This window comes from Meriones unguiculatus, chromosome X (assembly GCF_030254825.1).
Source record: "Meriones unguiculatus strain TT.TT164.6M chromosome X, Bangor_MerUng_6.1, whole genome shotgun sequence".
NCBI lineage: Eukaryota > Metazoa > Chordata > Mammalia > Rodentia > Muridae > Meriones > Meriones unguiculatus.
In genome coordinates, this window is record NC_083369.1 from 112,040,194 (window position 1) to 112,112,282 (window position 72,089).

The 72,089-nt window shown below is 39.0% G+C and overlaps 1 pseudogene; it reads right to left on the bottom strand.

The window, feature by feature from the left end:
• Positions 1-20,532: 20,532 nt before the first annotated feature.
• Positions 20,533-21,229, bottom strand: LOC110540387 (large ribosomal subunit protein uL6-like; annotated as a pseudogene).
• Between the last annotated feature and the right edge of the window lie 50,860 nt (positions 21,230-72,089).

Consider the following 72,089-nt stretch of genomic DNA (forward strand, 5'->3'; position numbering starts at 1 on the left):
GAAGCTTTTCAGTTTCATGAGGTCCCATTTATTGATTGTTGCTCTTAGAGCCTGTGCTGTTGGTGTTCTCTTCAAGAAGTTTTCTCCTGTACCAGTGAGTTCTAGGGTATTCCCCACTTTTTCTTCTAACCGATTTAATGTGTCTGGTTTTATGTTGAGGTCTTTGATCCACTTGGACTTTAGTTTTGTGCAGGGTGACAAGTATGGATCTATTTTCATTTTTCTACATGTAGACATCCAGTTAGACCAGCACCATTTGTTGAAGATGCTATCTTTTTTCCATTGTATGGTTTTGGCATGTTTGTCAAAGATCAGGTGTCCATAAGTGTGTGGATTCATTTCTGGGTCTTCTGTTCGGTTCCATTGATCCACCATTTTGTTTCTATGCCTGTATCGTGCAGGTTTTGTAACTGCTGCTCTATAGTATAGCTTAAGATCATGGATGGATATACCTCCAGAAGATCTGTTATTGTAGGGGATTATTTTAGCAATTCTGGGTTTCTTGTTATTCCAAATGAAGTTGAAAATTTTTCTTTCCAGGTCTGTAAAGAATTCTGTTGGTAATTTGATGGGAATTGCATTTAATCTGTAGATTGTTTTTGGTAAAATAGCCATTTTTACTATGTTAACCTTGGCAAGCCATGACTTTGGGAGATCGTTCAATCTTCTGATATCTTCTAGTTCTTTCTTCAGAGACACATGTAGCTCATGGCAGTTTAGTGTCCAATTGGGTTACAAAGTAATAGGAAGAGGGATTGCCTCAGACATAATCTGACTGGCCTGCTTTTTGATCACCTCACCCTGAGGGGGAGCAGCCTTACCAGGCCACAGAAGATGACAATGCAGCCACTCCTGATATGATCTGATAGAGTAAGATCAGAAGGAAGGAGAGGAGGACCTTCCCTATCAGTGGACTTGGGGAGGGGCATACCTGAAGAAGGGGGACAGAAGGTGGGACCAGGGGGTGAGAAGGGAGGGTCTTAATGGGGGCTACAAATTGAATAATGTATAATTAATAAAATAAAATAAACTACTTTTCTTCCATGAACCACTACTTAATGACTTGGGAAATGTTTCTTGCTTATGGTTTTTGTAGGAGAACGTTGACTTTATAGTTCACATATTAGACAATAGTTGAAAAGGTTATATAAGAAGCCCACTTGGTGTACAGATTTTAGTATGTTTATCCTATATTATGTGTCTAATATTCACTTATATATGAGTATATACCATATGTGTCTTTCTGCTTCTGGGACACCTCACTCAGGATGATCTTCTCTAGTTCTCTCCTATAAATTTGCCCATAAATTTCATGATTTCTTTGTTATTAATTCCTGAGTAGTATTCCATTGTGTAAATGTACCACAATTTCTGCATCCATTCCTCTGTTGATGGACATCTGGATTGTTTCCAGATTCTGGCTATTACAAATAAAGCTGGTAAGAACATGGTTGAGCAAATGTCCTTGTTGAGTATTTGACCGTATTTTGGATAAATGCGTAGGAGTGGTATAGCTATATCTTGACTGTATCTTGAATAAATGCCTAGGAGTGGTATAGCACTATTCCTAATTGTCTGAGAAAGTGCCAGAATGATTTCCAAAGTGGTTGTAAAGGTTACTTTCCCACCAGCAGAGGAGGAATGTTCCCCTTTCTCCACATCCTCCCCAGTACGTATTTTCACTTGAGTTTTGACCATAGCCGTTTTGAAGGTTATAAGATGAAATCTCAGGGGTTTTTTGATTTGCATTTCCCTGATGACTAAGGACGTTGAGCATTTCTTTAATGTTTCTCTGCCATTGGATATTCCTCTATTGAGACTTCTCTGGTTAGGTCTGAACCACATTTTTAAATTGGATTATTTGATTTGTTGCTTTTTAAATTCTTGAGTTCTTTGTATATACTGGCATTAGCCCTCTGTCAGATATAGGATAGGTGAAGATCCTTTCCCAGTCTATAGTGTGTAATTAACTAAAATCTGTACACCTAATTAAGCTAAGCAAGAAAGAGAACCCTGAGTAAGATGATCAATCCTCACTCAGAAAGGCAAAGGGCAGACATCGGAAGAGGGAGAAAACAAGGAACAGGAAAAAAGCCTACCACAGAGAGCCACTGAAAGACACTACACAACATGGTATCAAAGCAGATGCTGAGTCTCATAGTTAAACTTTGGGTAGAGTGCAGGAAATCACATGAAAGATGGAAGAGACAGAAAGACCTGGAGGGGACAGAAGCTCAAGAAGGAGAGCAACAGAACTACAAAATCTGGGTCCATGGTTCTTTTCTGAGACTGATACTCCAACCAAGAACCATGCATGGAGATAGTGTAGAACTCCTGCACAGATGTAGCCCATAGCAGTTCATTCTCTAAGTGGGTTCCCTAGTAAGGGAAACAGGGGCTGTGTCTGACATGAACTCAATGGCTGGCTCTTTGATCACCTACCCATGGGGCGTGCAGCCTTATCAGGATGCAGAGGAAGACAATATAGCCAGTCCTTATGAGACCTGATAGGCTAGGGTCAGATAGAAGGGGAGGAGAACCTCCCTTATCAGTGGAGTGGAGAGGGGTATGTGAGGAAATGAGAGAGGGAGGGTGGGGTTAGAAGGAATAAGGAAGGGGGTTATAGCTGGACACAATGTAAAGAAAATGTAATTAATATAAAAATAAAAAATAAAAAAGATAAAATTTAAATTCTCAGATAAATGGTTGGGCCTGGCGGGGGAAAGGGGAAAAGCCCACTTTGACTTTCATTTTGTGCATCTTGGAATTGTATAATGCAAATACTTCGTATCCCAACTGTGGATCCCTCTTTTGTCTTTTCCAAATCCTTCTGCCCCTTCTTCTCCTCCTATGCTCCTCTCCTAGTCCACTGATAGGGGAGGTCCTCCTTTCCTTTTCTCTGACCCTAGCTTATCAAGTCTCATCAGTACTGGCTGCATTGTCTTCTTTCTCTCTGGCCTGATAAGGCTGTATGTCTCCATGGGAGGTGATCAGAAAGCTTACCATTAAGTTCATACTAGAGACAACTTCTGCTCTTTTTACCAGGAACCCACTTAGAGGCTGAGTCTATATGCTACATGTGAGCAGGGGCTTTAGGTCCTCTTCATGGATGGTCCTTTGTTAGGGTTTTTAGCCTCTGCAGGACTCCCAGGTCCCAGTGCATTAATTTGTTTGTTGGTGTCTAAGTTTTTGAGTTCTTTCTATATTCTGGATATTAGTCCTCTATCAGATTAAGGGTTGGTCAAGATAATTTTTCAGCCTTTATGCTGTTGTTTTGTTCTGCTGACAGTGTCCTTTGCTTTATAGAAGCTTTTCAGTTGCATGAGGTCCCATTTATTAATTGTAGCTCTTAGAGCCTGAGCTGTTGCTGTTCTGTTCAGGAAATTGTCTCCTGTGCCAGTGAGTTTGAGACTCTTCCACACTTTTACACAATAGAATACTACTCAGATATTAAATACAAGAAAATCATAAAATTTGTAGGCAAGTGGAAGGAACTAGAAGAGATCATCTTCAATAAGGTAACCTAGAAACAGAAAGACAGGCATGGTATATATTGACTAATAAGTATATATTAGTCACTTAGTATAGGACAGCCATCTATAGAAATAAAGAAGCTAAACACTACAATGGACCCTAGGGAGGGTGCTTAAATTTCATTCAGAACTGCAAACATGATAGACACTAGAAGCACTGCAAGGGAGGAAACAGGATGGGACTATACTATAGAGGGTCCTATGGAAGGATTCACCCAACAGGGGTTGGAAGCAGATGCTGAGACTCAAGACCAAACTTTGGGCAGAGCATAGGGAGTCTTATGGAAGAAGAAAGAGGTAGGCATAGAGGGACATTGAGGGGACAGGCACCCCACAAGGAGACCAACAAAACTAAAAGACCTGAGCTCAGGGCTTCCTGCAGAGACTGAAGTAACAGCCACAGAAAGAACCTAGATCCCTTGATCAGATGTGGCTGATTGGCAGCTCATTCTCCATGTGGATCTCTGAGTGAGGGGAACAGTGGCTTCCTCTATCATGAACTCAGTTGAGTTTTCTGTGCTCACTTGCCCCTGATGTTGCAGCCTTGCCAGGCCATGGAGGAAGAGGATCCAAGCAGTCTTGGTGAGACTTAACAAGGTATGGACAGATGGCAATAGTGGAGAATGCCTCCTTTCAGTGGACTAGGGGAAAGTGATGAGGGGAAGAGGGAGGAAGGGTGAGACTGGGGGAGTTGAGGAATAGGGCTTCAATCTGGATAAATAATAAATTGTGAAGACAAAATTAAAAGTAAAAAAAAAATCTAGTTATTATAGTACATTAACCAAAAATAATTGCATGAAAGCTAATTGCATTAACTCCATCACTGGTTCTTTAGTGCACAGATTTACTGTGTTAGTAAATATGCACCATGACTAGTTAATAGTTCTATTACTCTATTTGAAGTCTTTCATCTATGATTGGTTTCTGAACATCTGCTATTCAGAAAGCAAGGCCTGTGGTTGTGTCATCTCTGTCTCCCCCAGTGAGAATTTCATGTGGCATTACAAAAAGGAATAAATAAAATAAGGAATTAACCAACAAAGTGCAACTATGAATTGTAAGTACTAACTCTTAAAAGTTAAATCTAAATGAAATAAATATAGCTGTAGAGGAAATATATCTGGCAAGGGCAACATTGATACCATCAGTACCCAAGAGGCCCTAGATATGAAACCAAAGGATATTAGTGAGACTAAACTCAAAAGTATGACAAATGTGAAGGTCCAACCATAGAAGTCACTGGTAAAGATGTTATTTATTTATTTATTTATTTATTTTGCCAAGTCTGATGACCTGAGAACAATTCCAAAAACCTACATGGTAAAAGAAGAGAACTGAATCCTACATATTGTCCTCCAATCTTGACATATGTGTTATTTCATTAATATGTGTACATTCATGTACACACAAACATAGACAAATGAATAATTTTGAAAGTTTGAAAATATTAGAAGCCAATTCACATTAAATAAAGTGTATGACAGGCCATCAATGGAAAGCACAAAAATGGCCAAGCCATATTAAAAAACATATGTCAAGGCAAAACTTCAAACTCTTATTCTAGAACCCCTGCACACATGTAACCCATGGCAGTTTAGTGTCCAAGTAGGTTACATAGTAATGGGAACAGGGATTGCCTCCGACACAATCTGATTGGCCTGTTCTTTGATCACCTCCCCCTGATGGGGGAGCAGCCTTACCAGGCCACAGAAGATGACAATGCAGCCACTCCTGATGAGATCTGATAGACTAAGATCAAAAGGAAGGAGAGGAGGACCTCCCCTATCAGTGGACTTGGGGAGGGGCATGCCTGAAGAAGGGGGACGGAGGGTAGGGTCGGGAGGGGAGGAGGGGGGACTTATGGGGGGATACAAAGTGAATAAAGTGCAATTAATAATAAAAAATTAAAAAATATCTTCATATTTATTTTCAACACCATGTTGAAACATTAGTGGAATCTATCCCAAGACACCCTCATCAAACTATTTTTGACATAATTTTCTACAGAGAAACAAAACACTTTTCTGTGATTTTCACTGTTTACAATCGTAGAATATTAGTAGCTACTATTATGGGTTATTTTTTTCTTATAATTTTTTCTATAAATACATAAACAAAGCAGGAGAGTTTGGCGATGTGTTGCTAAAACTTTTAAATGCCTCATAACAATAGCATTTTCCCATTTATCAATGGGGACACTTTGTACATTTTCAGGTTCCATTGAAGTTTTTTTTTCCTGGAACTGTACTAATATACATAGCACAGAAGCATCATTTTTTATTTTTTATTTTTTATTTTAATTTTTATTAATTACACTTTATTCACTTTGTATCCTCCCATAAACTCCACCCTCCTCCCCTCCTAATCCTACCTTCCCTCTCCCTTTTCCACACATGCCCCTCCCCAAGTCCGAGGATAGGGGAGGATTTCCTCTCCTTCCTTCTGACCAGAGTCTATCAGATCTCATCAGAAGTGGCTACATTGTCATCTTCTGTGGCCTAGTAAGGCTGCCCCTGAGGTGATCAAAGAGCAGGCCAATCAGTTCATGTCAGAGTCAGTCCCTGTTCCCATTACTATGGAACTCACTTGGACAATGAACTGCATGGGCTACATCTGTGCAGGGGTTCTAGGTTGTCTCTATGCATGGTATTTGGTTGGAGTATGAGTCTCTGGAAAGACCCCTGTGTTCAAATTTTCTGGTTCTGTTGTTCTTCTTGTGGTGCTCCTGTCCTCTCCAGATCATATTATTTCCCACTTCTTTCATAAGATTCCATGCATTATGCCCAAAAGTTGGCCATAAGTCTCAGCATCTGCTTTGATAGTCTTCAGGGCAGAGCCTTTCATAGGCCATCTGTGGCAGGTTCCTTACTTGTTTCCTGTTTTCTTCTTCTTCTGATGTACATCCTCTTTGCCTTTTGGTATGGGGATTGAACATTTTAGCCAGAGTCCTCCCTCTTGATTAGTTTCTTTAGGTGTACAGATTATAGTAGTTTTATCCTATATTATATGTCTATATGAGTGAGTATATACTGTGTGTGTCTTTCTGCTTCTGGGATAGCTCACTCGGAATGATCCTTTCCAGTTCCCACCATTTACCTGCAAATTTCATGATTTCCTTGTTTTTTATTGTTGAGTGATATTCAAGATCAACTTTGAACTTCATTTGGAAAAATAAACAAATTAAAAAAATAGTGAAAAAATCCTATAAAATAACTTCTGGGGTTATCGCTATTCCTGCCTTCAAGCTGTACTACAGAACAACAGTAATGAAAAATGCATGGTACTGGCATGGAAACAGACTGGTGGTTCAGTGTAATAAAATAAAAAACTCAAACCTATGGACAATTGATTTTTAACAAAGAAAACAAAACCATGCAATGGAGAAAAAGGATATCATATTCAAGAAATGGTGCCAATCTAACTAGATGTCTAGGTGTAGAAAAATTTAAATAGATGCATATTTATCTTCCTGCATGAAACCTAAAGCCAAGTGGATCAAATACCTCAACATAAAGCTACATACACTAAATATATCAGAAGTAAAAGTGTGAATAATCTTGAACTCATTGGAAACAACTTTTTGAACAGAACACCAGCAGCTCAGGCTCTAAGATAAACAATTAATAAATGGGACCACATGTAACTGCTACATTTCTGTTATACAAAAGACAGTGTAAACAAAACAAAATGGCAGCCTACAGATTGGAAAAAAGATCTCTACCAACTCTACTTCTGGCAATGGGCTAGTATCCAAAATATATAGAGAACTCAAGAAATTAAACATCAATAAAACAAATAGTACAATTAAAAATGGGGTACAGAATTAAATATAGACTTTTCAACAGAGTAATCTTGAATGGCTAGGAATAACTTAAAGACATGCTCAAGGGGACATAGAGGGAGAGGAAGGAGGAAGGGTGGGACTGCGAGGATATGAGGGAGAGGGCTTCAACTGATATAAAGTGAATAAAGTAAAATAAAAAAATAATAAAAAATAAACATGAAATAAACGCTTAACATTGTTAGTCATTGGAGAAATACAAATCAAACCAACTTTGAAATTCCATCTTATATCCATCAGAATGATTAAGATAAAAAGCTCAAGTGACATCACATGCTGGTAAGAATACAGAGCTAGGGAAACACTCCCCCATTGCTGGTAAGAATTGCAAACTTCTACAACCACTTTGCCAGTCAGTCTGGCAATTTCTCAGAAAATTAGGAACAGATCTACTTCATGACCCAGCTATACTACTCCTGGGCATATACCCATAAGATGCTCTACCATACAACAAGGGCATTTGCTCAACTATGTATAAATAAAGCAGCTTTACTTGTAATAGCCAGAAACTGAAAACAACCTAGAATGTTTGTCCACTGAAAAATGGAAAAAGAAACTGTGGTACTAGTATTTACATATTAAAAACAAGGAAATCATGAAATTTATAGGCAAATGGATGGAACTAGAAAATACTATCCTGAGTGAGCTAACCCAGATCCAGAAATACACACATAGTATGTGACTCACCTTTAATTGGGTATTAGATCTGTAGTACAGGATAACCATGCTACAATCTACAGACCCAAATAAGTTAAGTATCAAGTATAGGGCCCAAGAGAGGATGTTTGAATCACACTGAAAAGAGGAAATAAAATACATATCTGGGATGGATAGAGGAAGGAAACTGTGTGGGAGAGGGACTGGGAAGACCAACACATGTAATCAAGTGTGGGGGAGATGGTGGGAGAGAAAACTGGAATCAGTGTGGGGCATCTCTGAAATAATTTAGAAATCTAGGGCATAGCAACTCCCAGGAAAGTATAAGGATTATCCTAGGTAAGACTCTTAGCATTAGGCCTATGGAATGTGAAATGTTTGCCTCCTATAACCAGGCAAGACTTGCAATTTAGGGATGGTGAAACCGATCTAGCCACAAAACCTTTGACCCACAATTTTTTTGTGCCTATAAGCAGTACAGGGATAAAGAAAGAGCAGAAAGTGAAGGAATAGCCAACCAATGACTGGCTCAAATTGAGTCCCATGCCATGAGATAGAACCCATCCTTGAGGTTATTAATAATATTCTTCTATGCTTGCAGACGGGAGCCTAGCATAACTGTCATCTGAGAGGCTTCATCCAGCATCTAATGAAGACAGATGCAGAGCCACACAGCAAAACATTAGGCAGAACTCAGGGAACCTTGTGGAAGTGGGGGAAAAACAGATTAAAGTAGCCAGAGAGGTCAAAGTCACCACAAGAAAAGCTACAGAATTAACTAACCTGGGCCAATAAGGGATCACAGTGACTAAACTCCTAACCAGAAAACATGCATGGGATAAACCTAGGCCCTCACACATATGTAACACATGTATGGCTTAGCCCTCATGTGGGACCTCTATCAGGAGGAGCAGGGGCTGTCTCTGACTGTGTTGCCTGCCTTTGGATCCCTTTCCTCTAACTAGCCTAGCCTAGTCTCAATAGAAGATGTACCCAGTCCTATTAAAACTTGATCTGTCAAGGCAGGTTTATATGCATGGGAGGGCTCCCCTTCTCTGAAGAGAAAGGAAAGGGGCAGAGGGAATGTAAAAAGGTGGGGGGGGATTAGGATGAAAGAAGTGTAGAGAAACTCCAATGGGGATTTAAAGTAAATAAATAAATCAATCAATGAAAAAAGCAAACAACAACAAAGATGATAAGGGATTGTGGTGTGGAACAATGTGAAATATGGCCTCTTACTGAGAGGATAATCTTACTACCTAGTTCAGTATTACCTCAACCATCCCCAAAACACAGACTCATCAGCACTTAGTATAGAAATTTTAGGTATGCCTCCCATTTTTATGCAACACTCTACATCTTTTACAGTCCTCAAATTATACTATTTTTTTCTGACGTTGACTTACTTTGAGGAAAGAACTGATACAAATCTTCTAAGTTCCAGTGATTGAACTGATGAAATTCTTCAATGTGACTGCTTTATAAATTTTTTATTTCTCTTGAGTTAACATACATATATGTATGTGCATACAGACGTATTATTATTATTAATATGTGCATATTATTACCAGAAATTGATTTAAATAACCTAATTCAATTGTGAATATTTCTTTCTTTCTTATCCATTTGTCAAGCCAGTTCTGGTCTTTCATAATCATGGTATTAATTTAGCATTACATACAGTAATTAAGTTATGAAAAAATGACAAGAGGCTATACTTCCTCCCTGGATCATCTTTGTTTAAGTCATTTATATAAGAAAAGACAATGCCTGTGCACTGACCCAGATAAAATACATTCAGTTTGCCCTTTTCATTCCCACCTTCAATTTTCTTTCTCTTATATATTGTCTTATGATTTCTATTTTACATTAGCATATTTTACCTAATAAGTGGCACAAGGGATGTTAGCCAGTCCAAAGGTGAATTCCTGGGCATGGCAATTGTCTACATAGACATAGAAAAGCCATATTAGTTACTGGAAAAACATGCTTATTTGATCTTTACATCAAAAGTTATATGAAAATTAGAACTTTGGTTTAAAGGAAATCTATAGTTTTTACTTCCTGCCTCTTCATCCAGGATGAATCTTTTTTTTTTTTTCAATGCAGTTTATTCAGGAATCTTGAACAATCATCTGACCCTGGGGAAAGCCAGCCCACAGCTTAAATAGCCTCTGGGTAGCCAACCCAGGCTTGCCACGTAGGCAATGCAGATAGGTCCACATACATGGAAGCAAGCCAGATCCTCAGCCTTAGCCAAATGTGGAATTGTTCGTGACAGAGAGCACTCACCATCGGGAAGGTGGAAGGCGGAAACCAGCTCCATCTTTGAGGCACAGCATTCCGCAGCTCTCTACAGTTCCCCCTTTTTGTTTTAGACGCATCAGGCAAGAGTAGAGGTCTGATCTCTGATATTAGAAATAAATTGGGACTTTGTACCGATGTTCATTTAGGTGTCATCCACCCAAAGAGCATCAGACCCGTCCGATACCTTTTTCTCAGAGGCGGGACCTGGGGTATCAACCCGCATGCAATCAGACATGCTCTTCTCTGGGTCCAAAGCGGATGACCCTGAGTGCAGTACTTAGCCTCGCATCCTGAGCGTAACATTTTAGCTTTTTATGGTATCCAACCATGCTTGGGGCGAATGTCCTGCTTCAATGGCTGTAAAGGCCTGAATGATCATGGCTGCATCACACTGTTGTGAGACTCTAATCTTGCCTGTCCAATCCCCATCCAGAAAGGCAAAGAGGATGGACATCAGAAGAAGAAGAAAACAGGAAACAACCTAGGAACCTACCACAGAGGGCCTCTGAAAGCCTCTGCCCTTCAGACTATCAAAGCAGATGCTGAGCCTGATGGGCAACTGTTGGGCAGGTGAACGGAATTTTAGGTAAGAACTGGGAAATAGTAAGAGCTGGAGAGGACAGGGTCTCCACAAGGAGAGCAACAGAACAAGAAAATTTGAACACAGGGAACTTCCCAGAGACTCATACTCCAACCAAGGACTATTCATGGAGATAACCCAGAACCCCTGCACAGATGTAGCCCAGGGCAGTCCAGAGTCCAATTGGGTTACATAGTAATGTGAAGAGGGACTGCCTCTGACATAATCTGATTCGCCTGCTCTTTGATCACCTCCCTCTGGGGGGGAGCAGCCTTACCAGGCCATAGTAGAGGACAATGCAGCCACTTTTGATGTGAACTGATAGACTAAGATCAGAAAGGAGAGGAGAACCTCCCCTATTAGTGGACTTGGGGAGTGGCATGAAAGCAGAGGGAGGAGGGAGGGTGGGATTGGGAGGGGAGGAGGGAGGGGCTTATGGGGGGATGCAGAATGAATAAAGTGTAATTGATGAAAAATTTAAAAAAAAAGGGGAAAAATAATTTAAGAACCTTAAATGACTTTCAAAAGTGAAGGAAAACATGGAGTTAGTCAATTGGCATGGAGCACGTCTCGCCCCTGGGGGCAATGGTCTCCTGAACCTACTCAGACCTCGGACACCACCACTGCTAGTTCTAGAACTGACGCAGGATGTTTCAACGAGGGGGTTAAGGCTTCTCATAATATTTCCTATAAGCCCACACCTATTTGTCTATATCCCCCATTTTTATTCATTATTAGCCAGATAGAGCCAAGTAATTGTGGTAATGATACTTGCTTTTTTGCCCAATGCTGGAATGCTAGTAAATTTAGGTATGCCCTGGATACTCGCATGCCTCACTGGCTGCCTGTGCCCATTGATGCCCCTCATGCTATGACTCTCTTCAGACAGAAAAGGGATCTTGGAACTACAGCCACCATTGTTACTACCACCTCATTGGCGGCTGTTGGAGCTACCACCGGGGCATTAGCCATGAGTCATACTGGGCAGACTGCTCAGACCCTGAACAATCATTTAGCCAATGTAGCTCATGCCTTAGTTGTACATAAAGGAATTAATGCTCAACTAAAAGGAAGCTTGATGGTGTTCAATCAGAGGATTGACCTCGTGCAGGAGCAAATTGATACCCTATGGCAAATCGCTCAACTTGGCTGTCAATGAAAATATGCTGGACTTTGAGTCACTAGCATATAACATGAGAATTTTTCCTGTGCTGCAAATCTGTCTAAACAATTGTCGAGCTATATTTTAGGTAATTGGACTGGAGAATTCGATACTACGATGGAGCAGCTAAGAGTGGCCATTGTCACAGTAAATTCTACCAGAGTGGACGCAGGACTAGCCACAGGATTATCAACATGGATTGCTGCAGCCATGAATCATCTGAAGGAATGGGCGGGCATGGGAGCGTTAGCAGGCCTTCTGGTGTTGGTCTCCTTGGTTTGCCTGTGGTATATATGCAGGATGAATCTTGAGAAGTTACCAAGCAGGACTTTAAATGCACTGTTTAGCTTCTTTGAGCCTTGATGAGTTTCAGCTAAAGCAGTTGGTTATATGGCTCTCTGTCTATTCTAGTAATATCATATGAATAAAGTTTGAATGTATTATACAAATATAAGATCTTTTTTGGTATTAGAATGCAAATATTTTGATACCTTAACTTTCCCTTCTTGAGAACATAAAGCACAGGGATGATCCATAGACATCAATTATTTGTTTTTCAGGTTAAGGAACAAGAAAATTTACTCAGAGAACTTTGATTGCTGCCAGTTTCCAAAGCATCATTACATACTAATAGCAAGCAAGAACTTGTATTCTGAGCCTACCACAGAGGGCCTCTGAAAGACTCTACCTAGCAGGATATCAAAGCAGATGTTGAGACTCATAGCCAAACTTTGGGAAGAGTGCAGGGATTCTTATGAAAGAAGGGGGATATAGAAAGACCAGGAGTGGACAGGTACTCCACAAGGAGAGCAACAGAACCAAAAAATCTGGGCATAGGAGTCTTTTCTGAGACTGATACTCCAAACAAGGACCATGCATGGAGATAACCTAGAACCCCTGCATAAATGTAGCACATGGCAGCTCATTGTCCTAGAGGGTTCCCTAATAATGGGAATAGGGACCATCTCTGTCATAAACTCAGGGGCTGGATCTTTGATCAACTCCCCCTGAGGGGTGAGCAGCCTTACCAGGCTGCAGAGGAGGACAATGCAGCCAGTTCTGATAAGACCTGATAAGCTAGGGTCAGAAGGAATGGGAGGAGGACCTCCCCTATCAGTGGACTGGGGAGGGGTATAGTAGAAGAAGAGAGGAGGGTGGGACTAGGAGGGGATGAGAGAGGGGGCTACAACTAGGATACAAAGTGAATAAACTAATTAATAAAAAAATAAATAAATTAAAAAAGTAATTGTATTCTAATTCTGTCCTTACTTAGGTATAGAAGTCAGGATATCTATCCTCTATGAACTGTAGTGGAGACCTATATAACTCCTAGCAATTTGGTAGAGGTGAGAGGTGAAGAGTTAAGAGGGAGATTTTGTATTGATTGTTTGAGAATTGAAGTAATTAGAGGGACTATCAATGCTGAGACTTATGGGCAACCTTTGGGTAGAGTGCAGGGAATCTTATGAAAGAAGTGGAAAATAGTATGATCTGGAGAGGACAGGAACTCCACAAGGAGAGCAACAGAACCAAAAAAATCTTAGCACAGGGGTCTTTCCTGAGACTGATACTACAACCAAGGAACAAGCATGGAGATAACCTAAGTCCCCTGCACAGATGTAGCCCATGGCAGTTCAGTATCCAAGTGGGTTCCATTGTAATAGGATCAGGTACTGTTTCTGACATGAATTGATTGGCCTGCTCTTTAATCACCTCCCCCTGAGGGGGAAGCAGCATTATCAGGCCACAGAGAAAAACAATGCAGCCACTCCTGATGAGACCTAACAGACTAGGATCAGAAGGAAGGAAAAGAAGACCTCCCCTATCTGTGGACTTGGGGAGGGGCATGCATGCAGAGGGTGGAGGAAGGGAGGGATTGGGATGGTAGGAGGAACGGAACCACGGGGGGGATACAAAGTGAATAAAGTATAATTAATAAAGAATTAAAAAGGAATAAAAAATACAAACTTTCTTTTACAGAAAAGAGCAATGAAAAATCAGGCAATATAAGGACAAAATATACAAGCGAACTTGTAACAGATGAGAGTAAAACTAAGTTTTCTTCATTTAACTCAGACATGTTTATTTAATTACATGCATTTCTATTTTAACACACTAGTGTGTTACTATATCATAACATATTCAATCCAAATTGAAACCTACTGGGAGCATGGTTTAGCACTGTAAAAAACAACTGAACATCAACCCATGCAGGCAAACCATGATACTGGTTTCAGTGTAATGCAGATTTCAACCCCAGAAGCTTCCAGGAAATAAAGCAATCTAAGTTAGGAACTCCAAGGGAGGCAAAAAGATGAGTGCCAAAAATGAAACCATATGTTTCCCAAGAGCCACTGAGTTTAAGGAGAGAAGATATAATTCCTTTGCAATAAATAGCCTTGTAATAGGAAATATTCTTGTATGTGATTGGACTCTCTTCCTATGTGTAAACTTGCTGCTATAACATTTTGACTACCTTAAGTCACCTTTTATTAATGCTCTTTAACCATTAAAAATAATTGCCTTCAACTAACAAGGGTGTGTTATAAGGCAAAGAGGTTACATTGCTATTTCACATTTCACTGAAACCCACAGTAATGTCCTACCTATAATACAGACATTGTGGAGCCAGGTTCTGAGCCAGTGCCTTTCCTATACTTAGTGAGATGAGCATTTCTTTCTAATAGCACTAAAGCTGAAAAGTCGTAATGCAAACGGGGAAACACATTCCTCACAATATAGACATACTTGAAACCCTGTGCATCTAAAACAACTGTGTTCCTAAAGAAGTAGCATCTATAAAAAATATAGAACAAGGGCAATGATGGTTACATATTTCTTTCCTTTTCGTTTTTCTTTAACATTTAGCTAATTAGTTTTCATATTGTTTAACGAAAGTAATATATATATATGTGTGTGTGTGTGTGTATATATATATATATATATATATATATATATATATACTGAAATTTTAAAGTCTGTGTATCTTCATTTTCTGTAATCATTGATCTTAATGATTTTTTTTTTATTTTCCAAAGTATCAGTAACCAGCAACAAAATAAACAAAAAGGACTCTATAACTTAGGATACACCTTTCCATGATTCAGACTAGAAACATGTTCTTTCTGTACTTCAAATTAACATGATGGTTTTTTATTAAGCTAGAAAGGAACAACATAAATCAAACAAGAGTGGAATCTTTCCCCCAAATAATAAGTAAAGAAGTATGATAGGGTTGGAAAGTACCAGATTAGCTAAAATTTTCCATTGCCCATTGTTTTTCGTAAAATAAAATTTTATACTGAATATGTTACAAACAAGCTGTGCCACTAGATATTGCTTCCAAAAGCACTCACAGAGTAGTAATAAAAAGCAAGCATGAACTCTAGGACATCTGCTATACCATTGTTATCAAATGCAATCATTTCGGTCACAAATCTATATCCGCTTCAGCGTTTTGTTGAAATATTAGTTTGTCTGCAGCATCTCCAATCTGGCACATGAGGGCTGACAGATGCTCTGGTTTTACCTCATCTTCAACTTACAGAGCTTCTCATTATACTAGTTAGAGCTCGGCAAACTATTTCTCTGTTTTGGAAGGAGGACAAAATGCCATCTGTCTCTGCATGGTTATCAAAACGAATGCTGCAGTGTGAAGAAACTTGTTTCCAAAATGAGAGTGTGAGAAGTTATACCCCATCTTCATCTTATTACAAATTACATATTTATAAATACATAGTATGCAAGGACTCACCACTCAGGTTATTTTCAGTAATTTCATGTTGTGAACGCTTCCAACCAAAGGGCATATCTCACCTATTCTAGCTCTGTTCATAACTCACACAGTTTATATAATCTGACACAAATTCCTAGCTAGAAGGCAAATATCTGTTTCTCTAGCAAGTTTCTAAGGTCATTTTTTAAGAGAAAGCAGGTGGGAGTCTTACTGTAAAAAGAATCACACTAAAACTTTGGCAGAGTTCAGGGAACCTTATGGAAGAAGGGGGAGAGACAAAAACCTGGAGGGAACAGGAGCTCCACAAGGAGACCAACAAAGCCAAAAGGCCTGGGCCCAGGGAAGCATGCAGAGGCTGATACTCCAACTAAGGACCATGCATGGAGAGGACCTAGACCCCCTGCCCAGAGGAAGACAGAAGGCTGCTCAGTCTCCAAGTGAGTTCCCTAGTGGGGGGGGGGGCTGTCTCTGACATTAACTCAGTGGCCAGGTCTTTGATCACCTCTCCCTGGTAGTTGCAGCCTTGCCAGGGCACAGAGGAAGATGATGCAGCCAATCCTGAGGAGATATGATAAGCTAAGGTCTAAAGAAGGGGAGGAGGTCCTCTTCTATCAGTGGCCTAGGGAAGGGTCATAGGAGGAGAAGAGAGAGGATGGGTGGTACTGGGAGGAGACAAGGGAAGAAGCTACAGACAGGATACAAAGTGAATAAATTGTAATACGTAAGTAAGTAAGTAAGTAAATAAGTAAATAAAAAATAAATAAATAGAATTGAAAATCAGGCTACATTCAGAGACAATAGAGAGAAAGAAGAAGGAAAGCCTGTAACAAAAACAGAAGGACAAGCAAATTTCAGTGACAGCCTATAACTCTGTAAAATGGGAAGTACAGGGAAGAAGAAGAAACAGAGGAAGGAGGGATCTATAGAGGCTGACAACACAGAAAATGTAAGACTTACATTGTCTGTTGTTGGCTTTGTTATCACTTACAATGAAGCTAGGATATTGACTAGGAAAGGTAATTGCAAAGAAGCACTGTCAGCTGTTCTACTCGCAGCTGCAACAAAGTGTGAGAACTGCTTAGAGTGTGACACTATGTTTAATTTTGATTCTCAAGCAACCTTAGATTTGAAAGTACAGAAATGGAAAAGTACTTTCATCATGGAGAGGAATTTTATACTTTACACTTTGAAGCCACAATTTTCTTCAGTGGAGTCATTAAAAATAAGGATCAATTGTACTTATGAAATTGAGATATGGAGACTGACTCCTGAGATATTCATCCTTTCCCTCCTTTGCCGACATTTAATGTTGCCTTCTCAGGGCCAATAATATATTCTTGCTAGCAACTGATAGGAATCAAAATATTCCTGGCATCCATATAAATCATATAATTTAAAAATTAAATTTTCATCTGAACACTTCACCCAAGACAGCTGTCAAAAAATTGATTAAGATTAGAAATATAAATGGGTTCTTTTTCCAGGGAGGGTTTCCCGGTATAGCCTTGGCTGTCTTGGACTCACTTTATAGACCAGGCTGGTCTTGAACTCAGAGATCCATCTACCTCTGCCACCCTCCTTACTGGGATTAAAGGCATGAGCCACCAAGCCAGGCTGTACACCTAAAGAAGCTAAGCAAGAAGGAGGACCCTGGGTAAGATGATCATTCCTCATCCAGAAAGGCAAATGGGATAGACATCAGAAGCAGGAGAAAACAGGGAACAGGACAGAAGCCTACCACAGAGGGTCACTGAAAGACACTTCCCAGCAGGGTATCAAAACAGATGCTGCGTCTCATAGCCAAACTTTGGGTAGAGTGCAGGGAAAGAAGGGGGCGTTAGAAAGACCTGGAGGAGACAGGAGCTCCACAAGTAGAGCAACAAAACCAAAAAATCTGGGCACAAGGGTATTTTCTGAGACTGATATTCCAAAAAAGGACCATTCACGGAGATAACCTAGAACCCCTAAACATATGTAGCCCATGGCAGATCAATGTCCAAGCGGGTTCCTTAGTAAGGGAAACAGGGACTGTCTCTGACATGAACTCAGTTTCTGGCTCTTTGATCATCTCCCCCTTAGGGGGAGTAGCCTTATCAGGACATAGAGGAGGATAATGCAGCCAGTCCTGATGAGACCTGATAAGCTAGGGTCAGATGGAAGGGGAGGAGGACCTCCCCTATCAGTGGACTTGGGATGGGGCATGGGAGGAGATGATGGAGGGGACAACAGCTGGGATACAAAGTGAGTAAACTGTAATAAATAAAAACAAACAAATTTTAAAAATTTTAGAAAGAAATATAAATGGTGTGAAAAGAAGCTTCCTTGATGAGGGCAAGAGCTCCACTTATCTATGGGTATGTTGATAAGTATCAAGAATGCAGCAATAAATTATACTGGTTTAGGTATTAGTAGATGCTCCTCTAAATTCCATGACTTGCTAGGCACTTGTGGTTGGACATTTTTACATTAAAAGGCATTGTTTTCTTCCTGTGGAACAGGCCTTATATCCAATTAGACAGCTATTGGTTACCCAAAGACATGAGCATCACTATTGTACCTTTAAGGATACCTTGCCTTGCTCATTGTTGTGGCTCACAGACTACAAAGCTGAATGGAACTGTTGACTGTCTTTCTCCCTTGGCAAATTACATAGAATCTTCTAGTACTATGAAAGTTAATCTTCAGAGAGGACACAGTTCTAGCTCAATTTCTCAGAGACTTGTGTCCAAAGTGCTTGTGCTCAGCATGCACTTTGGAATTTACCTTCATACTCTGGAGGCAATCAAGAACAACAGCAATAGCTTGTATTGTTGGGGAGTTGCTTGAAATCCCCTGAAATTACCTGAAAGGATGTTTCTCAATCCTAGTACTGGGTTTTTATTACTTCATCTATAGCGTTTAGGGTGAGCATTGTCATTCAAGTAGCAGAGCTTCATATTTGTATATGTGTGCATGTATGTATATGTGTGTATATTCATTTTTATATTTGTAATTTTAGGTAAATATAAGACGATGTGATTGCCTATATTTTTCTAAAATAGTTATTGTTATTTATCAGTCATTCCTTCCTCCCCTGTATGATACTCTCTTTTTCTCCACTCCTGAGTTAGAGCCCTCCACCCTCATTTTTCCATTTATTTCTTAATAGCAAATAGAAAGCATTAAAGAGAACCAAAAGTGCAGAGAACAACTGATACAAACATTAAACCTAACTAAGACTCAGAGAACATTGAGAAAGACTTGGCAGAAAGATTGTAAAACCAGAGAGAGGCTAAGGAAGTCTGATGTAAGTTTATATTTTTGGTATTTGATGGGGAAGCTATACAAATCAATCTTAGCAGCATGGCTGTCTAAACAAGCACTCAACAATGTCAATCCAAGTTGATATACCAGTGTGGATGGAAGAAATCTCACAAGGCCCTACTCCTAGATGGAGAACTAAAGGCATTTAAAGACTGCTGAGAGGGACAAACTGTCTTCTCCAAAAATGAGCCAATATAAGGTCCACAGCCCTAAAGTCAAGTCTAAAAAGGTGAAATGTATAAAGCCCTGAAATAGGAGCAGTACTAAATGGAGTTAGCAAGTTGTATTTATATATTTCTCTATTTGTATCAATAAATATTAAATAAAAGAAAACCATAAACTTGAGAGAGGTATGAGGGAATACATGACAGAATAATTGGGAGAAAGAAAGGGGTGGTGATGTAAATACAATCATATATGGAAATTTAAAGTGAATTTAATTTAAACAAATAAATAGAAATGGATGTTATTTCCTTTCTTCAAAGTCAATTGTTTGTATATCTTTTGTAACTTTGGATCCATCTATATTTTTTGTGAAATGAAGTTCTGAAAGCCTTATATGAACAAACTATCAGTTCAATTCTCATTTGTGTTAGTTAACTTTACTGTGTCACATATCACAGACACATGCTACCTCTACAGAAACAGAGCTATCTGGCAAATGGTGCTCTTGGTCACAAAGATGAATAAGGAGACAAATGGAGTGCTTAATGCAAATTCATCCTTTTGCTTGGTAAAGAATGATTAAAGGTCAGTAGAGTATCTTGGAATATACAGGAAGATCACTGAAAACGTTAAGACCATCTGGAAGAGTCTTTGACTATACCTTACTCTGCATTTTATTAGGTTTCTAACACTTCCCTACTATAGACTTTGGGCTTCTGACTCTCCCTTAGTTTTTGGTACTTCCTAATCATACTTCTATCAGATCATATCAGGAATGGCTGCATTGTCATCTTCTGTGGCCTGGTAAGGCTGTTCTCCTCTCAGGGGGAGGTGATTAAAGAACAGTTTCAATCAGTTTCATTTTGCACTACTCGGAAAGCCATTCCCAACACTCCTTTATCAAGGTAAAGGGAAATGGGATTATATAGACAGTCAAAACAACTGAGCTCAAAATTTGCCTCATCTAGTAACTAGAAACGTAACATGAAGGGACTTGTTTTCAAATTTATGGAAGCAAAGACAATAGCAAAAATCAATGATTTGGGAGTTGCTTAGAGTTCCCTAACCTCTTTCCACCAAAGGTTTTTTTTTTTTTTTTTTTTTTTTCTTTTTCAAATAAAAATAATTAGAAGATATAGTTACAATTTGGGGTTAGAGAACTTGCATTCACCAGGCGATTGATTCTATGTCCAGCAAGAAATGAATTAATGAATGAGCAAATGTAGATTATTATACTGATATTACCTCTTTTTTTTTCAAGGACAAACAAATCAGTGAGTTTTATTGTTCCAAAAGACACCCCAAATCAAACTTATAATTCAGGATCTTGTTTCTGGAGCAGGGTTAACTTAGGTCTTATTCATCAGCCTGCTGCACAGTTCCCTTTTCAGACACATAGATACCATCCAAAAACTTTCTGATATCCTTGTTTTTAACTGTTGTGGCTTGCTGAATCAAAGCCGCTGAATTTCAGATAAGTTCAATATCATTTCCTTCAAGGATTAATTCATCCTTCTGGGCTTGAGAGACAGAACAAGCAACACCTGTCCTCATTCGAACCCGGCGGATGTATTTTTCATCCAAGAAATTTCGGATTTCAACCAAAGACCCATTCTCCTGGATAACAACGTTGATGGGGAAGTGAGCATATACAGACCTCATCTTGTAGTGGAAACCCAGTGTAACACCTTTGATCATGTTCTGAACATGACTGCAGATGGTTCTGACAGTGGCCAGTTCCTTTCTGTTACCCCACCATTTGTCAACCCGGAGCCTCTTCTTTTTCTTTCCGAGAAGACTCAGCTCTACATTGATGTGATTGAAGTCCCTCCGTAGGGTTCTCCTGGGGCCGTTCACAATGACTGTGCGCCCCTTCAGAGTGATGTCGACATTTTCTGGGATGTCGACCATCTGATTGCTGAGAATGGTCTTCATTCTCGCAGTAGATGGGGCAAAGACCTGATATTATCTCTTTTCTTGAGCAAAAACACTATCTGGCACAGAACAGTTGCTCAATATATTTATTAACACATTAAAAGAATTAGAAATTTAAATGTCATCAAAGTATAACATGACATTAAAGCATTGCCACTGCCACAAATTATTTTAAATGTCTCTAAGACTTTCAATATTCCCACAAAATATCAAGATGGTAACAACTATCAACTGAGAAGGTATTACACAGATATATGAATTCAATAATAAAAGATACATTCCAATTTTTTTTTAAAGTTTAATAGGAAATGCTTTAGTGGATATATATTTTTTTATTAATTACCGTTTATTCATTTTGTATCCCCCCATAACCCCTCCCTCATCCCCTCCCGGTCCCACTCTCCCTCCCCCTTCTTCGCTTATGCCCCTCCCCAAGTCCACTGTTAGGGGAGGTCCTCCTCTCCTTCCTTCTGATCTTAGTCTATCAGATCATATCAGGAATGGCTGCATTGTCATCTTCTGTGGCCTGGTAAGGCTGTTCTCCTCTCAGGGGGAGGTGATTAAAGAACAGACCTATAGATTACATTCCAATTTTTAAGAGAAATAATGGGATTCTAATATGATGATAATAATGATGGTGATAGTGATAATGGTTATCTATTGATACAATTTCCTGGATGCTTCCTTACTTACTCTAAGTTTGCTGTTCATGTACACTGCTTTGCTTACCTTACAATATTCTTGTAGTGCATATATAATTATAATGACTTTACATATATGCTGCTGCAGCTCAAAGAACTTAAATTGCTCTCCAATGTTCTACAGCTAGGATTTTCATCATCAGACTTTGAAGCTCCAACAGCTTCTGATCACACAACCTTGTTTATTGTGCATCCAATATCTAACCCAATAATTAGACTAAATGGATGCCTAATTTAATAAAAGCTTATTGAATGAAGGACTAACTCCAATATTACTGTTCTCAGCATTCTATATACTGTCATTTACAATTCCTAATCTTTTTCATTTGCTCCTGATGCTGTGTTACAAAATGTATGTGGTATTTTTATACACATTTAGTGAAACTTCAGAACTAGGGTAGGCATTCCAGTTTTAGAATGATGATACTGAAATTTGTAGCATGTATGCAATCCACCCAAATCTACAAATAAACATAACCATGGAGTAGTCGAATATTTGAATTCTAATAAAGATAGTTCTACATCCTGACATTATTACAAAAATTTAAAGTTATTTTTTAATTTTATATCATTAAGGAAAACAAAACTACAAATAATCCTTATAGAACATTTTACATATAAGTGACAGAGCTATATATCTAAAGTTCATGATCACTTCAGTACCACCTTTTCCTACCACTATAAATATAGACATATATACCAAACACACTGGCTTTTTGGATTATAGATTCAGTGTCATTTAAACCTTACAGATGAATCTCAGGATAGACATCACTCATAGTAGTGCCACCAAAACTACCTTCTGAGAACACAAAGTCACACAAGAAGCATAGTTGATAATCAGTGTCTTCTATCAATTTCATAGTTTAATATTATTATAAAAGCAAACAAAATCATGCTGGAAAACATTTAGCATTACAAATAGAAAATGATGAGTTATCTTAGTCTTCACTGGGTAAGAAATGAAGAAATAACTAGTGCTTTTTTTATTTTACACAGTGATTTTTATACATCTCTCAGTATTGGTTATTTAGGACTGAGTGAATTGATAATTTCCACTGAAATGGTACCCCCCAAAAAGGCAGCATTAAGAGTCTGCAGGTTTTCAGTGATTAACTTTATAGGAGAAAGGCCTGGGCATGAAATACCCCCCACAGGGAGACCCTTTGATGTGACATTAGCAAATAATGGTTACAGAGCCATATCGAAGGAGACCATGTCCTATCATCTTTCACTTTGATTGAACTGCCTGTGAGTGAAACCACGTGCCTCACAATCTCAATGCCATGCACCCAGTATAAAAAATCTCCACTCAGATATTATGTGTACCTGGTACCAAAAATACCACCTTAGTCATTCACCTAAGCTTTTCTACCCCACATAATCACCCTATGTTTTCCTCTCTGAGACTTTCGTACTACTCAAATGCCAGTTATTTCAGATATCTATTTTATTGTACACGCTGTCTTCCTCTATTAGTATGACCTTTCTGCTCTCACATTTTCTCAGCACAATTCCCACAAATTATCACTCTCCATCCACCCCTACCATGATGCTTCAAATCACCGATAGTTTTCTATTCCTCAACTTATAAATCTACTTATTTTACTTAATTTTAAACTTTTAGATATAGAAACACTCTTTGGTCCATCTTTCTGAGTTTGGGCATAGGCTCTGTGGGATTGAGTATCAATTAGATTCCCTATAGCTCAGTAAATGGGGCTAAATTCAATCAGTTAAGTGCTTGTCTTGGGCATAAAGACCCAAGTTTAATCTGAACATACCACTTAAAAAAAAGTCAAGTGTGGTAGCACACACTTATAATCTCAGCCCTTGGGATGTGAAAACATGTGGAACTCTGGGGCTGTCCAGACCACCTTCTTCAGTGAGCTCCAGGCAAACAAGAGACTCTGTCTGAACAACAACAAAATAGATGGATCCTGATAAATGACCTCCAAGATTGACCTCTAGCCTCCACAATCATGACCACATATGTGTACCTATATACATACATGTACCCACAAAAATATACACAACTAAGAAAAATAAATTTTGTGACTAAATACATTACAACTCTTGAGACGTGGTTTGTCCCCTTTCCCTAGTTTTTAAAGCGGAAAATTCAAAAGACCATTTCAGTGTCATGTGTAGTGGAAGTTTTGGTTTTTTTAAAAGCCAGTTGGTAACAGCCTAGTGTAGCTTGGACAGACGTGTGGTCTTTGCCAGCTGCAGTTAGCTGAATTCTGAGGACTGGAGAAAGTATAAGTAGGAGGCCGGGAAAGAGACAAACAACTTCGAGAAATAAGAAGGCTGCTGCTACCTGTGCTGTTGCTGTTTGATCCTTCTGCTATGTTTGTTGGATTGCTAGATATCCTGACAACTGAGATTGGCATTGCCCCAAAGAACATGACAATCCTAATCAGCTGGAAGTAGCCAAAGAGAACATTGTTTTCTCTCCCCACTAACCTTCCTTCTCTTCTACCTAGTGTTGGGGTGTTGGGATGTATGTATTAGGAGCGATGGGGTGAAGAAGGGCTATAGAGGGATAAGAACCCCCCAAAAAAATATTAAAAAGGATACAAGTGTTTTCATTCCCTGTATATACATATGTAAAACCACGCCCCCATCTTAAAACTATTGTAGGTTTACATTCTGATGCCAACACATCCTTATAATATGTTGGTTGATCTAGTTCCACAGTTTTTTTTCTATAATACAGTGTCTCTCAGCTGCTATTTTTTCCTTTTTCACTAACTTGAGAAAATTTCGAGTGAACAAAGCATATTTAGTTTGTCCCTGGGAGTCTTTATTCTTCCTTTTTTTAAAATAAGCTTCTCTTTAAAAGTGCTATTAGCTCTTTCTACAACAGCTTGTCCTGTAGGATTCTGTGGTATAGCACTAATATGCTTTATATTATAATATGGTTCATCTTTCTGGATATATATGCAGAGCCATTATCAATCTTAATTTGTGCAGGTATCCCCATCCAGCTGCCTAGTTAAATCTTTTCACTTCCTATAGAAGGCCATCCTTTTTCTTCAGTAAGGCACAGGAATAATAATATGAGTTTACCTTAAAATTCAGTGTCTCAATTCTAAATGACAAAAATGAGATGATCAGAAAGAGCACTGCATTCAAAATTAAACTGTGATCTAACATGACATGTAAGGTTCATCTTTTAGAAGTGTTTCCATGTTCCACATGTTTCCACTCCCCAAAGATTGAGATTACAAGTGTGTACCATGACAATTGACTTTTTTTACATGGGATCTGCGGATCAAACTCAGGTATTCATGCACAAGGCAAACACTTAATTGATTGAGCCATCTCCCTCCTTCCATTAACTGAACTATAGAGCATTTAATTGGTGCCAAAGAGATCATACACGAATCCATTAATTACTGTGACTTTTTTAATTATTAATTATTGTGTTTTAAAATACAACTTTGTCCTTTTATTTGTCCATTCATCCATTCATACATTTGGAGTTTGATCCTCTTTTGCATTTATTTAGAGCATTGCACAATTCTAGGGAATCTTGCTCCTTATCTACCACCGAAAGCAGTTAAAAGTAAAAGTAGGAGGTGATCTTCGGCACAATTCATGGATAAAATTTTAAGATGACCTCCAATGATCCATATCTCTAAAATCTTCTTTTTGAATATAGATAGTAATCTACTTCTAGCCATTAAAATATGTCAAAGAAATGTCAGTCCTATCCTAGTATTATGTCATATAGCAAAGACTTAAAAAGTTTTCAGATACAGTTAAGGGCACTGATCAGTTGAGATTTAGTTACTCAAAATGGATATTCTCTTAGGTGTGTTTAATCAGTAAGTTGAACCTTTTAAAGGAGGGTTTAGACATTCCTGGAGAAACTTTGAAGGATCAGACTTTCTTTTTTCTTTCTATTGACTACTTTGAAGACATGTACTACCTCAAATTGTATGACCACCAGAAATTATACCAACATAGGGATCACAACAGACACTGCTTCACAGGAAAAAAAAAAAAACAGCCAAGCTTGACAGAACATGTTTATATTCCCAATAGTGGAGATCCTGAGAGGAAAACTGTAAGTATGAGGACACCTTGAACTACATACCCATACCAAGACCTTGTATCACAAAATAGCTACATAAAAAGTAAGTAAATGGTCCACATATGAACAAATAAATGGTCAGTCACATGAATTACCATGGGGAAAAAAATCTCACCTAAACTACAAAGATTTTATCTTTTCTGATTACAATATCTAGCATCACAAAAGATGAAAACTGACAAATGTTGGTGAGGATTTGGAAAAATGGAAACTCATATATTGCTAACAACTGTAACTCAATAAGCCAAATATATGGTTCACTTTAAATTCTGGTTGTAGCCCCATATCTTCTCTACTACCAGTCCCACTCTCCCTCTGTCTTCCTTCCCTCTCCCCTATTCTTCAGAAAAAGGAAGCTCCCTTTCCCATCCAACCCAGCTCATAAAGTTGCATAAAGACTGAGCATGTCCTCTTCACCAGTGGCCTGGAAAGGTAGTCCTACCAAGGGAAATTCATCAAAAAACTGGCAAGTAATTCCATGTCAGACACAGTCTGTACTTTCCTTACTTTAAAGGACCCACATGAAGACTAAGCTCTCCATCTGCTACATCTTTGTAGGGGGCCTAGGTCCAGTTTATGCATAATCCTTGGTTGATGCTTCAGTCTCAGAAAGCCTTTCTGGGTCCTAGTTAGTTGGCTTTGTTGGTCTTCTTGTGGAGCTTCTGTCACACCCAGGTACTTTTCTTGTTTCCTCTCACTTTTCCATAAGACTCCCTAGGCAGAGACCAATTTTAGCTGTGATTCTCAACATCTGTTTTGAGGTACTGTTCGGTAAATCCTCTCAGAGGACAGGCTCTAAGAGGCTGTCTGTCTGAAAGTTTAGCAGAGTACCATTCATAGTATCAGAGGTCAGCACTCTCCCATAGGGTAGGACTTTGGTTGAGCCGAGAATTGGTTGGGTATTTCCTCAATCTCTGCTCTACCTGTTCTATCTTTATCTCTGCCTATCCTGTAGGTAAATTTTAGGTTTTTTTTTTTTTTAAGTGGCTTGGTATTCCCGTCACTTTGCTAGACTAGTCAGAAGATTTCCTCTTCAGTCTCTATGGCCTCTGCTACGAGGAGTCTATGCTTCAGTCCCCTTCATATCCTCCCAGGAGACTAACTGACTTAGTTCTCTAGCTTGTCACAGTGATGCCCCACCCACAGTTTCCCTTTCTCTACAGGCCTTCTGTCCTCTTTAAAATGAAATTTTATTTATTCATTAAGTTACTGCATTTGCCTCCTAAAGTTCTATTTAAACATTTATTTATTTATGTATTTATTTGTGTGTGTGTGTGTGTGTGTGTGTGTGTGTGTGTGTGCACATTTATATGGATGTACATATGTGGTTGGGCTCAACAGCATGCAAGTGGAGGTCAAAGTAAGACATTTAAGAGGCAGTTTTCATGGACCTCCAAGATGGCAGCGACCAGTGCCCATCATTTCTGAAGGGCAGAAGATCTGAAACTCCAAAACTGGTGAGTGGATGGGCAACTGAAGCCAGAGCATAAACTTTGAGGTTTCCTAGGTTAGAAGGGACAACCTATGAGCTGGGACATGCTCCCATGGACATCTCGAGTGACTGAGAATGGTGATGTACCTACCCCCTGCACTCCCAGATGCACCTTTCCTTGCTCCACTTACCCAAGCTGCACAAGTAGGGAGTACATAACTGTGGGTTAAGGTACCTCCTTACTATAAAGGCCAAACAGGGTACCTAAACATGAAAGTAGGTAACCATGGGTTTCCAACACATGCCTGCAAGTGAGTTTACTGGCCCTCTGAGCTTTGCACATCTGCCTGCAAGTGAGTGCTTCTGTGAAAGAGTGCATGCGGAGACACAGATAGGGTCCCACTGCACTAGCAGGCAGACATCAGATCCCTAGCATCCACACTCCTGCTGTGAGTAACATAGGGGTCTCTGGGACAGCATTCTCAACATTGAAAACCCTGTTCTGTGGGTCTCGCAACAGAGTCCAACCAAACAATTCCTAGAACCACAAAGGTACAGCTCAGGCAGATCTGAGCAATTGGAACATAATACCAAGAGAGGCCTATGGGCCACCGAGTTAATCAGGGCACCTGCACATTCACACTGCACTTGCATAATAGTCCAGCACTCTCACCTGAACTTATGCTCCTCCCTCACACTTCATCCTCCCAGGCAGACATACCTCCATGCACTCTCCTGTACATGTGGACTTGCACATGCTACCTTCTTCCATTAGCTGCATCTGAAATAACAACATCCACTCTCATACCAGTGGAACATTCCCAGCTTCCTGAAGAATACTACAGACTCTAGAGACAGAAGGACCAAGTCTGCAGTACAGGCTCCAGGAAAAACTAGCAAAGGCTATTGACCACCAGATGGCTTGAGTCAGGCAGAAGAACACATCAACAAAAACTAGGATATCATGGTTTCATCAGCAACCTGCAATATCAATGCATATTTTAATTCATCAGAAACACAGGAAAATGATTTTAAAGGTATGCTTATCAAGTTATTAGAGGCACATAAAGAGGAAACAAACCAAACTCTCAAACAAGTACAGGCAAATATAGCCACACAATTAGAAGAAATGAACCTCTCAAAGAAATACAGGCAAATACCACCACACAAATAAAGGCACATAAAGAGGAAGTGAAAAAATATATATGCCATCATGTAAATTCAGGAATGAACATTCAAACAGATGAAAGAAAAAGTGCAAGACATGCAAATAGAATAATAATCAAAAAAGAAAACAAACAGAGAAAAGCCTGGAGCTGGAGAATTAAGGAAGAGATCAGGGAACCATAAAGATAAGCATTACCAACAGAATACAAGAGATGGAAAAGAGAATATCAGGCGCTGAAGATACAATAGCAAAAATTGATACATTTCTCAAAAAATATAAAATCAGAAAAGTTCATGTCAGAGCCACTGAGGAAGACAATGCAGCAACTCCTGATGAGACCTGATAGACTAGAGACTAGGATCAGAAGAAAGGAGAGGAGGACCTCCTCTATCAGTGGACATGGGGAGGGACATGGGTGGAGAAGGGGGATGGAGGGTTGGATTGGGAGAGAAGGAGGGAGGGAACAACAGGGAGGATACAAAGTGAATAAACTGTAATTAATAAAAGGAAAAAGAAAAAAGAAAAAATCAGAAAAGTTACAAACATAAAACATCCAAGAAATCAAGGACACCAGGAAAAGACAAAATCTAACAATGATAGAAATAGATGAAAAAGAAGATTCCAGGCTCCAAGGTCCAGAAAATATTTTCAAGAAAATCATAGAAGAAAATTTTTCCAACTTAAAAAAAGAGATGTCCTTAAACGTAGAAGAGGCTTACAGAACACCAAATTGACTAGATGAGAAAAGAATCTTCTCAGGGAGGGGCAAGATAGCAGCGCCGGGAGGACTCTCATTCTGAGCAGCAGCAGCAGGATCAGCAGAGTGACCAGTAATCAGAACTCGCAGCCATAAAACACAGTCATTGTGTTTCCCAGGTGAGAGGATACCCCATGGTGGGGGATTCAATCAGCTTTTAACTCACGCAGCTAAACCACAGAAGAGATCCCGGTTCTGCCAGACGCTTGGCTCCCAGGCGCGAGCCCAGCCCCAGCCCAGAGCCACAAGCCAGTGTCTCTGGTCACAGTTCCAGACTGAACTGTGTGCACCACACTAGCAGAGACTGGAATTTTCAGTCGAGAGATAACCCCAGGGTACAGGAAACGATTGGGACCGGCCTTAGGTCATCCAGACATTGCCTGGAAAAGACTCGGGTTCCATGGGCACCCCAGAAGTCAACCCGGAGCCAGAGCCGGGGACCCATGCTCCAGCACAGAGCCCTGCCTGCCTGCGTGCCTGATTCGCTGCCTGAGATAGAACTGTGGGCATGAGGGCACCAGCAAATGAGTTTCACTGTCTGGTATAAACACACAGGGAGGGAAACGGCTGGCCTGATCTCAGAGCACTGAGCCGACACCCCCAGCCTGAAAAGGTCTCCGGAAAATTACCCAGCTTAGGGAGGCACCCAGGCTCCCAAAGGCCACAAAGGCAGACACAGGCAGTTTCTGCGCACCAGACAGCTGGCAGACACTGAGCCGCCGTCACTCAGCTGTGCTCCAGGCACAGGCAGTTTCTGTGGCCAGCTAGCTGGCGGACACTGAGCAGTGTACACCAGGGCAAAAAAAAAAAAAAAAAAAAAAAAAAAAAAAAAAAAAAAAAAAAAAAAGACACTGGAAGTCCGTGTCTCCAGAGAATCCACAGGGAAGGAAGGAAACTGTACTGACTTAAATCACCCAATCCTTTCCTAGAAAAAGTCTAGCAAACCAGTGGGGCCGAGGCACAATCACTCAGCTGTGCTCCAGACACAGGCACAAACAGTTGCTGTGTGCCTGATGTCCAACTGGGTCACAGCAGCTGATAATTAAATTTACAACAAGAAACCCAGAAACAGGGCAGCTGCCCTCAGGACTTCCCTGGGTGAGAGGAGAAACCTCTCGACTAACAAAGACCACAGTTACCACTCAGGTCTATATCCCTGAGGTGAGCAACTCCTGAAAAAACACCAGCCATCCAGGGACTATACCCAAAAAGCTGAGAAGACATCCTTCAGGAAAAACCAGCTTTCTGCAAAAGGGATTCTCTCCACCACAGGATCCCCAGGAACCACCAGAAAATAACTCCAAACACCTAAGATAGCACAATAGGTAGAGGCCAGCAAAAAAGCTCAAGCAACAAAAGACAGAGCAATATGGCATCTCCAGAACCGAGTTACCCAGGGGCAACTAGCCCTGGACACCCCAGCATAATGGAAATCCAAGAAGATGACCTAACAACTATGCTCATGAAGATGATAACAGAGGAAACAAACAAGATTCGTAAAGACATAGAGGAAGATACACTCAAACAGAATATTGCCATCCGTAAAGAAATAGAGGAAGCTGCAGCCAAACAGTTTCTGGCCTTTAGAAAGGAAATGCTTAAAGCACTGAATGAAATAAAAGAAACAGAGTTGAAGGAACTAAAAGAAAAACAGGAAAGTACAATCAGACAGGTGAAGGAAGTAAACAAAACAACTCAAGACCTGAAGATAGAATTGGAAAAATTAAAGAAAACACAAATGGAAGAAATAATGGAAAGGAAGAATCTAGGAAAGAAAGCAGGAACTACAGAGGTAAGCATAACCAACAGACTACAAGAGATGGAAGAAAGAATCTCAGGTGTAGAAGATACAATGGAAGAAATGGATGTATCTGTCAAAGAAAATGTTAAATCCAAAAAATTCCTGACACAGACCGTCCAAGAAATCCAAGACAATATGAAAAGACAAAACCTAAGAATAATAGGTATAGAGGAAAAAGAAGACTCCCTTCTCCAAGGCCCAGAAAATATTTTCAACAAAATCATTGAAGAAAATTTCCCCAACTTAAAGGAGAGGCCAATTAGAATACATGAGGCCTACAGAACACCCAACAAATTTGACCAGAAAAGAAAATTCTCCCACCACATAATAATCAAAACAGTAAGTATACAGAACAAAGAAGAAATACTAAAAGCTGCAAGGGAAAAAGGCCAAGTAACATATAATGGCAAACCCATTAGAATCACACCTGACTTTTCAACAGAGACTATGAAAGCCAGAAGGGCCTGGATGGATATCATGCAGACCCTAAGAGAACACAGATGTCAGCCCAGGGTACTATACTCCACAAAACTCTCAGTCGTCATAGATGGGAAAACAACATATTCAATGACAAAAACAAATTTCAACAATACCTACAAACAAATCCAACATTACAGAAGACACTAGAAGGGAAAATACAACCCAGGAAAACTAGCTACATTCAAGAAAACACAGGAAATAAATAACCTCACTTCAGTAAAACAAAAAGCAACCAAGAACACAACCTGATGACCACAGCCAACATCAAAATTAAGGGATCTAACAGCCACTGGTCATTAATCTCTCTCAACATCAATGGACTCAACTCTCCAATAAAAAGACACAGATTAACAGAATGGATGTGTAAACTAAACCCAGCAATCTGTTGCATACAAGAAAAACACCTAAGACACAAAGATAGACATTACCTGAGGGTAAAGGGTTGGAAGACGACTTTCCAAGCAAACGGACCCAAGAAGCAAGCAGGAGTAGCCATTCTAATATCTGATAAAATAGACTTTCAACCAAAATTAATCAAAAGAGATGGGGAAGGACACTTCATACTCATCAAGGGAAAATTCCACCAGGAAGACATCACAATCCTGAACATCTATGCCCCAAATACAAGGGCACCCACTTTTGTGAAAGAAACATTGATAAAATTTAAAGCACATATAGATCCACACACATTAATAGTGGGAGACTTCAACACCCCACTCTCAACAAAGGACAGGTCAACAAAACAGAAATTAAACAAAGAAACAATGTCTCTGACAGAGGTCATGAATCAAATGGAGCTAACAGACATTTACAGAACTTTACACCCAAACACAAAAGAATTTACCTTCTTCTCAGCACCTCATGGAACCTTCTCCAAAATAGACCATATACTGGGTCAAAAAGCAAGCCTCAACAGATACAAGAAGATTGAAATAATCCCTTGTACCTTCTCTGATCAAAATGGAATAAAGCTGGACCTCAACAATAACAGAAATAGCAAAAAGCCTACACACACATGGAAACTGAACAACTTGTTCTAAATGACAGCTGGGTCAGGGAAGAAATATAGAAAGAAATTAAAGTCTTTCTAGAAATCAATGAAAATGAAGACACAACATACCCAAACTTGTGGGACACAATGAAAGCAGTGCTAAGAGGAAAGTTCATAGCTCTAAGTGCCTTCAAGAAGAAATTTGAAACAGGTCATTCAAGCACCTTAATGGCTCACTTAAAAACCCTAGAAAAACAAGAAGCAGACACACCAAGAAGGAGTAGACAGCTGGAAATAATCAAACTGAGGGCTGAAATCAATCAATTGGAAACAAATAAAACAATTCAAAGAATCAATGAAACCAAGAGCTGGTTCTTTGAAAAAATCAACAAGATCGACAAACCCTTAGCCAAGCTAACTAAAAGGCAGAGAGACACCACCCAAATCAACAAAATCAGAAATGAAAAGGGGGATATAACTACAGACACTGAGGAAATCCAAACAATCATTAGGACTTACTTCAAAAGTCTATATTCCACAAAATTTGAAAATCTAAATGAAATGGACAATTTTCTTGTTCGATTTGACTTACCAAAGCTGAATCAGGACCAGGTAAATCAAATAAATAGTCCTATATCCCCCAAAGAAATAGAAGCGGTCATCAAAAGTCTCCCATCCAAAAAAAGCCCAGGACCAGATGTCTTCAGCACAGAATTCTACCAGACCTTCAAAGAAGAGCTAACACCAATTCTCTTCAAACTATTCCACAAAATAGAAACAGAAGGAACATTATCAAACTCATTCTATGAAGCCACAGTCACCTTGGTACCTAAACCTCACAAAGACTCAACAAAGAAAGAGAATTTCCGGCCACTCTCCCTTATGAACATTGATGCAAAAATACTTAATAAAATACTTGCAAACCGAATTCAAGAACACATCAAAGATATTAACCACTATGACCAAGTAGGCTTCATCCCAGGTATGCAGGGGTGGTTCAATATACAGAAATTCATCAATGTGATCCACCATATTAACAAACTGAAAGAAAAAAAACATGATAATCTCTCTAGATGCTGAAAAAGCATTTGACAAAATCCAACATCCATTCATGTTTAAAGTATTGGAGAGATCAGGGATACAAGACACATATCTAAACATAGTAAAGGCGATATACAGCAAGCCTATAGGCAACATCAAACTGAACGGAGAGAAACTTAAAGCAACCCCACTAAAATTAGGAACAAGACAAGGCTGCCCACTCTCTCCATATCTCTTCAACATAGTGCTGGAAGTCCTTGCTAGAGCAATAAGACAGTTGAAGGAGATCAAGGGGATACAAATTGGAAAGGAAGAAGTCAAATTATCACTATTTGCAGATGATATGATAGCATATGTGAGTGACCCCAAAAACTCTACCAGGGAACACCTACAGCTGATAAACACCTTCAGCAAAGTGGCCGGATACAAAATTAACTCAAAAAAATCAGTAGCCCTCCTGTATACAAAAGACAAAAGGGCTGAGAAAGAAATTAGGGAAACAACACCCTTCACAATAGCCACAAATGACATAAGGTACCTAACCAAGGAAGTCAAAGACTTGTATGAAAAAAATTTCAAATCTCTGAAGAAAGAATTAGAAGAAGATATGAGAAGATGGAAAGATCTCCCATGCTCATGGCTTGACAGGATTAACATAGTAAAAATGGCCATCTTACCAAAAGCAATCTACAGATTCAATGCAATGCCCATCAAATTACCAACACAATTCTTTACAGACCTGGAAAGAAAAATTGTCAACTTCATATGGAATAACAAGAAACCCAGAATTGCTAAAACAATCCTCTACAATAAAAGATCTTCTGGAGGTATCTCCATCCCTGATCTTAAGTTGTACTATAGAGCAACAGTTTTAAAAACTGCATGGTACTGGCATAGAAACAGAATGGTGGATCAATGGAACCGAACAGAGGACCCAGAAATAAACCCACACCCTTATGGACACCTGATCTTTGACAAAGACGCCAAAACCATTCAATGGAAAAAAAGATAGCATCTTCAACAAATGGTGCTGGTCCAACTGGATGTCTACATGTAGAAAAATGAAAATTGATCCATACTTATCACCCTGCACAAAACTGAAGTCCAAGTGGATCAAAGACCTCAACATAAAACCAGACACATTAAATCGGCTTGAAAAAAAAAGTGGGAAATACCCTAGAACTCATTGGTACAGGGGAAAACTTCCTGAACAGAACACCAACAGCACAGGCTCTAAGAGCAACAATCAATAAATGGGACCTCATGAAACTGAAAAGCTTCTGTAAAGCAAAGGACACCGTCATCAAAACAAAGTGACCGCCTACAGATTGGGAAAGAATCTTCACCAACCCTTTATCTGACAGGGGACTCATATCCAGTATATATAAAGAACCAAAGAAGCTGAAAAGCAGCAAACCAAGTAATCCACTTAAAAAGTGGGGAACAGAGTTAAACAGAGAATTCTCTGTAGAGGAATACTGAATGGCAGAGAAGCACTTAAAGAAATGCTCAACCTCACTAGCCATTAGGGAAATGCAAATCAAAACAACCCTGAGATTTCACCTTACACCCATGAGAATGGCCAAGATCAAAAACTCAAGTGACAACACATGCTGGAGAGGTTGTGGAGAAAGGGGAACCCTTCTCCAATGCTGGTGGGAATGTAAACTTGTACAGCCACTCTGGAAATCAAACTGGTGCTTTCTCAGACAACTAGGAATAGCGCTTCCTCAAGATCCAGCCATACCACTCCTGGGCATATATCCTAAAGAGGCTCAAGTACACAAAAAGGACATTTGCTCAACCATGTTTTTAGCAGCTTTATTTGTAATAGCCAGAACCTGGAAACAACCCAGATGCCCCTCAACTGAAGAATGGATTCAGAATTTGTGGTACATCTACACAATGGAATATTACTCAGCAATGAAAAATAAGGAAATCATGAAATTTGTAGGTAAATGTTGGGATCTGGAAAGGATCATCCTGAGTGAGTTGTCCCAGAAGCAAAAAGACACACATGGTATATACACTCACTCATATAGACATACAACATAGGACAAACCCACTACAACCTGTGCATCTAAAGAAACTAAGGAAGAGAGAGGACCCTTACTAAAATGTCCAATCCCCATCTGGAAAGGCAAAGAAGATGGACATCAGAAGAAGAAGAAAACAGGAAACAACCTAGGAATCTACCACAGAGGGCCTCTGAAAGCCTCTGCCCTATAGACTATCAAAGCAGATGCTGAGCCTGATGGGCAACTGTTGGGCAGAGTGAATGGAATTTTATGTAAGACGTGGGAAATAGTAAGAGCTGGAGAGGACAGGGTCTCCACAAGGAGAGCAACAGAACAAGAAAATTTGAACACAGGGAACTTCCCAGAGACTCATACTCCAACCAAGACTATTCATAGAGATAACCCAGAACCCCTGCACAGATGTAGCCCAGGGCAGTTCAGAGTCCAATTGGGTTACATAGTAATGTGAAGGGGGACTGCCTCTGACATAGTCTGATTGGCCTGCTTGTTAATCACCTCCCCCTGTTGGGGAGCAGCCTTACCAGGCCATAGTAGAGGACAATGCAGCCATTTTTGATGTGAACTGATAGACTAAGATCAGAAAGGAGAAGAGAACCTCCCCTATCAGTGGACTTGGGGAGTGGCATGCAAGCAGAGGGAGGAGGGAGGGTGGGATTGGGAGGTGAGGAGGGAGGGGCTTATGGGGGGATGCAGAATGAATAAAGTGTAATTCATGAAAAATTAAAAAAAAGAATCTTCTCATTTCACATAATAGTCAAAACACTAAATCTACAAAACAAAGAAAAAATATGAAATGCAGCAATGGAAAAAGGCTAAGTGACATACAGAGGTAGACTTATCAGAATCATACCACAGAAACCATGAAAACCAAAAGGGCCTGGACAGATGTCATGCAGATTCTTAAGAGAACACAGATGTCAAACCAGACTACTATAACCAGAAAAACTTTTATTAACCATAGATGAAGAAAAAAATAATAATCCATGACGAAACTAAACTTAAACAATATCTACACAACAACCCAGCCCTACAGAATATAGTAGAAGGAAAACTCCAATCTAACAAATTCAACTACAGCCAAGAAAACACAGGACATAGATAAGCGCACAACAAAAAAATCAAAAGAAAACAAGCACACAAACACATGATCACCACCAACTCCACAATAAATGGAAATAACATTCATTGGTCACTAATATCTATCAACATCCTTGGACCCAATTCTCCAATAAAATTATCCAGACTATTAGAATTGTTTCTGAAACAAGATCAAACACTTTGCTGCATGCAAGAAACACAACTCTGCAACAGAGATTAACACTATCTCAGAGAAAAGGGCTGGAAAAAGGTTTTTCTGGCAAACAGACACAGAAAAAAATCTGGAGTAGTCATCCTAATATCTAATAAATTAAACTTTCAAACAAAATTAATCAAAAACGATGAGGAGGGACACCTTATTCTTATTCAAGGAAAATCCATTAGGAGGACATCACAATCCTGAATATCTATGCCTCAAATACAAGTGCACTTTCATTCGTAAATGAAACATTATTAAAGTTCAAATCACACATTGATCCCAACACCTTAATAGTGGGAGACTTCAACACTCTACTCTCACCAAGGGACAGATCATCTAGACAAAAGCTAAATAGGGAAATAATGACACAGAGGTCCTAAATCAAATGGACATAATGGATGTCTATAGAACCTTTCACTCAAACTCAAAAGCGTATACCTTCTCCTCAGTTCCCCACTGAACCATCTCCAAAACAGACCATAGAGTCTGACACAAAGCAATCCTTAACAGATACAAGAAGACTGAAATAATCCCGTGTATCTTATCAGAGAACCATGAGGTAAAACTAGACATCAACAACAACAGAAATAACAAAAAGACTACACATGCATGGTAACTAAACAACTCTCTACTCAAGGAGAGCTGGATCAGGGAGGAATAAAAAAAAAGAAATTTTAGGACTTCCTAAAATTTAATGAAAATGAAGACACAACTTACCCAAATTTATGGGACACAATGAAAGCAGTGCCAAGAGGAAAGTTCAAAGCACTAAGTGCCTTCAGAAAGAAGTTTGAGACATATCATAGAGGCAACTTAACGGCACACCTGAAAGCCCTAGAATTAAAAGAAACACACACACAAAAGAGGAGTAGAAGGTTGGGGAAAAAAATTGAACTCAGAGCTGAAATCAATGAATTAGAAAGAAAATAAAACAATTCAAAGAATCAATGAAAACAAGAGCTGATTCTTTGAGAAAATCAACAAGAGAGACAAACGCTTGGCCAAACTAATTAAAAGGCAGAGAGGAACTATCCAAAGCAGCAAAATCAGAAACAAAAAGGGGAAAGTAACAAGAGACACTGAAGAAATTTAAAGAATTATTAGAAATAGTCCTTGTTCCACTCACTATGGGAAACCAATTTGTTACTGAGCTACCACAGGCTACATCTGAGCAAAGGTTCTAGGTTATATCCATACATGGTCCTTGGTTGAATGTCAGTCTGACCTCCCCACCCCCCAAGGGAGGAGCAGTCCTGTTAGGCCACAGAGGAGGGCTTCGCAGCCAGTCCTGAAGATACCTGATAAAACAGGATCGGATGAATGGGGAGGAGCCCCCCCCATCAGTGGACTTTGAAAGGGGCACGGTGGAGATGAGGGAGGGAGGGTGGGATTGGGAGGGAATGAGGGAGCGGGACACAGTGGAGATGAGGGAGGGAGGGTGGGATTGGGAGGGAATGAGGGAGCGGGACACAGTGGAGATGAGGGAGGGAGGGTGGGATTGGGAGGGAATGAGGGAGCGGGACACGGCTGGGATACAGAGTTAATAAAATGTAACTGATAAAAAATAAAATTAAAAATATCACAAAAAAAGAATTATTAGGTCATACTTCAAAAACCTATATGCCACAAAATTTGAAAATCTAAAAGAAATGGACAATTTTCTTGATATATTCTATTTACCAAATCTAAACCAAGATTAGCTAAATAGATTAGAGAGTCTTATATCTCCCACAGAAAGAGAAGCATTAGCTAAATAGATTAAACAATCTTATATCTCCGACAGAAAGAGAAGCAGTCATCAAAACTCTCCTTGCAAACAAACAAACAAACCACAACAACAACAAAAACAGGGCCTGGTGGTTTCAGTTCAGAATTCTTTCAGACTTTCAAAAAAGAGCTGATGCAAATATTCTTCAAAGTTTTCCACAAAATAGAAACAGAAGGAACATTACCAAACTTATTCCATGAGGCCAAAGTATCCTTAATACGTAAACCACACAAATACACAACGAAGAGGGAAATTTCAGACCTATCTCTCTTATGTACATTGACACAGAAATACTCAATGATACACTCACAAAATGAATCCACGAACACATCAAAGACATCATCCACTATGACCAAATAGGCTTCATCCCAGGCATCTGCGGGTGGTTTAATATATGGAAATCCATCAAGGAAATCCACCATATAAACAAACTGAAAAAAAAAAAAACACAACACATTATCACTTCCTTAGATGTTGAAAAAGTGTATGATAAAATCCAACACTCATTCATGTCTAAAGTTTTAGAGAGATCAAGGATACAAGGTACATAACTAAACATAGTAAAGGAACTATACAACAAGACTATAGCCAACATCAAAATAAATAGAGATATGCTTAAATCAATCTCACTGAAATCAGGGAATAGGCAAGGTTCGCCACTCTCTCACTATGTCTTCAACATAGTACTGGAAGTCCTAGCTAGATCCATAAGACAACTAAAGGAGATGAAGGGAATACACATTAGAGTGGAAGAAGTCAAAAAGTATCACTATTTGTACAAGATATGATAGCATACTTCAGTGACCCCAAAAATATTACCAGAGAAATACTTCATCCAATAAACGTATTCATCAAAGGGGGTGGATACAAAATTAACTCAAAAAAATCATTAGCCCTCCTGTATACAAATGGCTGAGAGCCTTCCTGTATACAAATGACAAAATGGCTGAGAAAGAAAATACCGAAACAATACCCTTTACAATAGCCACAAATATCACAAAATACCTTGGTGTGACTCTAACCAAGCCAGTGAAAGATCTGTATGAGAAAAAAATTCAAGCTTCTGAAAATAAGAAATCAAGGAAGATATCAGAAGATGAAAGTATCTTCTATGCACGTGGGAGGCAGTATTAACACAGTGAAATATACATTCTTTAAAAATCAGTATACAGATTCTATGCAACTCCCATCATAATAACAACACAATTCTTTTCAGAAATTGAAAGAACAATTGTCAATTTCATATGGAAAAACAAGAAACCCGGAATTGCTAAATGAATCCTACAAAATAACAGATGTTCTCGAGGTACCTCTGTCCCTAATCTCAAGATGTATTATAGAGCAACAGTAATAAAAACAGCACTGTACTGGCATAGAAACAGAATGACGGATCAATGAAATTGAATAGAAGACCCAGAAATAAACCCACACATCTACAAATACTTGATTTTTGAAAAAGACACCAATTATAATACAATGGAAAAAGGACAGCAATTTCAACAAATGGTGCTGGTCTAACTAGATATATAAAAGTAGAAAAATGTAAATAGATCCATATGTATCACCCTGCATAAAACTAAATTCTAATTGGATCAATAATCTTAACATAAACCAGACATATTAAACCTGTTAAAGAAAAAGTGAGGAAGAGCCTTGACCTCATTAGCACAGGAGACAACTTCCTAAACAGAACACCAACAGCACAGGTTCTAAGTTCAACAATCAATAAAAGGGACCACACAAAACTGATAATTTTCTGAAAGCAAAAACAGTGTCATTAGAAGAAAATGTCATCCTATTGATTGGGAAAAGATTGTCACCATCTTATGTCTGACAAAGGGCTAATATCCAGAATATATAAAGAACTCAAGAAGTTAAACAACAACAAATCAAATAATATAATTAAAAAATTGGGAACAGAATTAAACAGAGAATTCTCAATAGAGGAATATCAAATGTCAGAGAAATAATTAAAGGTATGCTCAATGTTCTTAGTGATCAGGGAAATACAAATCAAAATGACCCTCAGATTTCATCTTACACCCATCAGAATGGCCAAGATGAAAAACTCAAGTGACAGCACATGCTGGAGAGGTTGTTGAGAAAGGGGAACCCTCCTCCATTGCTGGTGGGAATGTAGTGTTGTACATCCAATTTGGAAATCAATCTGGCACTTTCTCAGACAATTAGGAATAGTGCCACTTCAAGATCCAGGTACACCACTCCGAGGAATATTTCAAAATAAGCTCAAGTACACCACAAGGATATTTGCTCAGCCGTGTTTGTAGCAGCTTTATTTGTAATAGCCACAAGCTGGAAACAAGATATCCCTCATTTGAGGAATGGATACAGAAATTGTGGTACATTTACACAACTTAATACTACTCAGCAATTAAAAATAAGGAAATCATGACATTTTCAGACAAATGGTGTGAACTAGAAAAGATCATGCTGACTGCTGTATCCTAGAAGCAGAAAGACACACATGACATATACATACTTATAAATGGATATGAGACATATAATATAGAAAAATCATACTAAAATCTCTATACCTAAAGAAGCTAAGCATGAAGAAAGATCCTGGATAAGATGTGCAATCCTCATTCAGAATGGCAAATAGGATAGACATAGGAAGAGGTAGAACAGGAACCTACCACAGAGGGCCTCTGAAAGACTCTTCCCAGCAGGGTATTAAATCAGCTGCTGAGACTCATAGTTAAACTTTGGGCAGAGTTCAGGGAATTTTATGAAAGAAGGGGGACATCGAAAGACCTGGAGGGGACTGGAGTTCCACTAGGAGAGCAACAGAACCAAAATATCTGTGCAAAGGGGTCTTTTCTGAGACTGATACTCCAACTAAGGTTCTTGCATGGAAATAACCTAGAACTCCTGCAAAGATGTTGCCCATGGCATCTCATTCTCCAAGTGTTCCCTAGTAATGGGAACAGGGACTGTCTCTGACATGAAATCAGTGGATGGCTCATGATCACTTTCCCCCTGGGGGGGCAGTTTTACCACGTCACAGAAGAAGAGTATGCAGAGAGTTCTTATGAGACTTGATAGGATAGTGTCAGATGCAAGGGGAGGAGGACCTCTATCTGTGGACTAGAGGAGTGACATGGGAGAAGAGGGAGGAAGTGTGGGATTAGGAGATGATGAAGTAGAGGATGAATGAGGGGGCTACAATTGGGAAACAGAGTGAATAAATTGTAATAAATTTAAATATTAATTTAAAATAACTGGGGTACAGAGCTAAACAGAATTCTCAGTAGAGAAATGTCAAATGGCAGAGAAACACATAAAAAAATGGTCAAAGTCCTTAATCATCAGGGAAATGCAAATCAAAACAATTTGAGATTTCACCTTATTCCCATCACAATTGCTCAGATCAAAAACTCAAGTGACAATACATCCTGGAGAGCATGTGGAGAAATTGGAACATTCTTTCATTGCTGGTGTGAATGTAAACTTGTACAACTGCTTTGGAAATCAATCTGAAGCTTTCTCAGAAAATTGGGAATACTGCTACCACAAGATCCAGCTATAACATTACTGGGCATATATCAAAATATGCTCAACTGTACAAAAAGGACATTTGCTCAGCCATGTTCATAGCAGCTTTATTCATAATAGCCAGAATCTTGAAACATACTAAAAGTCCCTCAATGGAGGAATGTATATAGAAATTGTAGAACAGTTATCCTGTGGAATACAACTAAGCAATTAAAAACAAGGAAATCATTAAATTTGCAGGCAAACTGTGGGAACTCGAAAAGATCAGCTTGAGTAAGGTAACCCAGAAGCAGAGAGACACAAATGGTATATACTCTCTCATAGTATTTATTAGCCATATAATATAGGATAAAAATACTAAAATATATAATCCAAAACAAGCTGAACAACAAGGAAACTCTGGGGAAGATGCTCAGTCCTCATTCAGAAGAACAAATGCAATGGACATTGGAACCTGGAGAAGACAGGGAACAGGATAGGAGCCTACCACACATGGTCTCTGAATGACTCTACTGATGGCTGTACTGAAGCAGAAGCTGAGACTGATAGACAAACTTTGTGCAGATTGCAGGGAATCTTATGAAGAGGAGATAGAAAGAACTGGAGGAGACAGGAGTTCCAAAAGGAGACCAACAGAGTCCAAAACACTGAGCCCCATGGTCCCTGCAGAGAGTGATACCCCAACCAAGGACCTTGCATGGAGAGGAAATGGAACCCTTGGCTCAGATGTAGCCCATAGACTCAGTCTCCGTGTTGGTTACCTAATAAGGAAAGCAGGGGTTTTCTCTGGGATGAACTCAGTGACAGGCTCTCTGATCACCTCCCCCTGTGGGTGCAGCCTTTCCATGCCACAGAGGAAGACAATGCAGCCAGTCCTGGTGAGACCTGATAGGCTAGGGTCAAATAGAAGGGGAGGAAGTCCTAACCTATCAGTGGATTATGGGAGGGACATAGGGGGTGAAGAGTGAGAGAAGGACAGATTGGAGAGAGATGAAGGAGGGAGTCACAGCTGGGTTAGTGTAACAAATTGAATAAATTGTAATAATAATAATAATAATAATAATAATAATAGTAGTAGTAGTAGTAGTAGTAATGATAATAATTTAAAAAAGAGTCAATGTTCGTGGCTCACTATTTGGGACCAGGGAATGTACTCAGGAAGTCAGGCTAGGCAGCAAGTGCCTTTTCTCAATGAGTAAACTTGCTGGCCCCAGTACAGCCATTTTGCAAAACAGTATAACTATTTCTTAGAAAACAAATAATGGGGGGATCCAAGATGGTGGCACAAAAAACCCACTGTATCTAAGGAGCAAGGCAGCAGTGACTGCACAGCAACCAACAGACAGAACTGTGGAGCCACACACACCAGCTATTGTGTTTCCTCATTGAAAGGAAACCCCATAGTGTGGGAAGCAATCTTGTCTCATCTCAGGTCACCCAGCTAAATCCTCAAGAGTTCCTGGGAGCACTTTTATGCCAGCCCAGAGCCACATGCCTGTATGTTCTGGTCACCTTCCAGAGTAAACTGTGGCCTACACAACATCAGAGACTGGGTTTTCCAGTATGGAGGAAACCCCATGGTGAAGGAAGCAATCCTGTTTGACCTCAGGTTATGTAGCTCCCCCACTGCACCTGGAAAAGGGTCCCATGTTTCTGCAGGGCTTCAGTCCCCAGCTCAAAGCCACAAGTCTATGCCTGCCGCTTGCCCTACTCACCATCCCAGACTGAACTGTGGACTCTAAAATATCACAGACTGTGTCTTTTGTCCTATTGGGAGAAAACCCCACAATGAGGAAAACATCAGGTGCTACATCAGGGCATGCAGCTAATCACTGGAAAAGTTCCTGGCTTCTTGCAGGCTCTGGGACTCTAGCCTCAAGCCATGTGCCTGTGTGCTGCACTCACTGGCCACTGATTACCTCTTGGTTAATGGGGCACAGAGCTCCAAACTCAGACCTGCAAACAACAGGAAGCCAAGGGATAAGCCCCAATGCTGCTCCAGAGCTCAACCTGTTTCCCTAGGTAAGCCAACCAAACTTTGAAGCTCCCTGGTACTTCAAGAGGGCTATGCCCAGCAAACATAGTGTATGAGCAGCAGCAGCTCATTAAATTCAGAGCAAGAAACCCAATGTCAGGACAGCTATCTCCAGGACCTTTCCTGGCTAGAAGAGAGCTGCTGGGCACTCAACAAGCCCAGTTAGCTTACAGGACCACACAGCTGAGAAGAGCTGTGGCAATTCCCTGAGAAGCACAAGCCTTTTGGTGACCATACCTAAATCGCTGAGAAATCTTTCAGGAACAACCATCTTCCTGCCAACGGGATTACTTCTCCATCCCCCAGGACTCCAGCAGGCACCAGAAACTAACAGCCAACATTTGAGACAGCCAGATCTGTAGAGGCCAGTGTAAAAGGACAATTAACAAAAGCCAAAGCAATATGGCATCGCCAGAGCCCAATTATCCATGGTCAAATAGACCTGGATACCCAAAAGTAATTGAAATTCAAGAAGATGATCTTAAATCTATGCTTATGGAGATGATAATGGAGTTAAGGAATAAAATCCGTGAAGAAATACAGGAAGATAAAGTCAAAAATATCATGGCCATCCATAAAGAAATACAAGAAGATACAGCCAGTTTGTGGCCTTTACAAAGGAAATGATTAAGCCACTGAAGGAAAGAAAAGAAATAGAAGAAAGTTCAAACAAACAGTGAAGGAACTGAAATAAAAGCTGGAAAAAGCAAACAAACAAACAGGTGAAGAAAATCAAGAAAATGGTTCAAGATATGAGGGTGAAAATGGAAAAATTAAAGAAAACACAAACTGAGGAAATCATGGAGAAGGTAAACTTAGGGAGTAAAATAGGAACGACAGAGGTAAGCATGTTCAACAGACTATAAGAGATGGCAGAAAGATTCTAAGGTTTGAAAGATATAATAAAAGAAATCAACATATCCTTCAAAGAAAAAGTTAAGTCTAAAATTTCTTGACACCAATCATCCAAGAAATCAAGGACAACATGAAAAGACAAAACCTAAAAATAATAGGAATAGAGGAAAATGAAGATACTCATCTCCAAGGCTCAGAAAATACTTTCAACTACATCATAGAAGAAAATTTCCCCAATTTAAAGGAGAGGCCTATAAGCATACAAGAGACCTACAGAATACCTAATAAATTAGACCAGAAAAGAAAATCCTACTGACACATCACAATCAAAACTACAAAGATACAGAACAAAGAAAAAATACTAAAAGCTGCAAGGCCAAGAAACATAAAATGGCAAACACATCATAATCGTACAGAGACTATGAAACCTAGAAGAGCCTGAATGGATATCATGCAGACACCAAGAGAACACAGATGTCAGCCCAGGTTACTATACCCAGCAAAACTCTCAGTCATCGTAAATGGAGAAAACAAGATATTCAATGTCAAAAACAGACTTAAACAATACCAACCCACAAATCCAGCCTTACAGAAGATAACAGAGGGAAAAATACAATCCAAAAAAGCTAACTACACCCAGGAAACATAGGAAAAAATAACCTCAGTACAGCAAAACTAAATGTAGCCAAGAACACAACCACTCTATCACAACCAACATCAAAATAAAAGGATCTAAAAGTCACTGGTCATTAACCTCTCTCAAAATCCATGGACTCAACTTTCCAATAAAAGACACATACTAACAGAATGGATGCTTAAATAAGACCCAACATTCCGTTGCATACAAGAAACACATTGGGCAGGCATGGGAGCGTTAGCAGGCCTTCTGGTGTTGGTCTCCTTGGTTTGCCTGTGGTATATATGCAAGATTAGAGTCTCACAACAGCGTAATGCAGCCATGACCATTCAGGCCTTTACAGCCATTGAAGCAGGACAGTCTCCCCAAGCATGGTTGGCTACCATAAAAAGCTAAAATGTTATGCTCAGGATGCGAGGCTAAGCACTGCACTCAGGGTCAGCCACTTTGGACCCAGAGAAGAGCGTGTCTGATTGCATGCGGGTTGATGTCCCAGGTCCCGCCTCTGAGAAAAAGGTATCGGACGGGTCTGATGCTCTTTGGGTGGATGACACCTAAATGAACATCAATACAAAGTCCCAATTTATTTCTAATATCAGAGATCAGACCTCTACTCTTGCCTGATGCGTCTAAAACAAAAAGGGGGAACTGTAGAGAGCTGCGGAATGCTATGCCTTAAAGATGGAGCCTTCCACCTTCCCGATGGTGAGTGCTCTCTGTCACGAACAATTCCACATTTGGCTAAGGCTGAGGATCTGGCTTGCTTCCATGTATGTGGACCTATCTGCATTGCCCACATGGCACGCTGGGGTTGGCTACCCAGAGGCTATTTAAGCTGTGGGCTGGCTTTCCCCAGGGTCAGATGATTGTTCAAGGTTCCTGAATAAACTGCATTAAAAAAAAAAAAAGAAGAAACACACTTCAGCCACAAAGATAGACATTACCTGAGAGTAAAGGGCAAGAAGATGGTTTTCCAAGGTAACAGATCCAAGAAACAAGCAGGACTAATAATTCTAATATCTAATAAAATAGACTTTCAATCAAAATTAATAAAAAGAGATGGGGAAGGTCACTTCATACTCATCAAAGAAAATTCCACCAAGAAGACACCTCAATTCTGAATATCTATGCCCTAAATACAAGGACACCCACATTTATAAAAGAAACATGAATAAAACTTAAATCAAACATAGTTCCCCACACATTAATACTGGGAGATTTCAACACCCCATTCTCATCAAAGAACAGGTCAACAAAACAGAAACTAAACAAAGGAAGAATGAGTGTAACCAATGTAGTGATTCAAATGGACCTAACAGACATCTTCTACAGAACTTTTCAACCAAACACAAAAGAATTTACTTCTTCTCAGTACCTCATCGTACCTTCTCCTAAATAGACCATATAGTTGGTCACAATGTTAGCCTCAACAGATACAAGAAGATTGAATTAATCCTTGTATCCTAGCATATCACTATGGACTAAAGCTGGACCTCAACAACAACAGAAAAAGTAAAAACCTTACACATCAAAAGTATCCCATCCAAAGCAACCCCAGGGCCTGATGGTTTCATTCTTCAAGATCTCCAAAGAAGAGTTAACACCAATACTCCTCAAAATATTCCACAAATAGAAATAGAAGAAACCTTACCAAACTCATTCTATGAAGTCACACTCACCTCGATGGCTCACAAAGACACAATAAAGAAAGAGAATTTCAGGCCAATCTCCCATATGATCATTGATGCAAAAACATTCAACAAAATACTTTCAAACTGAATCCAAGAACACATCAAAGTGACCATATACCATGACCAAGTAAGCTTTATCCCAGGTATGCAGGGGTGGTTCACTATGCAGAAATCCACCAATGAAATCCACCACATCATCAAATAGATGGAAAAAAAAAAAACATGATCATTTCCTTAGATGCTAAAAAAGCATTTGACAAACTCTAACACCCATTCATGTTTAAAGTCTTTGAGAGGTCAGGCATACAAGGTACATACCTAAACATAGTAAAGACAATATACAACAAGCCTATAGCCTACATCAAACTAAATGGAGAGAAACCTAAATCAATTCCACTGAAATCAGTGACTAGGCAAATTTGCCCACTCTCTCCATATGTCTTCAACATAGTACGTGAAGTAGTTGCTAGAGCAATAAGACAATTCTAGTAGGATTCAAGTCGGAAAAGAAAAAATCAAAGTATCACTATTTGCAGATGATATGAAAGCATACATGAGTGTCCCCAAAAACTCTACCAGAGAATATCTACAGCTAATACCCACATTCATCAAAGTGGCTGGATACAAAATTAACTAAAAAATAATCAGTAGCCCTTCTGTATACAAAATACAAAACCGCTGATAAAGAAATTCACAATAACCACAAATAACATAAAGTATCTTTGTATAACTTTAAGCATGGAAGTAAAAAAATTGTATGAAAAAAATGTCAAGTCTCTGAAGAAAGAAATGGAAAAAGTTATCAGAAGATGGAAAGATCTCCCATGCTCATGGCTCATCAGGATTAACAAAATGAAAATGTCCATCCTACCAAAAGCGTTCCACACATTCAATGATATTATCATCAAATTACCAACACAATTCTTTATAGACCTTGACAGAAAAGTTCTCAACTTTATATGGAATAACAACAACAACAAAAAGCTAAAATAAACCACTACATTAAAAGATATTCTGGAGGTATGTCCATCCCTGATCTCAAACTGTACTATAGAGCAACAGTAATAAAAACAGAATGTTACTGGCATGGAAACAGACTGATGTATCAATGGAATTGTTTCAATGACTGTTAAGCAAACCCATCCACCTACAGACAGCTGATTTTTGCTAAAGATGCCAAAACCATACAATGGTTAAAAAAAAGCATCTTTGGCAAATGGTGCTGGTCTAATTGGATTCATATTGCACACATAGAAGAATGCAAACAAGAGCCATGTTTATCACCCTGCACAAAATAAAAGTCCAAATGGGTTAAAGATTTCAACATAAAACCAGACACTATAAGTGATAGAACAAAAGTGGGGAAGAGCACTGAAACTAAAAAGCAAAGGATATTGTCAACAGAACAAAATGACATCCTACAGAATGGGAAAAGATCTTCACCAACCTCACATCTGATACCAGGTTAATACGAAGGCTATATAAATAACTCAAGAAATTAGAGACCAACAGTCTGAATAATCCAATTAAAAAATAGGGTACAAAACTAAGCAGAAAATTCTCAACAGAGGAATTTTGCAATGGGAGAATCACTTAAAGAAATGCTCAACATCCTTAGTAGTTAAGGAAATGCAAATGAATACAAGTCTGAGATTCTATCTTACACCAATCAGAATGGCTAAGACGAAAAACTAAAGTGACAACAAATGCTATTGAGGATGTGGAGAAAAAGGAACCTTCTTGGTTTGAGTGTAAACTTGTACAATCACTTCGAAAATCAATATGGCACTTCCTCAAAAAAACTGGGAATAACACTACCTCAAGTTCCAGCTATTCCACTTCTTGGCATATACCTAAAATATACCCCACCATTCAATAAGGACATTTGCTCAACTATGTTTAGAGCAGCTTCATTTGTAATAGCCAGAAACTGGAAACAACCTAGATGTCCCTCAATGGAGGAATGGATACAGAACGTGTGGCACATTTAACAATGGAATACTACTCAATTTTTAAAAACAAGAAAATCATGAAATTTGCAAGAATATGCATGGAACTACAAAAGATCATCCTGAATGAGGTAACCCAGAAACAGAAAGTATACATTCACTTATAAGCAATTATTAGACATACAATATATGAGAACCATACTAAAAGCTACAGACCTAAAAAAGCAAAACCTTAAGGAGGACGATAGGGGGGATGCTTAAATCTCATTGAGAACAGCAAACAGGATGGACACCAGAAGTGGTGAAAGGCAGGAAACAGGATGGCAGCCTAGTATAGAGGGCCTTCTGAAAAGCCCCACCCAACAGGGTTTTGAAGGAGATGATGTGACTCACAGACAAACTTTGGGCAGAGTGCAGGGATTATTATGGAAGAAGAGAGGGGGAGGATAGGGGCAATAGAAGGACATGGAGGGGACACTAGTCCCACAAAGACAACTACAAAGCTAAAAAATCTGAGCCCATGGGGTCCTTCAGAGAATGATGCACCAATGGAGGACTATGAATGGAGAGGACCTAGACCCTCATATGGAGTTGATTGGCATCTCAGTCTCCATGTGGTTCCCATAATAAGGGGATCAGGGGATGCCTCTATTATGAACTCAGTTGCCTGCTCTATAATCTCTGGCCCCTTGTGATGTGGCCTTATCAGGCTGCAGAGGAAACAGGCAGTCTTGATGAGACTTGATAAGCTATGGGAAGATAGCAAAGGAGAACTCCCCCTTTCAGTGGACTAGGGAAAGGGGATGAGGGGAAGAGGGAGGGAGAGTGGGACTGAGAGGAATTGAGTGAGTGGGCTTCAATATGGCTATGTAATGAATAAATTGTAGAAAAAAATAAAAAGAAAAAAGAAAACAATCAGTGGGGCAACCTTATGCTACAACAATTCTGCTACTGAATACATATCATCAAATAACATGGTGTTATTATACCATAAGATATCTGCACTCTCATGCAAATATTGCCTCACAGTTCATAATAGTAATCTAAGTGATATTAGTGGATAAGTTAAAATATGCTATACATATATATTTTTTCCAGTGGATTTTGCAATTGTTTTCCTTTTTATGGTCCATGTAAACTGCTTCTGCTTGACCTAAAGTAATACTCTTTACTGTAGCCTTAATTCTGAGAAGTAAAAGCACCAAGTAGCAATGGGGCTACATTGTCACAACATAACATAGATTAATTAAGCTGGAGCCACACCCTTCACTGCAACATAAATAGAAGGAAAATATGATGAAATGTTATATGTATATGATGGAATATTATTCAGAATGGAAATCTTTCATTTATGGCAACATGGTAGGATCTATGGTATTCGTTTTAGTCAATCTAAGTCTGACACAGAAAGATATAATTTTCACTCAATTCTAGTAGGTAATAAGTCAGTCTTGTACACAAACATAGTAGAATAGAAGTCACTATAGTCTGGGAAATGTAGGAAAGCTGTTGAGTGTTGCTCAAAATTATGGAGTGTGTGGTTATTTGTTATACAACAATAGAAAATTCATATGGTACTATCCTAAGAATATATGTTCCTACATGTTTCACTTTGTATTTTAATTTCTTCATCTATATTAAGAGGATGATACTTATCAGATACAGATAATATACTATGTGGTAAATGAATATGTCTATAAACATGGTGGTGAATTTTATGTACTTGAAAGTCTGCCTATTTTTAGAAGTTATAAAATATCAACAGAAAGAGATTCATAGAATCGTATTCATTATAGTTGCTGAAGTTCTATAAATGAACAAGCCAGAGAATATTCTTGCTTTTATGAAATTTATATGCAAATGGAGGAAGAAATATAAATAAATATGTGAATGAACAAAAGCAGAAAATATAATGGAAATCAATCAGGATAGTGCAGTAAAATATGAATGGAGCATACCCAGTTATGGGAAAAAACAGAGATATCTCCAATGAATGAACATATCACTTGAGATCTGAATATCAGGGTGACAAGGAAAGACTTCGTTGTGAAAGATCAGTGGGAAGCTTATTACAGGTTAAAAACACTGCTGTTTGGAAGAAACATTAAAATATCAGTTACGTTGAAGACGATTAAGTTGAGGTAAGAGGAGTGGGTGCGGCTCAGTGGTAGATAGAGAACAAAGCACACAGAACCTGAAAGCCTCTGTCTGGGTTTACTTTTTTACTAGTTTTACAATGAAGGATATGACCTCATGTTGCCAGTCTGTGTTTTGTAGTTGCAAGATCATCCTCATTACTATTTGGTACTTATGCTTTGGAGATCTGAGTTAAGATACAGAAGAAGATATTACTGTAGTTTAGACAAAAAGAAATTTACATGAACTGGAAAGAGACATACACAGGCTTAGTGGTCTGACTCAGCATCTAAGCAAAATGTTAAGTATAAATGTAACTTTGTCTCTATTCTATCCATTTATACACAATATTTCTTATTCCTGAGAATGAAACGTACAGTCATTCCCAGAATTAGGTTCAAAACATAAGGCTAGAATGAGATGGTATCATGAGTGGTTTTGTTTTTGGTCAGATGAGGGGCTCTTTATTTATTCATTTATTTTTGTTTGTAACAGTTTTTCTTTGTTTTGTTTCATTTGGCTTTGGTTTTTAGTGAGAAAATAGAAGCATAAAAACATAGAGAAGTTGTATAATTTAGAACATTGTGCAGAAACTTTAGAACATGAAGATGAAGTATATCTGGGTGGGGTGGTACATACCTTTGATCCCAGCATTCACTCCAGAGGTATAGACAGGTTCAGTGACTTTGTGGCCAGCCTCATCAATATATATGGGAAGTTCCAGGTCAGCCAGAACTATGCAATGAGACTCTGTTTTAATTAACCAATCAAAACAAGGTGTTAAAATGCAGAATGACAAAACCAAAGGTAGACAGATGGAAGAAGAAGCCATAGAACATTAAGATTAAGAACAAATGGAGAGGAAGATGGCTTAAGGTATCATTAGAAAACTTAGGCTCTTTTAAACTTTTCTACAGTTTCATATTCTGAAGTGAGCTCAAAACAAAGAATTGCATATATATATGCTTTATACATGAGCACATAAATAATGCACATACACTTGTGCATGGTAGCAAACATAAATTTGCAAGTATGAAAATGTTAATTCATCATCATTTTGCCCTTCATAAATTACAAAAATTTAAGGACCAAATACAAATTGACAAAAATGAATTCTAGAAGAGAATCTCTGATTCCATGGGAAGAGTATTATTATTTATTTAATTTTTAATTGATTATTTTTCAGTAATTACAATTTATTCACTTTGTATCCCAACTGTAGCCCCCTCCATTGTCTCCTTGTTCCTTCCCAATACCACTGTCCCTCCCTCTTCTTCACCCATGTCCCTCTTCCAGTCCACTGATAGGGGAAGTCCACCACCCCTTTCATCAGATCCTAGTCTATCAGGTCTTATCAGGAGTGGCTGCATTGTCTTCCTCTGTGGCTTGGGAAGACTGCATGTCCCTCAGGGGGAGGTGATAAAAGAACAGGACACTGGGGTCATGTCACAGACAGTCCCTGTTCTTTTTACTAGGGAAACCCATTCGGATACTGAGCTGCCATGGGCTACATCTGTGCAAGGGTTCTAGGTTATCACCATGACTGGTCCTTGGTTGGAGTATCAGTCTCAGAAAAGATACTTGTGCCCAGATTTTTTTTCTCTCCTTTTGGAGTTCCGGTCACCTCCAGTTCTTTCCAACTCCCCTTTCTTTCGTAAGAGTCCCTGCACTCTTTCCAAAGTTTGGCTATGAGTCTCAGCCTCTGCTTTGATACCCTGCAGGGTAGAATCTTTCAGAAGCCCTCTATGGTAGGCTCTATTCTGTCGTTCCCTGTTTTCTCCATCTTCCAAGGTCCAACCCATTTACCTTTCTGAATAAGGATTGATTATATTACCCAGGGTTTTCCTTCTTGCTTAGCTTCTTTGGGTTTACAAGTTTTAGTATGTTTATCCTAAATTATATGTCTAATAGCCACATATTAGTGAGTATACACCATGTGTGTCTTTCTGCTTCTAGGATACCTCACTCAGGAAAATCTTCTCTAGTTCCCACCATTTGCCTGCAAATTTCATGATTTCCTTGTTTTTAATTGCTCAGTAGTAATCCATTGTGTAAATGTTCCACAATTTCTGTATCCATTCCTCTGTATCCAATATGGGGGACATCTTCATTGTTCCCAGCTGCTGGCTATTACAAATAAATCTGCTATGAACATGGTTGAGCAAATGTTCTTGTATAATTGAACATCTTTTGGATATATGCCTAGAAGTGTTATAGCTGGATCTTAAGGTAGCACTTTCCTTAATTGTCTGAGAAAGTGCCAGATTGATTTCCAAAGCATTTGTACAACTTTATATTCCCACCATCAATGGAGGAGGGTTTCCCTTTCTCCCCATCCTCTCCAGCATATGTTGTCACTTGAGTTTTTGATCTTAGCCATTCTGATAGGTGTAAGGTATAATCTCAGGGTTGTTTTGATTTGCATTTCCCTTGATGGCTAAGGATGTTGAACATTTTTAAGTGTTTCTTTGCCATTTGATATTCCTCTATTAAGAATTCTCTGTTTAGCTCTGTACCCCATTTTTTATTTGGATTACTTGATTTGTTGCTGTTTAACGTAAATGCAGCTTTCTTTGTGTCTGTTTGTCAAGGTGCTCTTGTGATTTTATACCCAACCTGGTTTTGTAATTGCACTTTGGGGGATATAAAATGATATGTGACTTAAAGCATCTCAGTAGCACTTCTGACATCCAGCAAGCAAGATTGGAATTTAACAGAAAATAAATGCTAAACTAGCACAGTAAAAGAGATCACCATATCCTTTAGGATCTAGAGACAAAATTATAGCTTTGCTATTTTTAAAGGATGCTTGCTCAACTATGTTAATATCAGCATTATTCATAATAGCCCAAATCTGGAAACCACCTAGGTGTCCCTCAATTGAAGAATAGATACAGAAATTAAGGTACAATTGCACAATATAATACTACTCAGCTATTAAAAACAAGGAACTAATGAAATTTGCAGGCAAATGAATGGAACTAAAAAAAATCATCCTGAATGAGGTAATTCAGGTGCAGAAAGACACATATGGCATGTATTCTCTTATACATGGATATTAAACCTAAAGTACAAGATAACTATGATACAATTTACAGACCCAAAGAAGATAAGTAACCATGAGGAACCAAAGGAGGATGCATGTATCACACTGAGAAGGGAAGGTAGAATAGACATCTGGAATAGGTGGAGGGAGGAAACTGGTTGGGAGAGGAGTGTGGTGGGAGCAGGGATGGGGATTAGGAGTAAGGAGAGCCTGGAGAGAGGCCCAGGTGAGAGACCAGAAAACAGTCTTGGGGGGCATCTGTGGCACTTTCAAGAGACTTGAGTTAGAGGAGTCCCCAGGGAGTGTATGGAGGTGACACTAGCTGAGACTCCTACCAGCAGGGGATAGGGATTCTGAAATGGACACTTCCTGTAGTTAGGCAAGGCTTCCAGTAGAGGGATAAGGACACTAACCCACCCACAAAACCTTCGACCCAAATTTGTCCGGCCTACAAGATGTGCAGGAACAAAGATAGAGCAAAGATGGAGGGAATGGCCAACCAAAGATTGCCCTACTTAAGACCCATCCCATGGGAAATAACCAACTCCTGACACTATTAATGTTACTGTACTATTCTTTTAGACAGGAGCCTAGCATAACTCCTAGAAATTGAAAAAACAGTTGCAGAGACCCACAGCCAAACATTAGAAAGATCTTAGGAAGGCCTAGTTGGAGGAATAATTGAAGGAGCAAGAGGGGTCAAGAACTCCATAAGAAGACCTACAGAGTCAGCTAACATGGGTCAGTAGGGCTCTCAAAGCTAACCTGGGTCAGTAGGGGCTCACATAGAATGAAGCACCGACCAAAGAGCATGTATGAGATGGTTCTAGCTCCCCTGCACATATGTAGCAGATGTGCAGCTTGGTCTTCATACAGGTCCCCCAACAACTGCAGCGGGGTCCCTCTCTGACTCTGTTGCCTGCCTTTTGATCCATTTTCCTAACGGGGCTGCCTTGTATGGCTTCAGTGGGAGAGGTTGCACCTAGTCCTGCATCTATTTCATGTTCAAGAACAGGTTGGTACCCATGGGGGACCTCTCCCTTCTCTGAGGAGGAGAGAGGAGAATGAAAGGAGAAACGTGTGAGCAAGCAAGACCAGGAAGAGAGGAGGCTACAATTAGGATGTAAAATGAACTAACTAATTAATGGAGAAAAAAGAAAAATAAAAAACTAGGACAACGCCCAAGAAACAATTTGTTGTGTTTTCAACAGCAAAGTCTCCAATACACTACATATATCTTGCTATTTTTAGATTATCATCAATTTTCTATCACTTATGATAAAGTGATAGACCCCAACTAGCAAACCTTGTATTTTATATGTATGTTCTTATGTTCGTGCATGTAAGAAAGGCTTTGTAAAACTTCATTTTATTACAAAATAATTTCAGTTTCATTATAAACTTTTAACACCCTGTATTTTTTCTTTGTAACACTATTATGAATTAAGTGCATTTCTATATACCTGTGTATTTTAATTTCACTAGTGCACCTTCTCCCCCCCAAAAAAACCAAAGAAGTACTACCTCGATTTTTTCATAGTTACAAATGAGCATAATTATATGTTTAAAAGAAACCCCTATAAAATAAGCTAACACAAATCCACAATCATCTACTGGCATGTAAGAAAAACCATTCAATCAACCTCATATAATTATTCTTCAATTCAAAAGATTTAGTGAATATTGAAAAGGAATTACTGGGTGTCATACAAGTTTAGAAACATTAAATAAATTATCCAAGCTTGCTTATGTGAAGTTTTTTTCTGGTTTTAGCTCAAAAGTTCTGTCACTCCAAGCTAATAGTTTTTGATTTGATGGAAACATATAATCAACAGTCATAGAAATTAGATTGTGACCATTCTGTTAAATCTAAAATACATGTTTGAAGTAGAATTTATAATGGTAAACTCAAGTGAATCTATTTAAGGGTATAAAATACTCTATTTCTTCTACAATCTCCATGAAGACAGGAATGCCTTTTTATATATCACAGAATATTTTGAGGAACAAATATCATCTAGTATATTCTAAGATACTGCTAAATTACAGAATATTAGCCTAAGCCTTGAAATCCTTTTAATATAATGATGCCTACACAGAGCCTTCACCCTTATGTTTTAGTGTCTTTGGTATAAGAAGATAGTCTGCAGGCTACCAAGAAAGAAATATAAACACAAGCCCAGCCACAAATACTTTGATCTACAATGGTGTCCTGTCAGCGAAATATTCTAGGGATATGGGGTATAAAACTTGTGGTAGTAAACAACCAATATTTCAGGCCTACTCCATGAAATGTGACCCATACCCAACACTACTCAGGTAACCGAGAACCTGAGACTAGATATCCCAGGGATTTAGAGAAAAAACAAACAGTGCTGGTATAATGAAGTAGTAATAAAGTGACTTCTAACGTTATTCTTCTATATTGATAGATCAGTGTGAACAAATACAGAGAGCCACAGTGAGACATTATTCAGAATGAGAGACCTAGGAACATTCAGCCCTAAATGATGTGTCTCCATCAAATCACTCCCCTCAGGGCTCAAGGAAGTCTAGAGAATAGGAGGCATAAAGAGTCTGAGAGCCAGAGAGTATGGAGGACACCAAGAAATCCTCTAAATCTACTGAATAAAGCTCATATGAACTCACAGAGACTGAGGCAGCATGCCCAAGGCCTACACGGGTCTGCACCAGGTCCTCTGTGTATATATTGTGTGTCGAGTTTGGTGTTTTTATGGGACTCCTGAGTGTGTGAACAAGTGGGTCTCTGTTTCTTTTGCCTTCTCGGGCGTTCTTTCTTCTGTTTGTTTGGTTTGTCCAATTCTGAAATGTTAATATTTGTTTCATATTATTTTGTGTTTATGTTTTATTATTATTACTTAGAAGCCTGTTTGTTTTCTAATGTGAGACAGAAAGGAAACAGATTCAGATGGGGGGGGGAAGAAAGGGAGGAATTTGGAGGGGTAAAGGGAGGAAAAAACTCTAATCCAGAATATTCTGTGAGAAAATAATTTATTTTCAGTAAAAGGAAAAAATGAGTGTACATGTAAAGTGCAAAAATGAAAACCAATAAATAACATATGTACTTGCAGCCAACTCACAAAGGAGATGAAATGGCAGTTTACAATAAAGATCTAAAGCACAGAAAGTCCTGTAGAAAGTAGAATTGTTTCAAAGTTCTAATGATCATAAAACGGTAAAGAAATATATTTTATATGTTGGGAATATCAGAAGCAACGGCAAGAAAAAACATGTATATTCATGCATATTCATAGAAACCTCGTGCATATTCACAGAAATGAGAAATAATAGATACCCAATTTAATATGGTTTCATGCACCTACAATGGAGGAAACTAGAAAGTTCCCCAAGGGAAGCTGATGGCTCCTGTATATAATTTAGGCAATGTTCAGTATGTAACTTGGTCAAATTTTACCATGAGGTCCCTAAGGATTTATGCAATTATAATAAAAGTAATTATTTCATAAGAATTACTTGTGATAGATGTGAGCATCACTGAATATCATATTCCAAACTTAGAGAAAAATTAAAAAATGCCTTAAATAATTCTAGCTGGGAAAAATGCAAGGTATCTAAACTATATGGCTGTATGAAGAAACTAAAACATACAAAGCATTGATCCAACTCCACAGAAACCTGGTTAGGTACACTTGAATATCATTTGGCCATCAAATTGCAAATCAGGTATCACTAAACAAGGAACAGCCTCTAAAAATGATAATGAGAATAAACATAGGAGTGGAGCTACCTGCTGTTTGAGACATGCAATACTTGTCAGACAGATTACGTTTAAGTTCTACATCTCAAGGCATGAGGCAAATGGAGGCATACACTTAAGAAGTGGAACCTCACTCAAAATAAATTATATATACAATATTATATATAAATTAAAATGTATATATGTACATTGTCAGGCAAGATGTGGTGGAACACACATTTAATCCCTGCATTATGAGACAGGAGCAAGTAGATCTCTGTTAGTTTAAAGCCACCCTTCTCTACACAGTAAGTTCTAGGCCATCTGGAGCTACATATTGGGACCCTGTATCCAAAATAAAAAGCACATTTTCAATTCCCTTGTTGCAGACATATGATTTAGTATACTTGTAATAAGGTCCCAAGATTTTTGATTTCATTTCAAGATAAAATTTAACTGTGGTTTTAAAACACCAAAATTACCATACTAGCCACTTTCAAATGTACAGTCTTGCAATGTTGATTATATTCACATATTTAGATAGCAGATCAGCAGAACTTTGTGTACAGGTCACCTCTTCCTTTATCCTCTGGTAACACCATTTTATTTTCTGTTTATTTGAATTTGATTACCCCAGAGACCTTATAAATGGAATAAGTAAAACCATTTAGTATGTATATCTTTTCAGGACTGATTTGTTTCACTTGACATATAGCCTCAGGCTTCATCCATTTTCAAGCATAGGTAAAAATTTACTTCCTTTTAAAGGCTAAATAATATTCCTCTGTAGGATTAATCATATTTATCTATTCATGAATGGACAGTGGTTTGTTTTTACCTCTTGGTTGTTATAAATAATGCTGGTATTCCTGTGTGCATAAATGTGTGTGTCTGTGCATGTGTGGGTGTTTGTATGCTCTTTACATATTGATTTCATTTCCATTGAGTGTATATCCTAAAGTGGAATTTCTAGATCACATGGTAGATCTATTTAATTTTTTTCAGAAATTAAAACATTATTGTAATACCAATTTAACCATTATAAATCCAGTTCTAACAAAAGACCAAAATTATGAAGGCAAAATTCAAAGAATGGTTTGATATGGCAAAACTTACACTGATAGATAGATGTCCTAGTACTAGAAATACCACCCATTCATATTTAAACATGATTTTGTTTTCTGTAATTATCACAGTCTTTGCTACATAACAATCAAATATTGAATCAGGTTCCCAAACCTCTTGGAGCACTAGCTATGAATTTGTGTTCAGTCTTGGAAGTACGTTAGATATGAAGCATTAATTTTACAAGGAGATGATGAATAAAAGTTTTAGACTTTAAATATAAGATTAACTTATATTGCCTATATGTTAATAAGTGGTCAAAAATTTCCTTTTTATTGTTTATGTTTATTTTACCTGCATTTAAATATGTCTGTGTACCATGTGTGTGCCTGGTGCCCACAGAGGCCTTCAGAGTGCATCAGATCTGCTAGAACTTGAGGTACAGATAGTTGTAACCTTCCATGTGGGTTTTGGGAGTTGAACCCCAGTTCTCTGCAAGAATTGCAAGAACAGATAAGCTACCCACTTATCCATCATTCTAGCCCTCAAAAACTTTTTATGAATGCAGTTTTTAAAACATGCTCTCTATTTTTACTTGTCTCTTTTATTTTTGAGATTATAATCATATCATTTCTTCCTTCTTTTTCCTTTCTCCAAAACCTCCCATACACCCTTCCTTGCTTATTTTCAAATGCATGGCCTCTTTTCTCATTGATTCTTGTTACATGCACATGTGTATTCTTAAATAAAACCTGTTCAGTCTGTAGAGTGAAAAGTATAGACGTGTTTTCAGAGCTGACCATTTGGTATTGGATAAACAATTTGTATGCACCTCCCTGGAGAAGATTATTTTTTCAACTCTCAGCATTACTCATTTGCCTGTAGTTCTTTCTATATGTTTGGGCTCCATAGGCTTTCCCATGTCCACTTTGGGGTTGACATTATTCAGCTTATGTTGGGGCAATCACATTGGTTAGACTTTATGGGTGTATCACCTGAAACTAAAAGATAAATTCTCACAGGAAAGTCTCTTACAAGCTCTCTTCTTGAGCAATGTTTTCTTGTGGGTGTTAAAAAGGACTCACATGGTAGAAGGAAAAAAACCCTTCCGTATGCTGTCCTCTGATTTGTACACAGCACTATGGAATGATTTTACTCACATACATACATACATAAAACATACATACATACATATATACATATAAACACACACACAATAAATAAGGAAAATAAAGTGTTCACAATTATGCATATTATTTTTTACATAAAGAAAAGTATTAATTTTATCATTATATATTAACACTTCAATATTGAAAAACATTAATACTAAAAACTGTAGTGATAAATGTGTGTTTTGGGTTTCTGAAATAAAAACACACAAATAGTATAAGAATATGTTTCATTTTAATCAGCATGAATGTGGTATGGTGCTGCTTCTTACTGTCCATAGCAGGTGGCTATGATTTGCCTTGTGCTCTAGCAGAGGCATGATTTTGCCAGCAGTAGATAGCTTCTGTAGTTATTTTTTTAAATCTTTTTCTTTTAGTTACATTTTATTAACTCTGTATCCCAGCTATATCCTGCTCCCTCATTCCCATCCAATCCCACCCTCTCTCCCTCAACTCCTCCCTGCCCCTTTCCAAGTCCACTGCTTAGGGAGAACCTCCTCCCCTGTCTTCCGACCCTGTTTTTTTCAGGTATCTTCAGGACTGGCTGCAAAGTCCTCCTCTGTGGCCTAGCAGGACTGCTCCTCCCTTAGGGGGTGGGGAGGTTAAAGAGCCTGCCATTGAGTTCCTGTCAGAAATAGTCACTGTTCCCATTATTATGGGAAGCCAATTGGTTCCAGAGTTACCACAGGCTACATCTGAACAGAGGTTCTAGGTTATATCCATACATGGTCCTTGGTGGAGTGTTAGTCTCAGAAAAGACCCCTGTGACCAGATATATTTGGTCCTTGTGGAGCTCCTATCCTTTCCACGTCATACTAACTCCCTCTTCTTTCATATGATTCCCTGCACTCTGCTGAAGGTTTGGTTATGAGTCTTAGTATCTGCTTTGATACACTGCTAGGTAGAGGCCCTCTGCCGTAACCTCCTGTCCTTTCACTTGTCTTTCTAAGTGAGGGTTGATCATCTTACCCCATGTCCTCTTTCTTGTTTATCTTCTTTAGGTGTATAGATTTCATTATGTTTATCATATCTTATAGGTCTATATGAGTAAGTGTATACCATGTGTGCCTTCCTCCTTCAAGAATACTTCACTCAGAATTATCTTTTCTAGATCCCACTATTTGCCTGCAAATTTCATGATTTCATCGTTTTTGATTGCTGAGTAGTATTCCATTGTGCGAAAATACCACAGTTTTTGTATCCATTCCTCCGTTGATGGATATCTGGGATGTTTCCAGGTTCTGGATATTACAAATAAAGCTGCTACAAACATGGTTGAGCAAATGTACTTGTTGTGTACTTGAGTAAATTTTGGATATATGCGTAGGGGTGATATAGCTGGGTCTTAAGGAAACACTATTCCTAATTGTCTGAGAAAGGTTGACCAGATTGACTTCCAAAGTGGTTGTACCAGTTTACATTCCCACCAGCACTGGAGGAGGGTTCCCCTTTCTCCATAACCTCTGCAGCATGTGTTCTCATTTGAGGTTTTTATTTTAGCAATTTTGATGGGTTTAAGGTGAAATCTCAGGGTCGTTTTGATTTGCATCTCCCTGTTGACTAAGGAAGTTGAGCATTTCTTTAAGTGTTCCCCTGCCATTACATATTACTCTCATGAGAATTCTCCGTTTAGCTCCATACCCCATTTTTTAATTGGATTACTTGATTTATTGCTTTTTAACTTCTTTCATTCTTTATATATTCTGGATATCAGCCCTCTGTCAGACATAGGGTTGGTGAAGTTTCTTTCCCAGTCTGTAGGCTGTCATTTTGTTCTGACAACAGCGTCTTTCGCTTTGCAGAAGCTTTTCAGTTTCATGAGGTCCCGTTTATTGATTGTTGATCTTAGAACTGTTGGTGTTTTGTTCAGGGAGTTGTCTTCTGTGCCAATGAGTTCATTGCTCTTCCCCACTTTTACTTCTAACTGATTTAGATTATCTGATTTTATGTTGAGGTCTTTGATCCACTTGGAATTTAGATTTGTGCAAGGTGATAAATATGGATCTATTTTCATTTTTCTGCATGTAGACATCCAATTGTACCAGCATTTTGTTGAAGATGCTGTCTTTTTTCCATTGAATGGTTTTGGCTTCTTTGTCAAAAATCAAGTATTCATAGGTATGTGGGTTTATTTCTGGGTTTTCTATTTGGTTCCATTGATCCTCTTTTCAGTTTCTATGCCAATACCATGCAGTTTTTATTACTATTGCTCTGTAGTACCGCTTGAGATCGGGGATGGAGATAACTCCAGATGATCTGTTGTTATACAGGATTATTTTGGAGATTCAGCTTTTTTGTTTCTCCATATGAAGCTCAAAATCTTTTTTTCAAGGTTTGTAAAGAATTGAGTTGCTATTTTGATGGGAATTGCATTGAAAATGTAGATTGCTTTTGGAAGGATGACCATTTCCACAATATTAATCCTACCAATCCATGAGCCTGAGAGATCTTTCTGTCTTCTTATATCTTCTTCGATTTCTTTCTTCAGAGACTTAAAGTTTTTTTTTTTTTTTTTTTTTTTTCAAACAGGTCTTTCACTTGCTTGATTAGAGTCACCATAAGGGATTTTATCTTATTAGTGGCTATTGTGAAGGGTGTTTTTTCGCTAATTTCTTTTTTTTTTTTTCAATGCAGTTTATTCAGGAACATTGAACAATCCTCGGACCCCGGGGAAAGCCAGCCCACAGCTTAAATAGCCTCTGGGTAGCCAACCCAGGCATGCCACGGGGGCAATGCAGATAGGTCCACATACATGGAAGCAAGCCAGATCCTCGGCCTTAGCCAAATGTGGAGTTGTTCCTGACAGAGAGCACTCACCATCGGGAAGGTGGAAGGCGGAAACCAGCTCCATCTTTAAGGCATAGCATTCTGCAGCTCTCTACAGTTCCCCCTTTTTGTTTTAGACACATCAGGCAAGAGTAGAGGTCTGATCTCTGATATTAGAAATAAATTGGGACTTTGTACAGATGTTCATTTAGGTGTCATCCACCCAAAGAGCATCGGACCCGTCCGATACCTTTTTCTCAGAGGCGGGACCTGGGGCATCAACCCGCATGCAATCAGACATGCTCTTCTCTGGGTCCAAAGCGGCTGACCCTGAGTGCAGTGCTTAGCCTCGCATCCTGAGCATATCATTTTAGCTTTTTATGGTATCCAACCATGCTTGGGGTGAATGTCTTGCTTCAATGGCTGTAAAGGCCTGAATGATCATGGCTGCATCACACTGTTGTGAGACTCTAATCTTGCATATATACCACAGGCAAACCAAGGAGACCAACACCAGAAGGCCTGCTAACACTCCCATGCCCGCCCATTCCTTCAGATGATTCATGGCTGCAGCAATCCATGTTGATAATCCTGTGGCTAGTCCTGTGTCCACTCCGGTAGAATTTACTGTGACAATGGCCACTCTCAGCTGCTCCATCGTAGTATCGAATTCTCCAGTCCAATTACCTAAAATATAGCTCGACAATTGTTTAGACAGATTTGCAGTGCAGGAAAAATTCTCATGTTGTATGCTAGTGACACAAAGTCCAGCATACTTTCATTGACAGCCAGGTTGAGCGATTTGCCATAGGGTATCAATTTGCTCCTGCAAGAGGTCAATCCTCTGATTGAACACCATCAAGCTTCCTTTTAGTTGAGCATTAATTCCTTTATGTACAACTAAGGCATGAGCTACATTGGCTAAATGATTATTCAGGGTCTGAGTAGTCTGCCCAGTATGACTCATGGCTAATGCCCTGGTGGTAGCTCCAACAGCCGTCAATGAGATGGTAGTAACAATGGTGGCTGTAGTTCCAAGATCCCTTTTCTGTCTGAAGAGAGTCATCGCGTGAGGGGCATCAATGGGCATAGGCACCCAGTGAGGCATGCGAGTAACCAGGGCATACCTAACTTTACTAGCATTGGGGTTTAAAAAAAAGCGAGTATCATTACCACAATTACTTGGCTCTATCTGGCTAATAATGAATAAAAATGGGGGATATAGACAAACAGGTGTGGGCTTATAGGAAATATTATGAGAAGCCTTAACCCCTCGTTGGAACATCCTGCGTCAGTTCTAGAACTAGCAGTGGTGGTGTCCGAGGTCTGAGTAGGTTCAGGAGACCATTGCCCCCAGGGGCGAGACGTGCTCCATGCCAATTGACTAACTCCATGTTTTCCTCCAATTTTGAAAGTCATTTAAGGTTCTTAAATTATTTTTTTCCCTTTTTTTCTTAAATTTTTCATCAATTACACTTTATTCATTCTGCATCCCCCTATAAGCCCCTCCCTCCTCCCCTCCCAATCCCACCCTCCTTCCTCCCTCTGCTTGCATGCCACTCCCCAAGTCTACTAATAGGGGAGGTTCTCCTCTCCTTTCTGATCTTAGTCTGTCAGTTCACATCAAAAGTGGCTGTATTGTCCTCTATTGTGGCCTGGTAAGGCTGCACCCCCCCCCCAGAGGGAGGTGATCAAAGAGCAGGCCAATCAGATTATGTCAGAGGCAGTCCCTCTTCACATTACTATGTAACCCAATTGGACTCTGAACTGTCCTGGGCTACATCTGTGCAGGGGTTCTAGGTTATCTCCATGAATAGTCCTTGGTTGGAGTATGAGTCACTGGGAAGTTCCCTATGTTCAAATTTTCTTGTTCTGTTGCTCTCCTTGTGGAGACCCTGTCCTCTCCAGCTCTTACTATTTCCCAGTTCTTACCTAAAATTCCGTTCACTCTGCCCAACAGTTGCCCATCAGGCTCAGCATCTGCTTTGATAGTCTGAAGGGCAGAGGCTTTCAGAGGCCCTCTGTGGTAGGTTCCTAGGTTGTTTCCTGTTTTCTTCTTCTTCTGATGTCCATCCTCTTTGCCTTTCTGGATGGGGATTGGACGTTTTAGTTAGGGTCCTCTCTCTTGCTTAGTTTCTTTAGATGCACAGGTTTTAGTGGGTTTGTCCTATGTTGTATGTACTGCCCTTTTGTATTTGGTATACAGGAGGGCTTCTGATTTTTTTTTTTGAGTTAATTTTTTATCCTGCCACTTTGCTGAAGGTTTTTATCAGCTGAAGGAGTTTTCTGGGTGAACTTTGGGGTCGCTCATGTATACTATCATATCATCTGGTAATAGTGAAACTTTGAACTCTTCTTTTCCAATTTGTATCCCCTTGATCTCCTTTAGTTGTCTTATTGCTTTAGCTAAGACTTCAAGTGCTATGTTGAGGAGATATGGAGAGAGTGGGCAGCCTTGTCTTGTCCCTGATTTCAGTGGGATTGATTTAACTTTCTCTCCATTGAGTTTGATGTTGGCTATAGGCTTGCTGTATATTAACTTTACTACGTTTAGATATGTGCCTTGTATCCCTGATCTCTCCAAGATTTCAAACATGAATGGGTGTTGGAGTTTGTCAAATGCTTTTTCTGCATGTAAGGAGATGATCATGTGGTATTTCTCCTTCAGTTTGTTTATGTGGTAGATTATATTGATGAATTTCCATAGTTGAACTAGCCTTACATGCCTGAAATGAAGCCAGGCATGGTGGATGACATCTTTGATATGTTCTTGTTTTTGTATTGCAAGTATTTTATTGAGTATTTTTGCGACAATGTTCATAAGAGAGATAGGTCTGTAATACTCTTTAATTGTTGGGTCTTTGTGTGGTTTAGGTATCATGGTGACTGTGGCTTTATAGAATGAGTTTGGTAATGTTCATTCTGTTTATATTTTGTGGAATAGTTTAGAGAGAATTGGAGTTAGCACTTCTTTGAAAGTCTGGTAGAATTCTGCACTGAATCCATCTGGCCCAGGGCCTTTTTATTTTTTATTTTTTTGGAAGGGAGATTGTTGATGACTACTTCTATTTTCTTGGTTGATATAGGACTATTCAATCTATCTACCTGATCTTGACTTAATTTTGTTAGATGGAATCTATCAAGAAAATTGTCCATTTCTTTTAGATTTTCAAATTTTGTGGCATATAGACATTTGTAGTACGACCTAATGATTGTTTGGATTTCCTTGGTGTCTGTAGTTATGTCCCCTTTTTCATTTCTGATTTTGCTGATTTGGATAGTTTCTCTTTTCATTTTAGGTAGTTTGGCTAAAGGTTTATCTATCTTGTTGATTTTCTCAAAGAACCAGTACTTGGTTTCATTGATTCTTTGAATAGTTTTATTTGTTTCTATCTGAATGTTTTCAGCCCTGAATTTGATTATTTCCAGCCGTCTGCTCCTCTTGGGTATATTTGCTCTTTTTTTTTTTTTTTTTCAGGGCTTTCATTTGGGCCATTAAATTGCCTGTATGTGTTGTCACAAATTTCTTATTGAAGGCACTTAGTGCTAAGGATTTTCCTTTGAGTGCTGCTTTCATTGTGTCCCATAAATTAGGGTATGCTGTGCCTTCATTTTCATTGAATTCTAGGAAGTCTTTAATTTCTTTATTTCTTCCTTAACCCAGCTGTCATTGAGCAGCAAGTTGTTCAGTTTCCTTGTGCTTGTAGGCTTTTTTCTAATTCCATTGTTGTTGAGGTTCAGCTTTAGTCCACTGTAGTCAGATAGAATACAGGGGATTATTTCAGTCTTCTTGTATCTGTTGAGGCTTGCTTTGTGACCAACTATGTGGTCTATTTTGGAGAAGGTTCCATGAGGTGTTGAAAAGGTGTACTCTTTTGAGATTCGGTGGAAAGTTCTGTAGACATCTATTAGGTCCATTTGATTTAGGACCTCTGTAAGTGCCTTTATTTCCTTATCAGGCTTCTGTCTAGATGATCTGTCCCTTGGTGAAAGTGGGGTGTTGAAGGCTCCCACTATGAAGGTGTTGGGATTGATGTGTGATTTAAGTTTTAATAATGTTTCATTTATGAATGTAGGTACTCTTGTATTTAGGGCATTGATGTTCAGAATTGTGATGTCCTCTTGGTGGATTTTTCCTTTTATGAGAATGTAGTGTCCCTCCTCGTCTTTTTTGATTAATTTTGGTTGAAAGTTTATTTTAGTAGATATTAGGATAGCTACCCAAGCTTGTTTTTTGGGGTCTGTTTGCTTGAAAGACATTTTTCCAGCCCTTTACTTTGAGGTAGTGTTTATCTTTGTTGCAGAGGTGTGTTATTTGGAGGCAGCACAATGTTGGATCCTGTTTCCGTACCCATTCTGTTAGTCTATGTATTTTTTATTAGAAAGTTGAATCCATTGATGTTGATAGATAATAGTGACCAATGAATGTTAGTTCCTTTTATATTGGAGTCAGTGGTCTTACTGTGTTTCACTGCTTATTTTCTTTTAATTTTTGTTACGATATTATCTGTATCCTATGTTTTCTTGGGTAAAGTTGTTTACATTGGATTGGAGTTTTCCTTCTAGGGCTGGTTTGCTTTGTAGATATTGCATAAATTAATTTTGTCATGGAATGTTTTGTTTGCTCCATCTATGTTGATTGAAAGCTTTGCAGGGTATAGTAGTCTGGGTTGGCATCTGTTAGGCAGTCTCTTATAGTCTGCCTGACATCTGCCCAGGCCCTTCTGGCTTTCAGAGTTTCTGATGAGAAGTCCGGTGTGATTCTCATAGGTCTACCTTTATATGTTACTTGGCCTTTTTCCCTTGCTGCTTTTAATATCTTTTCTTTGTTCTGTAGATTTAGTGTTTTGACTATGATGTGACCTGATGTGTTTCTTTTCTGGTCTAGTCTATTTGGTGTTCTATGCGCCTCTTGTATATTTATGGACATCTCTTTCTTTAAGTTGAGAAATTTTTCTTCTATGATTTTCTTGAAAATATTTTCTGGACCTTGGAGCCTTAAATCTTCTTTTTCCTCTATTCTATTCTTATTATTCTTAGATTTAATCTTTTCATGGCGTCATTGATTTCTTGGATATATCGTGTTTGGGACTGTCCTGATTTTACTTTTTCTTTGAGAGAAGTATCAATTTCTGCCAGTGTATCTTCAGCTCTAGAGATTCTCTCTTCCATCTCTTGTATTCTCCTGGTGATGCTTACCTTTGTGGTTCCTGATCTTTTCTCCAAGTTCTCCTGCTCCAGGGTTTTCTCAGTTTGTATTTTCTTTATTGAGGCTAATTCTGTTTGCATGCCTTGCACCATTTCCTTCATCTGTTTGATGGTGGATTCCTGTCTCTCTACAATGGTCTTTATTTTTTTGTTCATTTCCTCTTTCTATGCCACTAAGTGTGTTTCTACTTATGCCTCTATTTGTTTGGCTATCTTTGCCTGTGTTTCTTTAAGAATTTTGTCTATTTCCTCTTTCTTTACCTCCAATTGACTGGTCAAATCTTTGATAGATTTTTTCATATCCTCTTTAACTATCTGAATTTGCATGGCTATTGCTCTGAGAGAATTGTTTGTTTCCTTTTTATGAGCCTCAAATAATTGGGTAAGTATAGCTTTAAAGTCATTTTCCTGTGCTTCTGATGAATTGGATTATCCATCAATTTTTTGGGTTGCTGGTGAAGTCATAATGTCCTGATTTATGGTGGATGTGTTGTTTTGCCTTCCCCTGGCCATTGGATTATCTGAAACCTTCCCTGTTTGTTTCTGGATTCTGCAGTTCAGACAGGTACTGTCTCTCTCTGGCATCTGGAGAGTTCTTTAGGAAGCTGAGAGAGGTCCTGTGGCCTCAGCGTGTGTGTTGGTGCACTAGTTGTACCTGTGGGAGGAAAGCACACAGGCACAAAAGGGCAAATGCTGGTGTGTGTGTGTGTGTGTGTGTGTGTGTGTGTGTAAGTGTGCGTGGAAGTGTGTTTTGAGGGACAGAGTGATAGAGAATATTGAACCCTTGAGTGTGTGGGAGGGGCTCTGACTTGCAGTCTTCTAGGGGGTTATTTGTATGTAGCAGTCACTGGTGGGTCCTGGTGCAATTTCTGGCATTAATTGCCTTAACTCTTCAGTTGGACCTGCAGAGCAGGGGCTTCAATTTCCCAAGTGACCCTCTGTTTCTCACAGTGGGTATGTGGGTGGGAGTGGTCCAATGTCTGGCTTCTATTTTAGAAAATGTTCTGCAGACACTCAAGGGCACACTCAAGCAGGTCACATTGGCAGGGATCAGGGTATTCGGGCTCTCTGCTTTCTGGTTTGGCCCTCCTTGGTCTTATGCAGTAGGACTGAAGCCCCCACAAGCTCAGTGCTGTTGCAGCTCCCCGGTTAGGAAGTCCAGCTGCAGCTGGAGACTGGGATGCTGGTCCAGATACCTTCTGGGAAGTCCTGGGGACTCTCCACTGTGCTCTCCAGGCCTTGGAGATCCAGTGCCTGGTGTGCTTAGCTTGTATGCCGTTTCTGTTTGTCTTTGGTGGGGTATATAGCATATTATCTGTCAGTGAGGGTTTGGGCAGACCATGCAGTCGGTGGCTGAGAACTTTGGAGCCAGTATAGCAACTAGCAGACCTGGGACCCTGGGAGGATAGTGCTACAGGTCTGGGACTCCAAGACTGGTAACGAAGGCAGTTGCTACTAAGGGGCTAGGAGCTCTGACTCAGCTACTGTAGACCCCAGGCTGTTAGGTCTGACCTGAGAATCTCTTGGTGAGTCAGCTGTACGGAGGAGGAGGGTTGATCATGCAAGGGGAGTGCCGGGAGATCAAAGGATCGTTTCTTTCCCTCCCCAAACAAGTACCTGGGTGACCCGAGATCAAAGTTCTCACCTCATGTGATGTTCCCTGTCGTTTAGAAAGCCTCACCATCATTTTCCTGGCTTCAGACGTTTTTTCCACTCACCAACTCAGGCGTTCAGCTCTTCCATAGCTCAGAAACTGTGTGTGTTAGTCTCCATCTTGGCTCCTCCCCCCAATTATGCATATTATAAACAGAGCAGGAAATAATGAAATACAACACCATAACTAATTTAAAGTATTATATATTCTTGACTTCAGGAATAGAAATATAAAAATATCAGTTAAAAAACTATATGATAAAATCAACTAGATAGTCATTAAAATCAAGGGTAGTTAATAGGCAGAATGTTTTATACAAAGAGCATCAATTTAGAGTCATAATCACAGCCTCTTGCCACTGTCCAAAGACTATTCAAAATTTCAAATAATTAAAAATAAGAATATATGTTATGAATGGTATTACTCAAATGGATATTTTTCTAGGCAATAGACATTAAATTACAGTAGTTATATTTTAAATACTCTTCCACATAGAGTGAAATATATGTTTCATTTTAAAAATGTATACGATGGTCTCATGGGTCAAAGTTCCTGGAAGTATAGTAAAAACAATTTTCAGATTGCTGGTTATCATGCTGTGAAGAGATTTTAGGCCTCTTTGTTGTCAAAATGTACTCCATAAATCAGTAATTTATCCAATGGTTAGAAAACAAGAAGTTATCCTGAAATGTGAATTGCTCCCTTTTCTATATACAAAGGTAATATTTAATAATTAAACTTCATCAATTACTTCTTATCATCCTAGCACTCCAAAGTACCAACCATGGTAGATTAGAATGAAGGTCTAGCATTCATTTTTGTTGAACACATATTTGGCAATAAACACAGTATACCAGCTACTATTTCTCTTTAGTTAATATGTGGCCCCCTGCAGCTACAATGAGAAACCAAGAAACATTATTATTTCACAGAAGAATTTAAAAATATAAAAGCTCAGAAATGTGTTCATATTTTACATTAATTCAATGCTCATGCTAGGAAAGGACTTAAGCAATGACTGTGTTTTCACAGTGATCGCAAAAATTCAACCAGAGAAATCCTTCAGCTGATAAGCACCTTCAGCAGAGTGACTATACAAAATTAACTCAAAAAATCCTTTATATGAAAGACAAAAAGGCTGAGAAAGAAATTAGGGAAACTACACCCTTCACAATAGCCACTAATAACATAAAGTACCTTGGTGTGACTTTAACCAAGTAAGTGAAAAACTTATTTGAAAAAAAAATTTCAAGTCTCTGAAGAAAGAAATTGAAGAAAATATCCGAAGATGGAAAGGTCTCCCATGCTAATGAATCGGTAGGATTAACATAGTGAAAATGGCCTTCTTGCCAAAAGCAATCTACAGATTCAATGCAATTCCCATCAAAATACCAACACATTGCTTACAGATCTTGAAAGAACAATTCTAAATTCAATATGGAAAAACAACAACAACAAATACAAAGAATTGCCAAAACAATCTCATACAACATTGTGTCTGAAGGTATGTCCATCACTAGTCTCAAGCTGTACTACAGAGCAATAGTAAAAAACAAACAATCAATCAATCAAACAAACAAACCAAAAATTACATGGTACTGTAATAGAAACAGAATGGTGGATCAATGGAATCAAATAGAAAACCCAGAAATAATCCCACATACCTATGGATACTTGATTTTTGTCAAAGAAGCCAAAACCTTACCTTGGAAAAAAGACAGCATCTTCAACAAATGGTGCTGGTCTAACTGGATGTCTACAGGTAGAAAAATGCAAATAGACCCATATTTATCACTCTGCACAAATTAATTTCCAAATGGATCAAAGACCTCAACACTAAACCAGATA